This window comes from Camelus bactrianus, chromosome 29, assembly GCF_048773025.1.
Source record: "Camelus bactrianus isolate YW-2024 breed Bactrian camel chromosome 29, ASM4877302v1, whole genome shotgun sequence".
In the NCBI taxonomy this organism is placed as follows: Eukaryota; Metazoa; Chordata; class Mammalia; order Artiodactyla; family Camelidae; genus Camelus; species Camelus bactrianus.
In genome coordinates this window covers 15,948,220-16,020,308 of record NC_133567.1, presented here as the reverse complement: position 1 = coordinate 16,020,308, position 72,089 = coordinate 15,948,220, and the positions used below count along the sequence as shown (strand labels likewise).

At 35.8% G+C, this 72,089-nt stretch overlaps 1 protein-coding gene across 1 annotated transcript; it reads right to left on the bottom strand.

Moving 5' to 3' along the window:
• Positions 1 to 34,727: 34,727 nt before the first annotated feature.
• PI15 (peptidase inhibitor 15) lies at positions 34,728 to 65,764 on the bottom strand. The gene is made up of 6 exons (XM_010951522.3): positions 65,578 to 65,764; positions 64,729 to 65,042; positions 45,798 to 45,916; positions 44,688 to 44,820; positions 44,450 to 44,565; positions 34,728 to 40,592 (listed from the first exon to the last, which is right to left on the bottom strand). Exons 2-6 carry the CDS (start codon positions 64,999 to 65,001, stop codon positions 40,457 to 40,459), a joined length of 777 nt encoding a protein of 258 aa, XP_010949824.1. The 5' UTR covers positions 65,002 to 65,042; positions 65,578 to 65,764; the 3' UTR covers positions 34,728 to 40,456.
• Between the last annotated feature and the right edge of the window lie 6,325 nt (positions 65,765 to 72,089).

The following is a 72,089-nucleotide window of genomic DNA, read 5'->3' as shown; positions in this document are numbered from 1 at the left end:
CCTGGGCCAAAATCATTTAAAAGTTGCCTGAGTCTTCCTGGCTGACATTAGACAAGCTTTCTAGTTCTGTTTCTTTCACTGATTGACTTGGTTGAAACTCAAGAATAATGAGATACCAAACTGAAAGAACTTCGGGAGTGGGTGTGAGTCACATACCCTGTCATAAGCCACCTCTGAGATTATGTTAAAGGGCAATAAACATAGCGCTTTGACACCCTAGTTTCAGGAGTGAGTATATTTCTTCATTTAGCTTCCTTGGCAACCTTGGAGATGGGAGGTATTTCCATTCCTGGACCCCAGTTTCCTCCTTCGAGTTTCAAATTACTCTTTATTGAACCTGTAGGTAACTCAGCTTTCACCAAGTCTCTCTCATTCCCCGGGACCTCACACTTCTGCTACAAGGCCTGCTGTCTTCTTTGGCTTGTTTGAAACATGTCCTTTAGTCAGTGTTTACAAATAACAAATCTTGGTAAGGGTGTTGGGAAAAGGGTAGCCCTATGAACTCTTAGAGGGAATGTAAATTGGTGCAGCCACTATGGAAAACAGTAAGGAGGTTCCTGGATAATGTTTCTGAATGTAAGCAATCTGAACACCCATTCTGTAACTGTGTTCATTTGGTTTGAATTGTGAGGGTATGGGACAACTACATTATTTCAGCTTAGCTGTCCTTTGTAAGCCAAGGACAGTGTGGCAACTTAGAAACTTTTTGTATTTTCCTGTTTTTCCTACTCAGAGCAGATTGAGTTCAATTCAATATATGTGGAGTGCCAATTTAACAGGTCATCATTTTGACTTTCTCAAGCTTATAATCTCATTGGAGGCAGAAGGGTGAGTAAGTTAAGCAAAATATGCCAAAAGGCTATGGTAAATTGGAAGAGAGATGTTATGTAGTGTTGGTAGAGATGAAGAAAGACATTTGAATTGAAGTACCAGCTATGATTGTCTTGAAGGCTGGATAGGCTTTTAACAAATGAAAGAAAGGAATTAAGATATTCCAGATGTGGAAAAAATATAAAGGGGCTTAAATAAATATAAAAATACGGAAAAGAAGCCAAATGTATTTGGGTAGCAACTAGCTAGAGTAATCAAAATAAAAATAGTATGGTATTGGCATAAAAAATGGATCAAAGGAACAGAATAGAGAGCCCAGAAATAAACCTATGCATATACGGTCAGTTAACCTTCAACAAAGTGCCAAGGATATACAATGGGGAAAGGACAATTTATTCAATAAATGATGTTGGGAAGGCTGGATATTCATGTGCAAAAGAATGAAACTGGACCCCTATCTTACACCATAGACAAAAATCAACCTAGAATGGATTGAAGTCTTGAACATGAGAACTGAAACTGCAAAACTCCTAGAAGAAAACATGGGCATAGGTGGTGAGCTCCTTGGCATCAATTGCAGCAACAATTGTTTGGACTCAGTACCCAAAGCAAAGGCAACAGAAGAAAAAAAGTGGAAGTACATCAAATTAAATGGCTTCTGTATGGCAAAGGAACCATCAGTAAAATGAAAAGGCAACCTATGGAATGGGAAAGAATATTTGCAAACCAAATTTCTGATAACTGGTAAATACCTCAAATATACAAGGAACTCATATGACTCAACAGAAAGAACAAAACAAGAAAAACCTCAAAATCAAAAAAAAAAATCCAATTTAAAAAAAATCATCAGAGGACGTGAATAGGCATTTTTCCAAAGAAGACATACAGATGGCCAATAGGTGTGTGAAAAGGAGCTCAACATCATTAGTCGTCAGAGAAACGCAAATCAAAACCACAACGAAATATCAGCTCATGCCCATTAGGATGTATGTTACTGAAAAGGTAAGGCTGAACAAATGCTGGTCAAGATGCAGAGAGAAGGAAACCCTTTTACACCATTGGTGGGACTGCAAAGTGGTACAGTTCCCATGGAAGACATTAAAAATAGAACTACTATGGGATCCAGCAATCCCATTCTGGGTATGTATCCAAGGAAATGGAATCATTGCCTTGAAGAAATATCTATACTCTCTTGTTCACTGCACTATTGTTTGTAATAGTCAAAGTATAGAAAAATTTAATGTGATGGTCTACAAATGAATGGATAAAAAGTGTACTACATATATACATACATATTTTATATATAAAATAAAATATTATTCAGCTACAAAAAAGAAGGAAACCCTGCCATTTGTGACAACATGTGTGGATTCTGAACCTATAATGCTAAGTGAAATAAGCCAGACAGAGAAAGATAAATGCTGAATGGTATCACTTATATTTGGGATCTAAACAAGTAAAAAGTTAAACTCATAAATACAGAGGATAGAATGGTGATTGCCAGGAACCGGGAGGCAAAACAAATAGAGAGAAGTTAGTAAAAGTGTACAAACTTTCAGTTATAAGATGAATAAGGTCTGAGGATCTAGTGTGAACTTATACTGTAAAATTGAAATTTGTTAAGAGAGTAGAACTTAAATGTTCTCACCAAAAAAAACAAAAGAAAGAAAAAGAAAGAAGACAAAGTAAATATGTGAGGTGATGTGTTCTTTAGCTGGAAGGGAACCCTTTCACAATGTGTATGTGTATTAAATCACCAGGTTACACATTTTAAATGTACTACAGTTTTATTTGTCAATTATACTTCAATACAACTGAAAAAAAATCAAGGACTTGAAAATAAAAACCTAAATGCAGAAAAAAGAAATACACAGAAGCTCAAAAAAGTATTCCTTCTCTTGTTCTCTCATAAGAAGCTTTTGAATAAGGTTTTCAACAAAGTGTGCTAGTTAAACAGGAAGGCGCAATCCACGAAGCACAGATGCAGGGATGAGCTAGAGAACAGTGAAGGCAAATTATGGAATTGAACTGGGAACCAGTCTGTAGACAGAGCAGAAGTGTGGAGGTCTGAGTGAGGGAAAGACTCAAAAAAAAAAGGAGGAGAAGGAAGAGGAGGGTGAAGAAAAAGAAGAAGGAGAAGAAACAATACATTATCAAATGGATGTGACAATTTGAAAAATGTACAGCTAGGCATTTGGAAGTCTCTTGTAATTTTCAAAAATTTAATTTTAGGTACATCGAAAATTAAAATAATAAGAGAAATTGTATAAGAAATAAAACATAATAATATATTTTCTGGTGGTTACTTTTAATATTCACATTATAATAATAATGTATTAGAGTTTTATTCAACAAAAAAGGTCACAGTCATTTTACAATGATGCAGGAAAGGGGAGTGGTTCCATAAAAGAAAGTCACTATATAGTGTTATATTAAAATGAATGTAAATAGCAATAATAACAGAAAAGAAAGTTAAAAGTGGGCCCCTCAAGGACTGTGAGCATGCTGTTCATTTTTGTTTTAATATAAGCCTTTTAATAATGATTTCCTTTTCAATCAAATGCCTGTATTTGATAAAATAATTTTGATAAAAATAAAAATTTATTTCAAAAGGTCTATAAAACTTCTGCTAAACAACTGTAACTGTTGGGTAAATGGAACAGACACGGCAGACAATCAGCCATGTAGAGCTCAGAGGACATACAGCCCTGGTGTCATGAAAATAGATGTTTTAGACCATGAACGATGAGAAGTTCCTTGTGGCTGGATCAAAGCATGTTGAAGGGGGAGAGTCGCTATAGAACAGGTGGTGATGGGCTTTGAACATCATGGTGAGTTGCTGGAACGTTACACTGTGGTCAGTAAGAAGCTAGCCTGAGCTGTAAACAGAGGAGAAAGAAAATTAAATTCAATTTTTGGAAAGATACCTGGCACAAAACTGGAAAAAGAAAGAATTTTGGAATGTAGAATAATACATAGCTGTTGCAATAGTTTTGAGACATGATGAGGGTCACAGAGTCAGTGGAAACAGAAAAAGATCCAATTCAGGAAATACTTCTGAGATAAAATCAGTAACACTTCATGAAAAATTGGATGTGGAGAATGAGGGACATATTCTAGGATAAATCTCAGCTTTCTAACAAGGGGAACTGAGAGACTGGTGACCCATATAATTGAGATTAGGAAAGTGGAAGAGATAATTCTGCTGCTGCTGCTATCTGAGAAAATCAAAAGAACACGTGTTTCTGTAAAGTAGATGGTGTACTTAGAGGCTTGGTGTGGGCATACACTTTACACAGTTGGAAGTCAGATGTGCTAAAAGTAATTTTCGTTATTTCTTCATAATTTGAGTTACTTTTGTTCATAAGACTTCCATTTCAGTTGTAATAGAAAATGTAACCTTGCTGTTTCAACGTAACTCATTCAGACCCCTTTAGATCTCAGTCATCTTTGGGGAACCACTTACACTCTATAAGGACTTCTCCAGCCTCCTCTTTTCCTTCCCTGAGTACCAGCTGGAGTGATGTTGGTTCCTGGCTCAGGATACCTAGTGAGGAAGCAGAGAGGTAGGTGGGGTGGCTTATGAGTGGTCTGGCATCAAGGGAAGAGCGTCCATTTATGGTCCTCAGATGTCCTTGCTGGCCTCAGTGTGTACCCCTCTGTCCTGCACAGTGGCCTCAGTTCCTAGTACATCTGTGGCCAACATCCACAGTCTTGCCACTGCCCCCACTTCTTAGAGCCATATGTGATGCATTCTCCTCTCTCCCAGTGAAAGGTTACTTCTTCTCAGCTGGCCCTCAAAATTATTTCCACCTCTTGCTCAAAGGGTATAATTCCCCAGTGGTTTTCCCTACAAATTGCTGGCCTCGGCTGTAACTTGTAAGCCCACACTCTGGACACCTCCCACAGACAAAGCAGCTCTGGCAACAGGGGTCATGTTGAACTCTAGGTTTCTCCACAAAAATCAGCATACACATAGAATAACCCACTTTTCTCTCTTAAACTATTGAAATTGTTCTTTATTTTTCTCTGATTGAACACAACTTATTTCTTAAGGATTTATGAGCTTACATTTATTCTTGGTGTGGAGCTGTCTATGGATGTCTTAAGCGGTTACTAAAACAATGTTTTTTAGTACAAAGATATTAACTGTTAATTATTGTGTTTAGATCTCATGGATCCTTATTTTTCTTTACTAATCCATTGAACTCATGTGTTTCTATGCATATACATATATTTCTGTATATAGATATATATGTATGCATATATATACTATTTCAAGTAAACCAATCACTTTCAGTTACATCCTTTAGTGGGGATGAGGAGGGTCACAATATATATGAATCTGACAAGTGGAGGCCATAGCAAGAATATGGATATATCAATAAAAATGCACTCAGGACACTAGGGTTAACCACTAGACATGGTTAAGATTTAGAGGACAGCTCTTCACCATATTGAAGGCCAGCAAGAACTAATGATGGCTCATAACTCAGATACTCCACTCATAACTATATCAGGACACAGGATTATTTCATCAAAACCTCCTATGCACCCTGTGGTAAAGGGAAGGTGAAGGGGGCTTGGGGGAGAATTCAGAGTTGACTAAGTAGTTACACAAAACAGACTGTTAACAATTCGTCTTAAAGAAACTTTATTTTTTCAAAAAGTAGAAATAGTGTGCATATTCATCTAACCATAAGAAAATATAAATAGGACTTAATAGCAAGATAAGATAGACGATACACAACTTTCTACCTGGAAATCTAAGAAATGTATAGAATTTGGAAATAATAAAAACTCCAGATATCAAAACTTAACAGGCAAGAGCAAATCAGAGAAAATTAATAGCTTTAATCATTCAAATTAATACAAGAGGCATGAACATAAATAAAAATTCAACTAAAGGATTGAGAAAATAACAACAGAATCAATCAAAAGCACAGAAGAAAAAAGTGAAGATAAAATAGAATTAATAAATTTTGAACACAACAAAAAATGAGTTCCAGAGCAGTTTTTGAAAATGCCAAAAAACTTTAAAAATATAGATAATCTAAATCAATAGAGATATCACAAATACACAAATGCAAATGCTGAGTGAGTAACCATGGACACTTGGGAATTAAAAGAAGTAGAACATATTGTATTGCTCAAAGTTATGCAATTATATTTAAAAGTCTAATTAAAGTGAAATCTTTTTTACCAAAATGATCCAAGAAGAACTGGAGACTTGAAAGATATCAACAACTGCAGAAAAGTATTTAAAGGCCTACTCCCCTTACAAAATAACAGGCCCAGGCAAAATAAAAAATTCTTACCAAAGCTTTAAAAATAGGTAATTTTACTTTTATTAATACCATATCAGAGTATTACAAAAATGGGAAAACTAACTTTTTTTCATAAATTCAGTACATTAGCACGAATGCTATTAAAATATAGCAAAGTTAATTTTACTTCATAAAGATTTAGCAAATCCAGCAAGAAAAAAATTCCAAACCAACTGGAAAAAAAAAAATGACAAACTGTGAAAAGGTGTTTTTTAAGATATTCCAGACAGAGCTAACTTATTTAATAAAAAAAGAGGGAGGTTATTCAAATGTAGAAGAAAAAATATAACAAAATCAAAAAACAGGTAAACATTTAAAATCATTTTAAATTAATGTTAAAAGCCACCCAGAAAATGAGTGATAAAAGTTAATCTATGCTGAGATATCATTTTTCTCTAATCAAATATGCAAAAACTGAAGATTATTGCTAAAAATAATATTTTGACCAGGGTGTGGGTATGAGCTAGAGTTAAATTAAACATTAGCCATTAAAATTTTAAATGTACTTTCCCTTTGACTAAGTAATTTTACTTTTGACCTATAGATGAATTCACAGCATGCATGTCAACATTAATTTTAGTATTTTTACAGTAACAAAAATTGAAAACAAATAAAATTGTCCATCAATAGGTTATGCTATGTGTACCCATATAAACGTGTACATATTATATTCATTCAAAGCAATGAGTCAGACCTGTATTTATTGACATGGACTGATTTCCCAATATATTAAGTGAGAAAAGTAAGATACAGAACAGTGTGCAAATGTTATTATTTGTGCCCAAATTGGACAAGAGATACGTGTGTGTATATATCTATGTATATGCCTTTATTTGTGTTGAATGTCTATAGCAGGATATACAAGTAACCGTCAAGAACATTTGCCTCTGGGGAATTTGTATTGACTGTATTTTGTTTTTAACATGTGCATGAGGTACTTCAACAAAGAAAGTAGAAAAGAAAAGGAAGGAAGGAAGGAAAAGGTAGCCATTGGAGGAAGGTAAATGAGTTAAGTTTTAGACCAGTTAAGTATATGCTTTTTGCAGGACCTCCGGGGTAAATATTCAGTAAGGAGATGGGATTCTAGTCTAAGGGATGAGAAAGAGGGAGAAACTAGAGTTTAAAATTGTGTGATTCTTCAATGTGTAACAGAATTTGGAGATGGACAAGATCATCTTGAGAGAGAAGTACTAAGACAGGAAACATGGGAAACAATATTCAAAAGCAGTCAGGGGAAGAGGGACCAACAAATGTCACAGAGGTAGAGAAACAGCAGACTAAAAGGGGAGGACGCTTCAGAGAAAAACACGTACTCTCTCACGTGTTTCATGCCACTGGAAAAGCCCGTAGTATACTGCATGGACAGTGACTGTAGCCCAGAACAGAAATTCTTTTGTTCTTTTGTTAAAGAAGACCACTGTGTGCCTATGCTTATGCTATGCAGATGTAAAACAATATGTTTTGAACTGATAAAGTAGACTGTGTCCCCATTTTTGATAATTATTATTTTTGCTTTGTAGGGGATGAACAGAAACCTAGCATTTAACCTCAGGAAACAAAGGGTTAATGTTTGACATATTGTATAAAATCAATAATCAGCTGTTGGATAAATGTTGAATAAGCACAACATACAGGATGTTAATAGTTTAATAATTATAATATATTCTGCAACCATAAATTAAATCAAGCAGCTCAGAGCAAAAGAGCCCCAATCTAGAGACTTTCTTTTCTCTAGTTACAAGCAGCAGATTTAAGACTCATGTTAATTTCCCAGCTGTGGTGCAAGGAAGGAGGAAAGGAGGATGGGAGGCGGAGGGGGCTGTTCATGCATCACTACCATGTGGCACACACTATCACACACACACACACACACACACACACACACACACAAACATAATTGTGCCATTCACAAAGAGCGAATGAGATGTAAAAATGAGCATTTTCTAATTACTATATTAAAGGTGACTTAAGATGGCATTTAAATAATAAGTTAATTATTACAAAGTAAAGGAGGCAGAGTTTGGAAGAGGTTTTGCAGTTTCTTACAAAAGTAAACATACTCGTAGCATACAACCTGGTAATCACACTCGTAGGTATTTGAACACTTATCCACACAGAAACCTGCACATGAATGTTTATAGCAGCTTTATTCAAAGTTGCCAAAAGTTGAAGGCAACCAAGAGATCTTTCACTAGGTGACTAAGACAACCTTAATAAGGACATGAGCAGTAGCCCTTTGATTATTAAGAAAGACAGCAATCAAATCAAAACGCTTTGAATGCTTAGAACCCCACATCATTGTTGAGCCTCTAAGTGTCAAAAGAATACATTTATTTTCTACACATCTTTAGGCAATTTTAAGAAATATTTGTTTGTTTATTTATTTATCAGTTAGGTTTTTTTTTAAAGTTTGATTTTGAGCAGTTAAGATACCTTACAACTGACTACATTTCAGGTAGCTGTGTACACAAATGTTTTGTATGAAAATGCTGCTTTTTTTATTTCTTTTTTATCACTGTTTTTATTATTACATAACCAAAATGCACCATAGTTCTCAGGTTCAGAGCCACGATCCATGGTTAGTTTTCCGGAACAATGCCATGCTAAATTAACCCAGTAGTTGACTAGCTTTCTAGCATTAGAACCCGCTCTAGCTTTGTTGAGTGTTAAAAGAGACCTTAAACTTTCTGCCTTGGATGCAGTTAGACGTTAGTAAAAACATGACCTCCTCAGAGGGGAAAAGGGTTTTTGGCCATAAGATAGGTCTTACCAAAGTTTTGATGAGTTAAATGTAAATGAATCAGAAACATATTGTATTTCCCTTGAAATACACAGGGATTTAAAAATTAAGGAGAAAAAGGCTTGGCAAGATGTGTTCAGAAGCTTTGCCAAACCGAAAACATTTGAAAAAAAATTGTCCGGATAGTCTCAGAATTCTGATTGCCACCAGTTTTGCCTATCTTTAATTTTTATAGTTTGACATTTAACCATGAAATCTGGTGCAATGGTGGAATAGTATTAAAAATTTAGGGGTAAATTACTACCTAATTATCATTTATTCAGCAAAACTTTTTTTTTTTTTTAATAATTAACTGTCTAACTGAACTTAAATCTACATTCAAGCACAACAGATTTTCTATTCAGATCTTGGGTTCACATCCTGCTTCCCTGGGTTACCAGCTGTTTGACCTTGAACAAGTGACTTAAACTCTCTATGCCTCAGATTTCTTACCTTTAAAATGAACATAATTATATAATATTATCTATATATAATATATTTAAGCCCCTTGGGATATAGTATTCAATAAATATTAATAATTATTAGATAGCATAACTGCTTTGGTTACCAGAGACAAGCCACTTATAAATAACTCTGCTTCCCCAATCCCTATGGAAATCGTAAGAATTCAGCATGCAGACTACGGTTGTAGTATATGACTTCAAGCCCCCACCCGGTTTTGTTTCTGAATTCTCCAGTTGCTATCTTCACTATCCACTTTTCCTGTGATGCTGCTCTTATGTTCCATCTGCAGAGGAAGAGGTGTGGTCTACTTCTGTCTGGGCAGCTGGGATCAGGTGCCGTCCCTCTGCCCCTGCCCTCCCACGGTTTACCACACTGCAGCAGCTCCCTTCCTGCTTTCTTCTACTGTTCTTTCTGGGGAAGAGGGGTCTCATCACCTCACCTCCCCCAACTCCTGCATTTACACCCTGATTCCAGCCTTTGACATCACTAGTAGAACATCAGTATCAGAAAGAAAGGGAACATTTCATCTTGAGGTGGTGGCTTTTCCCTGAGATGGTGTTCTAAACGGATCTTCTATCATTCATGCATTTATTCACCAAATATGTATTAAGGATCTAACAAATTATTTGATCTATTATTGAAATCACATTTTACGAAAGACAGGTAAGTTCATCTATCATTGACATTCAGAAACGTGCAATCTAGCTGAGAAGATCATGGATACATAAATCATAACGCTATGGTGCAGACTACCTTTCAAGGATGACTTGAGTGGAACAGGCAGTGGTGCTGGAGGAGAGGATGGTGAAGGCTGAGAGCTCTCTGCAAGCTGACAGTGTCCAGAAAGACTCTGGAAACCGTGGCAACTGAAAGCTAGAACTTGGGAGGTCAGACAGTTATTAAATAGATCAAGGAAGGAGGCAAGGACATTCAGAGAATTTAAAAGACATATGCTGAGAATAAAGGCAGGAAATTTACATGGGACAGTAATAAAACATAGCTGGAAAGAATACAGTTAGAAAGTGCACAGTAATGTTTTCTGAGGATAGTCGCCGTATGGAGAATACACACATACACACAAATTCCTAGTGGGATTGCATACTCAAGAGTCTTAACTTGGTTGCTCTGAGTCTGAACATCGACCTCAACTCTCCTGGCATTTTTCACCCAAGATGCATGGGTGTTGTGTGCAATCAAACTCCAAGTGATCCCCTGACACACCGTAGTTCCCAAGTTCCACATCTACTCTGGATGCTGACTCTCTCCAGCTCCTTCCTCCTAATACTCAAATACAGAGAGAATTTGCAAAAATGATCCTTGGCCCTTTCACTCCTTCTGGTTTCCAACACAATTCTTAAAGCCTGTGAAAATGAACTGCTATTTAATTAATTCTTATAGTTTCAAAAAGTTTTCTTATTTGAGTTGTATTTTTATGGATCTCTTCTCATCAGGACAAAATCAAGTCAGGAATTTTACAAACGTGTGATTAAATGCAGGGAGGGAACAAGTGACAAAAGTGGCTAAGGTCAGTCGGATATTGTCAACATTTCTAGGAGAAAGAATCTACTTTTATTAGTGAAGAAGTGATATATGTCAATTGATTAACAAAAATGCCCCCCTTTTTTTTTCTAACTTTACTGAAGTAAATCTAACTTGGAGAAATTTTAACAAAGAACTTTACAAAGGCTTACAGAAGTCCAAGAAGCATTGTATCACTAATCAGAAGAAAATGTTCTGTCAACTTTGCAAATGCCTTCTTTGTACATGCTATTCCTTTGGCCTGGAATGCTCTTCCCTTTAAGTGGTGAAATTCTTATCATTTGCAATTCATTTTATGATCTACCTTTTCTTCTCTTAGCATGCCCATCAAGAATTTAGTGCAATTATATGTTCTCATAAAACTCTGAATTTCCCTGTTATTGGTTTTTTAAATCAGAAATGTAGCTACATAAATCTGACTTTCTCTTCACCTCCATTCTTCATGGTTGGCAGGTAGCTTGTCTTGAAATCTGTCAGTTTCTTAATTATATGAAATGGAGGCTCATTAGGGAGTCACCAATGTTTTCAGGCAGATACAGAAGCTGTAAGATTGGACATTATGATCACTATCTTTAGACTGAGATATAGGTTGAGATAAAACATGACCTTCTTTAGGTTAGGGTCACACATTGATTATAAAAGCAATGAATCCAAAGGGGGATGAATTAATTAATTCATGCATGCATGCAATCTATCCCTCAGGCTTCATTTGGTACCTATACATTGAGGCATGGCACTAAGCAGAATGAAAAGTTATTGTAATGATATAAAAATTATCTAAACACATGATATAGGAGGGTAGAATTGCCTACCATTAAAGAATTTGAGAATTTTGGTCAGAATTCCCATGGAAAATCTGAGATCACTGAACAGCGATGAGACATCTACAATGAAAACATAAAAATAATATTTCAGTAGTTTGTTCAAGATGAAAGAGACTATTGCTCTTCCAGGCTTCCAATAGTTTTTTCTCACTGGCAGGATTTTTACTAAGAATCTTGCAAATCAGGTTCAATACTTGCCCATAAAAAGAAAGAAATTGATGTGTCTTTTAATTTTCATGTATTCCCTTCTGAGATTTTTGGCTAAAGTGGACTTATATTATAAAATACCTAGCTGTTTTTATTGTTAATTTTTAAGTAAGGTGATTAGACTATGCAGCCTTACCGAGATTTAATTAATCAGATCTAAGACATTGGAGTATTCAACCTATTGATTTCACCGCTTGTATTTAAGATAGTAATTCTTTTTCCTCCCTAATGTTGCCGACCCTACCAAGTTGGTCCCCAACAAGGCACCTTCCACCTGGTATTGCTCACGCCAACAGAACGAGACATAGGTAGGTTCAGAAGAAAAGGAAAGCTTTATTCTTTGGTCAAAGAACGGAGAGGTACGGGCTCACGCTCTAAAACACTCGCTGTAGGCTTTAATAGGGTTCTTTAAGAGAGGAGTTCTCGCGAGACAGGCGCAGCTGTGCCGCTCAGGGCTCTGGCTCCAGATTGCAGTGCCCGCTGCGGCATCTCTGTGCGCGGCCTACCGCCACCTTGACTGAGCATCGCGCTCAGCACTTCGGCTCAGCCCCGCCGGCCCACCCAGCTGAGGTGTAAGTCGCCACCGTTTTGCACCAATAACTTCAGCGCAAAGCTCTCGGTGCAAGGCCTCTGCACTTGAAACTCAGTGAGCAAGTGACTCAGCACAAAGGAAGAAAAGGTCGGATTTTATTACCCAGATTGTATTTTTATTTCCTGGGAGTGATTCACGAGCTTTGTCGGTGACACTAACTTCGTAAATTTGTTAAAAAAATTGATTTTTTTCCCCCAAACTGACAGATTTTATAAAACTGATTATAAGGTCTTCTCTTAGTAGAAGATGGGCATAAATGTTGCCACAGAACGCTCTGGACTGAAAATATACCTCTTGTTTTCGGCTTTTTTTTTTTTTTTTGTCACTGAGCGTAATTATTTTGAGATTCATCTTTGTTGTGTGTATCACGTAGAGCATGTAATTCATGTACATAAAACAATACTGAGGTGAGCACCGAAAGCCAGTCACAGTTGCCTCTGAACAAGAAGGGGGAGGGGAAGCCGCGACAGAGGAGCAGAGGGAATTCAGGGAGCCATGGAGCTGGTCCTTGTCTTGATTGTGATGACAGTTTCATAGGCACATTCATATGCCGACACTTATCCAGTTGTAATTTTTAAATACAGGATGTTTACTGTATGCTAATTACTGAGCAAAAAAGCTGTTAGAACATTGCTTAAAACACATGAAAATAAGTTTTTCACACTTTTTTTTTTTTAGAAAAATCACTCCAGTACTTCTTACAATTCAGGTCCATTAAATTCATTAATTGCTATCTTATTTTCAGAAATTTTCCCTCTGGGAGTCTATAAAACAAGCAAACAAACGATTCAAGATTTTCATTACATGAGCAAACACACATCCAGATGACAAAACCTCAGTCCAAATCATGGCTCATTTTTAAAAACTAATAAAAGCTGCAAATAACAACTTACACCCACTGAAAGGCATAATAAGCCCCTAAATATGAAGTTTATCACTATGTGGTCAAGTTCTAGCCCTTGTAATATTTAGGGACACCCGCTTCTGTTCAAGCCTTTTCTAGGAAAGCACTGTTGAAATCAAAACCAAAACAGACCATGGCTAACTTCAGGCATCAGAATTTCTCCTCTGGGAATATCCAGCTTTTATTAAATACCAGTTCTCTCACTGACATCATCAAAATTAATTAATAAGTAGATTAGTTAATAACTAGCTTGCAATGCCTTAATTTCAAATTTAAAAAATCTTGGAGTCTTTTGCCATATATTGGTATTACCATTAAAATATATTTATTTATATATTAATATAAACTTTAAATAAATTTAAATATAAATTTTAATGAATTTTTAATAGTAACACCAATTTACTCTTGGTATATACAATGCAAACATATTTGATTTTTAAAACATTCTGTGCAGTCTTAACATGTGCATTTTTGGCTAGTGGATACTTCTGGCCAATAGAAATTTCTTGATTCTTTGTTATGAAATGGCCCTCATGCCCCGGATACAACCCACCTTAACAGTCCATCACCTGTCTGGCTCTCTCTCACGGAACCCTTGCTTCAGTCACATTATGCTACTTGCTGTTTCACAAGTGCAATGTACATTTCTTTGGTTCTATCTCTTTTCCTATGCTGTTTTCTTTCCCAAGTCACAAAGCATACTTGGAAAAGCATTTTTCAAAAAATAGATTTAAATACTGAATGAAATAATTTAACAACAACAAAAACCAGTGTCCAGTGGCTCTATACAGAGTGCACAATAAATGGTAGTTAGGTAATATTTTCACTGTTCCTTCTTGACTTTTACATAACAATAACAACAGAATTATCATAGTATATTTGGTATGAATTTTAGTTGTCCTTTTTAGTGTATTTAATCCTCTATTAGACTCTATCCTTGCAAAAGTGCAGGGGCAGACTGTACCTAATTCACCTGTACCCTTGACAGCTAACTGCATTATGCCTGCTACTGAACACTTAAGATGACGGATTTAATTGACTTGAAATATATAAAGGGTTTGGAGATACTCAGTGACTCGTAGGGCACATCACCTTGGTGGATTATAAGATATCAAGTCATACCCTCCTAGTTTTTCCCTTTTGTTACAAACAGTAACTGAACCAAGTACAAGAGTATTAAAAGACGAGATGCATTTACACACTTAGGGAAGTGTAATTCATGCGAAAGTCTCAGGGAAAGAGTTCCAAGGAGAATAGGTCCAGAACTGAGGATGGAAAATCCTGAAACAACGTTCTGGACTATTGTTAGCTCAGGGTATGCTATGAGATACGCAGATCAACCCAAGAAATTGCTATCTTTTCTTCAGGGGCAAAGATCATATGAAACAGCCAATACTTCTGGAGAGATTTCTGTGGGTGAGACATTGTTTGAAGTCCTTGATAGATAACTTTCTTAATAATCCCAGCAGCCCTATGTGGTTATTATTACCCCTGTTTTATGGACGAGGAAACTGAGACACAATGAGAATAAATGACTTCCCAAAGTCTCAAAGCTATATTCAAATAAGGATTCTGTCCTCAGAGTCCTAACCGTTCTATTTTGCATCTGCAATGTCTTGGAGCTTTCAGAAAGCTGGTATGATAGTAAGTGTGGCAGACCCCACTGGAAAAACTTCCCAGGCTCTCTTCTTTATCTTTAACACCCAAAGAGGCTATTTTTTGTGCTGCTATGTAAGCTGAGACCACAGAAGTGCCACAGAAATGTCCCTGAGATAGTTGTACATGCAAAAAGACAGACTATGAGGACAGGGTATTATCTGCAGTGTGTGGAAAAATCTCACGGAGGTATTCCTTAGAAACAGTGTGGCAAGAACACCGAATGGGCCAGGGAGACCGGGATCATGAAACCAGCATTCCGCTCAGGGCGTGAGCAAGGCCTCAGCACCGTGTTTAAACTTAGAAACAGAGCAAATCGCTCAGGCACTCAAACACTTTTCCAATCACCATTTCAATAAAGTAAGTGGTTCCTTAAAGAGCATGAGGCGCTAATGGAACTTTAGAGAGTACAGGCTGTCCAATTTTACATTCAATGCAGTGGAGAGAGTGGGGAAGGCAGGGAGCTAATATATTAAAATCAGGTGAGCCCACAGTCATCGCTGCCACAGGCTGAGAGAGAGTCTCTTGCTTTTTAAGTTCTCCAAGAGTTAATGAACTAATATCCTGAATGCAGACATGCATTATACACAGGTCAGAGAGAGTGTAAACTTTTTTCCCTCAAGTTCTCTCTAAGCCAGAAGCTGGTTTTCTACCTTTTGAAAAATTATTGAGTTGAAGCAGGCACTAAGACCTCTGCTCAGGAACCAGCCAAACTGCCGACGGTGGTAAGTGGAAATGCTTATTTGTTCTGGGAAGCAACGCTAGTGGGAGAAAAAAAGGGCAACTTTTGAACAAAATGCTAAAAAGAACCAGATCTGAGGAAACTGGTGAAACTGAAACTTTCAATCCAAAGAAGATAATAATGACTGAATGGAAAATAATCTTCATACTCTCCTATTTTGATTTCAAGCATTGGAAATTCTTTTATGGTCTAGAATTGCTGCCATCACAGTGGATAATTGTGCCCGATTGGCCGTTGTTTATTGAAGTTATTTCTTCTCTTAACCTCGCTTTAACTGATTGTAGCACACACGCACACAAAATTAATTGGGGAAATTACTCTAAAGATAACTATTTCAAGTGAAAGCCCCTCAGCTAACATTGGACTCCTCTGGCTTCAAGTGGGAGAACCATCTCGTTTTAGAACAAGGAAGTGAACTAGAGGTAGGCGTGGCTACTTTCTAAACTGAGCATCTGAACTCTGCTCAAGAGGATGTCTTCTGGGTACTGATATGACCTTGCTGATGAACAGGCTGGTTTACGTTTTAGAGGAATTATCATTGTAGATAGGTGCCCATTCATAATCCATGTCCAAAAGTGCCATGTTCCCCATTCACCAAATCCGGGTGGGGGAAAAAAAGATCCGACAAATTAGAACTAGAAAGATAGACTTTCTGAACTACTGCTGGTCCTGAGTAAGGTGTTTCCTACGTTTGTAGTTTAATAGATTCCTCTTCCCTCCAGCAGGCACAATCTCTTGGTTATATGTTTTAAAGTAGGAATTTTAATTTTTCTTTGAACTTCTCTCAATCCTCCATGGAAACCTCTTGGAACTCTTTGCTTTTTTGTCCAAGTGAAAACCATAAGTGAGAGTGCAGTGAAAATTGTATCCACTTTTTTAAGTGAATTAATGTTTTATAACATGAAGCAATAGCAATAAAGGTATCTTATGTTCTTTCCTTTCATTGTTTCTGAAACTCTTTGCTTTATCAAAGCATTTATTTGAACTATTCATCAATGTAAAGTGTAGTGCCTCCAAGGCAAGCCTCAAAATTCAACTTTTTCTTTTTTTTTTTTAAACAAAATTCAACTTTTTCTTTGGGTAATTGCGAACCTGAGATAGCCAGTAGAAAAATTCTGTTTCATGATGAAACAACAATGAAAGAGTAATTCCAGAGGAAATGTTAACCTATTTTTTGGAGCAAGAGTTCACAATTTTTTTTAATTACAAAAATATTACCTTGCTCATTCTTTGGCTTCTATTTAATGTTCCTCAACTCTCAGTCTACTAACCCTTTGTCCAACTCCAGACATCCAATTAGTCTTTTGGAATAACAATCTACCACTTAGCCAAAAATCTAAAGCTACCTATATTGTAAGCCATTGTACTTAAATTACATATTATTTCCATTTCTGTATTCATATTGGAATCTAGCTAGTTCCAGCATCTAGAATTGTGATTTTGGAAACTATTTCTACTCTCTCAAAATTTTAGAATGAAAAAAGATATTCGAAACAACTAAAACCAGGTTTTAGTTAAGTGCTAAAGGTTTTTAAACTGTAGATAAATGTGAATACACTTTAATTATCATATTAAAATACTATATATTGGGATTTTTTTTCTCAACTATCTATCTATGAATGCTCAAATTACCAGAACATATAGTAAACTTTTAAACTTGGGGAAAATCTCTGCTTGACAAGACTATTAGAAATTTGATAAGAACTCTAAATCGGAAAAGTTTAATTAGCAGAATTACCTACCAATATTTCAATGGAGAGTGGGGGCAAACTATGGTAGTTTCATAAATATTTTACAGAATTCAAATTGCAAAACTGAAAGATTTATTTTGATTTAGGAGGAGGAAAGTCAAAATGTAAAAAATATTTTATACTACAAATAATACGAGTACATCAGAAATTAAATTATATACAGCAAAATGCCTAACTTTAGGGAAGGATCAAAAACATTGCATAAGGGTTTGATGATATAGTGTCAGAGGGTGGATCCAAAAGCAAGATCATTTCTCTCTCTGTCTCTAATTTAATTTAATTAATTAATTTATATTTGGAGGGATAATTAGGTTTACTTAGTTAATATTTTTAGTGGAGGTACCGGGGATTGAACCCAGGAACTTGTGCATGCTAAGCACGCACTCTATCATTGAGCTATACCCTCCTCCCCAAGATCATTTCTCTTGGTGCAATCATGGGTGAACATTGCAATATATGGAGAATCCATCTAAGACATGGTTCTTGGGTTTCTGTGCTCCAGCTACTTTCACTTCTATAATCACTTGTGTTATTACTTATTTTAAAAATGTTTACTGTTGTTATTGCTTATAACCAGTTACTCAGTCTTTAACTAGGAGCAATGCCATTATTCAATATTTATCGAATTTCTGCTAATTCACTAGCAATCATGTCAAGAAATCTACATACAAAATTCAGCAGTGGTTAAGAACACAGTCTGGAGTTAATTTGCCTGGATTCCAGTCCTGTCTCTGCCACTTACCTTGTTTATGTTGCACAACGATTCCTCCAAATCCTCTTCAGATGTAACATTAGAGCAAAGACACAACCCTGATTCTAGCAGATCAGTAACATAAATACCTTGAAAACCCCTCATATTTAAAATTACTAAAATTCTATATAGAATATTTATTTGCTTTAATTTGTCACTGAGCTGACATAGAAGAAAGGAATCTGAGAAATATTATAATAAAAGAGGAAGCAGGTGGGCAGTCTCACAGGAGACTTCGCATAATGCTGGACCCCATCGGTGTGTGTAAGAGAGGGTGAGAAATAAACCCACCACACAGGAGGGGACAGCTGGAAAACTTGCCTGACTTGAGCTTGGCACTAAGTGGTCAGAACATAAAATCGTCCTTGAGAATTTGTAACCACAAGCTAGTTCTTGCATGACAGATGTTTCTAGTCCAAATCCACTTTGTCTTTGCGGTCTGAAAAATCTGAATCAAGGAACTTAATTTAAGATAGTTTCAGATTGATATCCTCCCTGTGGGACTAACTGGAGCAAAAGAAGCTCCTCTTAGAAGGACTGGGCTTCAACCCAGGCCTCAAATAATCTACAGATAACGTTTCTGGTTGTGTGAAGAGGGTCGGGAGAGGGGAGCTTTAAGTCAAAACCACAACAAAAACAAACCAGAAAGAAATTCATATATTTGAATTAGCAGATGTAGAGCATAAAATAACTATATTTAATTTCATCAAGCAATAAAAGAAGCCTATAAATATATAAAGGGAATAAGATGCTATAAATAATAACCAAGCAGTTATGAGTAAAAACCAATTATATCTTTGAAAATAAAAATTCAAGTGCTCGCTTCAGCAGCACATACACTAAAATTGGAATGAAAATAAAAATTCAAATGGATTGTCATTGTTTAGAATTTTAAGTCTATCTTTTTCTAATTGATTTATTCAATAATTCTGGATATAAAAACTTCCAGAAGTGCATCATAAACTGTTTTTTCCAGATCATGCTTTGCCTTTTTTTTTATGATTGAAGTTGATTTACTATATTATATTAGTTTCAGGTGTACAGTATTGTGATTCAGTATTTTTTAGCTTATACTCCATTTGAAGTTATTACACTGTAATGGCTATATTTCCCTGTGCTGTACAATATATCTTGTAGCTTATTCATTTTATATCTAGTAATTTGTACCCTTAATCCACTACTCCCATCTTGCTCCCTCTTACCTCTCCCTACTAGTAACCATTAGTTTGTTCTCTATGAGTCTGTTTCTGTTTGTTATATACATTTGTTATATTTTTTATATTACACATATAAATGATAACATACAGTATTTATCTTTCTCTGACTTATTTTACTAAGCATAATACCCTCCAAGTCCATCCATATTGTTGCAAATGGCAAAATTTTATTCTTTTTTATGGCTGAGTATTAGTCCATATATATATATCACAATTTTTTAATGCATTCATCTGTTGATGGACACTTGGATTGTTTCTATATCTTGGCTATTATAAATAATTCTGCTATAAACATTTGAGTGCATGTATCTTTTCGAATTTGTGTTCTCATTTTTTTTCAGATATTTATCCAGGACTGGAACTGCTGGATCATATAGTAGTTCTATTTTTAGCTTTTTGAGACCTCCACATTGTGTTCTTTGGTGGATGCACCAATTTATATTCCCACCAATAGTGTACAAGGGTTCCCTTCTCTCCACACCCTCACCAGTATTTGTTATTTGTAGGCTTATTGATGATGGCCATTCTGGCAGCCATGACGTGTGATACCTTGCAGTTTTGACTTGCATTTCTCTAATCATTGGCCATGTTGAGCATCTTTTCATGTGCCTGTTAGCCATCTGTATATCTTCTTTGGAAAAAAAAAATGTCTGTTCAGTTGTTCTGCCCATTTGTTTGGGTTTTGTTTTGTTTTGTTTTGATATTGACTTGTATGAGCTGTTTATATAGCTTGGACATTAACTCCTTATTGGCCATATCATTTGCAAACATTTTCTCCCATTCAGTAGGTTGTCTTCATTTTGCCGATATTTTCCATTGCTGTGCACAAGTTTTTAAGTTTAATTACGTACCATTTGTTTATTTTTACTTTTACTTCTTTTGCCTTAGGAGATTGATCCCAAGAAAATATTGCTGTGATTTATGTCAAAGAACTTTCTGCCTGTGTTCTCTTCTAGGAGCTTTATGGTTTCAGTTTTCACATTTGGGTGTTTAATCCATTTTGAGTTTATTTTTGTATATGGTATTAGGAAATGTTCTAATTTTATTATTTTACATGTAGCTGTCCAGTTCTACCAGCACCATTTAAAGAGACTGTCTTCATTATTTGCCTTTTCATTCTCTTGATGCCATCTTTTGATAAGCAGAAGGTCTTACTTTTAATGAAGTTCGATTTATTAATCCATTTGTTTAGGTTTAATATTTCTTGTGCCCTGTTTAAGAAATGTTTGTCTACCCCAAAGTTATGAAGATTCTCTTAGGTTTCTTTCTAGAAACTTGATTATTGTTCTTTTCACTTGTATATCTATGAATCTGTCTCAACTTAATTTCGGTGTATCATGAGAGGTAGGGCTTAAAAATTTTTTCAAATGGATATTAAATTGACAAGGAACCATTTATAGAAAAATATCAGCCTTTTCCTAATGAACTGCATTGGTGCCTGTGTCATAAATCAGGAAGCATATATGTTTCTGGACATTCCATTCATTTTGATTTTTCTATCCTTGTGCCAATACCACCCTGGAGTTGCAGTAGTTGTAAAATTAGTCCTGAGATCTGGTAGTGTATTTCTTCCATTTCATTGCTCCTTCAATTCAAGATTTTCATGGGCATTCTAGGTTTTTTGCCTTTTCATATACATTTTAGATTCACCTGATCAATTTTCACAAAAATACACACTGGAATTTTATATGGATTGCATTGAATTTGGAGATCAATATGGAGGGTACTAGTATCTTAAAAACGTTGTTTTCCAATGCATGAAAAAGATACGTACATTTCAATCAACTATTGAATGAAACTTCTCTCAGCATTTGTGTTTTGTATGTTTTTAGGTAAATTATAAGTGAATTTTAAAAATTTCATTTAGTTTTTGTTGCTAATAAGAAGAAAATCAAGCTGACATTTAAATATCTAGTAACCTTGTCTCATTTACTTATCAGTTCTAATTATTGGTAAATTCTTTAGGATTTTTATGTATGCAATCATGCCTTGCATTAATAATGGCAGTTTTAATTTGTCTCTTCTATATTTTATATATTTTTTCCTTTTGGTTTATTGCAGTGCCTAAGACTCAAGTACAAATATTGACTAGAAGTGATGATAATGTACATTGTTGTTTTATTCTTACCTCAGTAGAAAATTGTATTCAGTATTTAACCACATAAATATGATGATAGCAGTTAAGGCATTAGTCAAAAGCCTTTATCAACTTTAGGAATTTCTCTTCTTTTCCAAAACAATGAAAGATTACTTTTTTTTTTTTGATAGTGTGCTAATTTTTATCAAATGATCTTTCTGATTCTATTCAGATGGTATATGAATTTTCTTCTTTATACTAATAACTGATAATTATATTGATTGATTTCTGAATGGTAAAGTTTAAATTACTGAAGTGAATACCTACTGGTCATAATAACATACTATCATACACGCACACACACACACACACTCTCACACACACACACACACACATACATATATAAAACTGGATTCTATTTGAATACTTTAGTTAGGTTTTGTCTCTTGTGTTGAAATAACTTCCTAGACCCAAGATGGAGCAGCTACTGTTGGGACACCAAATCAGCAAACCTAAACTTAGGTAACACCCGTGTTTCGTGTTTCCCTGAAAGTGCTCCACTTAACCAGAAACAGAGTACATTCAGTCAGCCAGTCCCCAAACACCAAGCCAAGTCTGAGCCTTCTTACCCCAAACAAGATTGACATGTGGCCCCAGCCATCAGATATTTTCTATTTGTCTCTTCCTTGTTCTTAATTCTCTACCCCATAAAATCATCTTGGCTTCTGCCCAATTTTGTAGTTCTCTGAAAGGAGATTGTCCACTTTACAAAGTGTTAAATAAATTTTGCTTGTATCACCTAAACTTTTTTCTTTAATCTTTTTTTCTGATGTGTATTTTTTGAGAAGTACTGGCCTATAATTATTATTTCTGGTAATGTCCTTGACAGGTTGATGTATCAAGATTATGCTGGCCACATAAAACAAATTGGAAAGTATTCTTCATTTTACATTTTTTGGAAGAGTTTATGGAATTTTACTATTACTTCTTTCTCAAATGCTTGGATAATTCGCCTGAAGTGTTCTTTGAAGGAATGTTTTTAATTGCCAATTCAATTCAGTTAGTTGATGTGTTGTTATTAAGCTTTTCCATTTTTTCCTATGGAAGTTTTGTTATTTTTTTTTCAAGTATTTTACATATTCTATCAGAATTTTCAAATGCATTGCTATTTATTTTTCATTTTATTTTAATATTTGCAGGATCATAGGGTTTCCAGTTTTTCATTCTTAATATACCTTGTTAAAGGGGTATCACTTTAATTAATCTTTTCAAATAAGGGCTTTTTAATGTGTCTATGCTTTCCATCATTACCTGATATCTTTCATCAGTTTTTGCTCTTATATTTATTCTTTTTTCTTCTATAATCTTTGAGTTTACATTGTTGTTTCTCTATGAGATTCTTGTGATAGAAGCTTAAATCATTAATTTTTAACTTTTTTCTTTTCTACTATATGCATTTAAAGCTATACCTTTATTATTGAGCCATTACTATCACCCAAATGTTTTCATCATTTTTTCATTATTGTTCAGTTAAAAATATTTTATTTTTTTCTTTTTCCTTTCTTATTGAAGTATAGTTGATTAAGAATGTTGTGTTAGTTTCTGATGTACAGAAAAGTGTTTCAGATTTACATGTATATACATATTCTTTTTTATATTCTTTTCGCTTATGATTCATTACAGGATGTTGAACATAGTTCCCTGTGCTATACAGTAGGAACTTGTCATAATCTATTTTATACATAGTAGTTTGTATCTGCTAGTCCCAAACTCCTGCTTTGTCCCTCTCCCACCCACTTTTCCCTTTGGTAACCATAAGTTTGTTTTCTACATATGTGAGTCTGTTTCTGTTTTGTAAATAAGTTATTTGTATCATATTTTAGATCCCACATGTAAGTAATATCATATGGTATTTGTCTTTCTCTTTCTGATTTACTTCACTTAGTATGATAACCTCTAGGTCCATCCATGATGCTGCAAATGGCAGTATTTCATTTATTTTTTTGGCTGAGTGGTTTTCTATTGTGTGTGTATACTACATCTTCTTTATCTGTCCCTGGACACCCAGGTCAATTCTATGTCTTGGCTATTGTACATACAGTTGATATGAACATTGGGGTGCATGTATATTTTCAAATTATAGTTTCTCCAGATATATGCCCAGGAGTGAGATTCCTGGATCATATAGTTAACTCTTGTTTTTAGTTTTATAAGGAACTTTCATACTGTTTTCCATAGTGGCTGCACCAGTTTACATTCCTACCAACAGTGTAGGAGGTTTCCCTTTCTCCACATCCTCTCTAGCATTTGTTACTTTTAGACTTTTTAATGATGGCCATTCTGACAGGTGTGAAGTGATACCTCATTGTAGTTTTGATTTGCATTTCTCCAATAATTAGCGATGCTGAGCATCTTTTCATGTGCCTATTGGGCATCTGTATGTCTTCTTTGGAGAAATGTCTGTTTAGGTCTGTTGTTCATTTTTTGTTTGGGTTATTTGGGTTTTTTTTTTTAACATGGAGTCATATGAGCTGTTTGTATATTTTGGAAATTAATCCATTGTCAGTCATTTGCAAATATTTTCTCCCATTATATAGGTTGTTTTTTCATTTTGTTTATGGTTTCCTTTGTTGTTCAAAAGCTCATGTTTGTTGATTAGGTCCCATTTGTTTATTTTTGCTTTTATTTTGATTGCCTTGAGAGACTGACATAAGAAAGCATTGGTACAATTTATGTCAGAGAGTGTTCTGCCTATGTTCTCTTCCAGAAGTTTTATGGTGTTTTGTCTTATACTTATAAATCTTAAAGCCATTTTGAGTTTATTTTTGTCTATGGTGTGAGGGTGTGTTCTAACTTACTTGATTTACAGGCAGCTGTACAGCTTTCCTAACACCACTAGCTGAAGAGACTGTCTTTTCTTGATTGTATATTGTTGCCTCCTTTGTCAAAGACTAATTGACAGTCAAGTGTGTGAGTTTATTTCTGGGCTCTCTGTTCTCTTCTGTTGATCTGTATGTGTGTTTTTGTGCCAATACCACAATGTTTTGATTTGCTTTATAGTACTGTCTGAAGTCTGGGAGGGTTATGTCTCCTGCTTTGTTCTTCTCCCTCATGATTGCTTTGGCAATTCTGGTTCTTTTATGGTTCCATATTAATTTTAGGATTATTTGTTCTAGTTCTATGAAAAATGTCACGAATAATTTGATAGGGATCACATTAAATCTGTAGATTACTTTGGATAGTATGGCTGTTTTAGCATTATTAATTCTTCCAATCCAAGAGTATGGTATAACTTCCATTTCTTTGAATTATCTTCAATTTCCTTTATCAATGTTTTATAGTTTTCAGCATACAAACCTTTCACTTCCTTGGTCAGTTTTATTCCTAGGTATTTTTGATGCAATTTGAAAAAGAGGTTGCTTTTTATTTACTTTCTCTTTCTGATATTTCATTGTTATTATAAAGAAATGCAGCAGATTTCTGTATGTTAATCTTGTATCCTGCTACCTTGCTGAATTTGTTTATCAGTTCTAGAAGTTTTTGTGCAGAATCTTTAGGGTTTTCTATATATATAGTGCCATGTCATCTGCATATAATGAGAATTTTACCTCTTCTTTTCCAACTTAGATACCTTTTCTTTTTTTTTTTTCTATTTTTTCTTGTCTGACTGCTATGGCTTGGACTACCAATACTATGTTGAATAGACATGGTGGGAATGGGCTTCCTTGTCTTGTTCTAGATTTTAGCAGGAAAGTTTCACCTTTTTACCATTGAGTATTATGTTAGCTGTCGGTTTGTCATAAATAGCTTTTATTATGTTGAAATATGTCCCCTCTATACCCACTTTGGTAAGAGTTTTTGTCATGAATGGATATTGAATTTTATCAAATGCTTTTTCGGCATCTACTGAGATCTTGTGGATTTTTTCTTTTCTTTTGTTTATGTGGTGTATCATGTTGATTGATTTGCACATATTGAACTATCCTTATGACCCTAGGATGACTCCAACTTGATCATAATGTATGATCTTTTTTATGTGTTGTTGGATTCAGCTTGCTAACATTTTGTTGAGAACTTTTGCATCTACATTCACTGAAGATATTGGCCTCTAATTTTCTTTTTTGGTATTACCTTTGCCTGGTTTTGGTATCAGGGTGATGGTGGTTTTATAGAATGACTTTGGGAGTGTTCCCAAAGTTTTTTGGAAGAGTTTGAGAAGGATTGGTTTAAGTTCTTTGTGTGTTTGGTAGAATTCCCCAGTGAATCCATCTGGTCCTGGACTTTTGTTTGCAGGGAAGTTTTTTAAACTACAGATTCTATTTCACTTCTAGTGATTGGTCTGGTCAAATTGTCTAATTCTTCTTGGTTCAGTTTCTGTGGGCTGTATGTTTCTAGAAACTTGTCCATTTCTTCTTGGTTGTCCAATTTTTTGGCATCTAATTGTTCATAGTATTCTTTTACGGTTTTTTGTATTTTTGTGATATTGGTTGTTATTTCTCCTCTTTCATTTTTACTTGGTTTATTTGGGTCCTCTGTTTTCTTTTCTTGGTGAGCCTGACCAGAGATTTGCTGATTTTGTTTACCATTTCAAAGAACCAGCTCTTGGTTTTATTTATTTTTCTACTGTTTTAAAATCTCTGTTTTATTTCCTCTCTGGTCTCTATTATTTCCTTCCTTCTACCAACTTTGGTTTTCTTTTTCTTTTTCTAATTCTTTTAGGTTGTAGGAGTTGTTTATTTGAGACTTTTCTTATTTTTTGAGGAAGGCCTGTATCACTATGAACTTCCCTCTAAGAACTGCTTTTGCTTCATGCCTTAGAGTTTGTATGGTTGTGTTTTCATTGTCATTTGTCTCAAGGCATTTTTATATTTCTCCTTTGATTTCATTGTTGACCCATTTTTTCTTTCTTTCTTTTTTTTTAGTAGCATGTTGTTTAGTGTCCATGTAATCATTTACTTCTTGTTTCTCTTTCTCTGGTTGATTTCTAGTTTCATGCTGTTGCAGTCAAAAAAGGTGCTTGAAATAATTTCTATCCTCTTAAATTTGTTGAGGCTTGTTTTGCTTCCTAGTATATGGTCAGTCCTAGAGAATGTTCCATGTGCACTTGAAAAGAATGTGTATTCTAGGGTTTATGGATATAATGTCCTGAAAATATCAATTGTCTAACTGTTCTGTTGTACCATTTAGAATCTCTGTTACCTTATTGATTTTCTGTCTAGAAGATTTGTCCATCGATGTGAGTGGGGTGTTAAAGTCTCCTTTTATTATTGTATTCCATCAGTTTCTCCCTTTATGTCTGTTAATATTTTTTAATGTATTTAGGTGCTCCTGTGTTGGGTGCATATATGTTAATGAGTGTAAAATCCTTTTCTTATGTTGATCTTTTTATCATTATATAGTATCCTTTGTATTTCTTTATGACATTTGTTTTAAAGTCTATTTTGTCTGATACGAGTATTGCTACAGCTGCTTTCTCATCATTTCCATCTGCAAGAAATTTTTTTTTTCCATCTCCTCACTTTCAGTCCATATGTGTCCTTCGCCCTAAAGGGGTATCTTTTAGGCAGCATATTGTAGGTTCTTGTTTTTTATCCAATCTGCCACTCTGTGCCTTTTGACTGGAGCATTTAGTCCATTGACATTTAAGGTAATTATTGATAGATATGTATTTATTGCCATTTTAAACCTTGTTTTCCAGTTGATTTTGTATTTCTTCTCTGTTTCTTTCTTTTTCTTTTTAACCTTTGTGGTTTGATGGTTTTCTTCTGTATTATGCATGTATTCTCTTCTTTTTAGTTTTTTTGAATCTACTATATGTTTTTGATTTGTAGTTACCCTGTTTTTCAAATATTTTAACCTATTACTGTATCTACTTGCTTTAGACTGGTAGTTATATAAGCTCAAACACTTTCTAAAAAAAAAAATCTACATTTTCTTATTCTCTTTCCCCACATTTTATGATTTTGATGTCCTCTTTTACATCTTTATGTTTTTTCTTTTGCTGTTCATTGCAGTTATCATTGCTTTCACAGATTTTTTTTTATTTTAATCTATGTACCAGCTTATTTAAGTGATTTACTTTCCAATTGTGATTTTCTCTTTCCTATAGATTTTTTTCTTGTCTTCTATTTAGAGAAAACCTTTCAATATTTCTTTTAGGATAGGTTTAGTATGGCTGTATTCTTTTAGTTTTTGCTTGTCTGAGAAATTCTTTCTCTCTCCTATTCTAAATGATAATCTTGCTGGATAGAGTTTCCAAGGGTTGTTAAAATATTTTGTAATTTTCATGAGATTTCATCTTTGACCAATGGATAAATTACTTAATTTCCAAACATTTAGGATTGGTCTATTCTTTTTTTTTTTTCTAGTTTAATTTCATTATGATCAAAGAACATACTCTGTGTGATTTCAGTCTTTTGAAATTTGCTAAGTCTTACTTTCTGGCCCAGTATATGGTCCAAATTGATAAACACACATATAGAACATTATTATGATGTTGGATAAACTTTTCTATATGTTTCTATATGTATCAAATAATTTATATTGGTTGATCAGATCTTCTGTGTCTTTTCTGAATTTTTTGCCTGATAATTCTATAACTTACTATGACATGTGTTAAAACCCCCCTCTAAATTGATGTATGGTCTCTTTTTTCTTTTAGTTGCTATTTCTTGATTTTGAAGCAATGTTATTTGGTGCGCAGAATTGATAACTTATATCTTCCTGTGGAATAAAGATAAAAATGAATCTTTGTACAGTTTATTTAGTTAGATTTAAAACTAACATCCAACCATTTATTTTCTATTTGTCCATCTCTTCTTTGTTCCTTAATTCCTGCTTTCTTGACTTCTTTCAGTTAATCAGTTTATTTCCATTTTCCTGTTCTTTTTGGCTTCCATTTTTACATTCTTTATCTGCCCTAGAGATTATAATATGATTTCTTAAATCACTACATAAATTAATACTGCTAACATTTCCTGATCAATGCAAGAACTTTATAACAGTTTAATTCTGTTTGTCCCCCTTTGCCTTATTGTTGTCACTTAACATTATTGTATATACATTATAAACTTCCCAAAGAATCATTATTATTGTCATTTTAAACAGATAATTTTTCATGCTTCCTCCCATATTCACCTTTCTGGTGTTCTTCATTCCTTCCTGCAATTTCATTGTTTCAGCTAGGATCCCCTTTCTTATAGCTAAAGAACTCCTGATAGGACTTCTCACAATACGGGTATTTGTGAAACGGTTCTCTCAACCCTGTTTTCTTTTAATCTGCAAGCATTTTTATTTCTTCCTCATTTTTGAAGGCTGGTTTCTATAGGTATTGAATTCAAGTTTTGAGGATTTCTCCTTTTAATACCTTGAGGACATTATTCCCTTGCAGTCCATCTCCCAGAATTTCTATTGAAAAGTCATCCATCAGCTTTATTTTTGTTCCCTTAATGACGATGAGCCTTTATTTTCAGTTACTTTTAAGACTTTTCCTTATCGTTGACCTTCAGCATTTTGACTACGATGTGCTTTGGTGTGATTTTCTTTTTATGTTATGATAGGGGTTGTAGAACTTTTAAAATCTGTTGGCAAATGTCTTACATAACTTTGGGGAAAAAAAATCTCAGTAAATCAGATGTTTGTATAAGTTGGGTTATGACTATGGATTAAGGGGAAGGGATTTAATTTGGTTGCCATCTCCTTCAGAAAACCTCTGAAGAGCCCAAACCCACTCACAATCCTCAGGTATCCCCTACGTGCTCTCTCTCAGAAGATTGCATTACCACAAATTTCATACTACATTGTCACTTCTTTTCAGTAGTGAAATGAGCAGAATGAAAAATAACCTGAACACTGTTCTTTAAATATTTACAAATGTGTATGTATGTGAAACATACACAAATTATTTTGTTATGGTAATAAATTAATAAAATAATTTTATTGTAGCATTATATTTTTATCAGATCAGTTTTTGTTTGTGTATTTTGCTTGTTTAAATTAAAAACCCAGAGAATTGAATTGGTGCTTTAAATTGACCTGAGCATTACTTAAATACTAGAGTTGATTAAGAATGAATTATTTATATTATAAAGTTATATTTTATCAAAAATCATTAAATTTACTTAAGGGGATCAACTCTTACATTGTAATTGGTTTCTGAATTTTTATTAAGTAGAAGTTATTTATAGTCAATTCAGCTTTTAAAATACTTTTAATTAAACATAAATTATAGCACTGAGCACTTTTTTAATATTTATGACTCAGTGTTAATTACTCAAAGTCTTACTTGGTGTTTCTCCTCAACTTTATTCTGAAATATCTTCAAGTAAATCACCACCCACTTGCTTGTCCACCTGAAGGATGAATTGCATTACTTTGTCCAAGATTGGGAAGCATAAAATCCTTCACATAGTCTCTGCGTAGATTTTGTTAACATGCATTGACTATTACTTCTGTATTTAATATCAATAATGCAAAAGAAGCATTAGATGTTCCTATGATATAATTCTTCTAAGTTCCAGTAAGTTTTCAACAGAAGTATGCTTCTACAGATAGTTACGAGAGTGGCATCTGTTGGTCACTCGTGTACCTGCGGGTACGTGACTGTAGCAGAAATAATGTGGCAGCTTGACCACAGTCTTGCATAAAAGCATTGACTATTTCATTAGTGAATATAAAGGTGACGCTAGCACAGACCTTGCAGTAAAATAAAAAACATTTCAGAAAGTTTATAAATATGCAATAATGGAGGGTAGGAAGTAAGTAGAGATATAATTCAGTATTACTGGTTTTCAAAGGAGAGAGAACAAGGTTTTAGTGAGGGAAAAACAAAAATCTCCAAAGCATAAAATTAAAGCCATGTGAGAAGGGTTTGTGTTATGGAGGACTCACACATACACACACACATACACATCCAGATGACGTAAATCACTTAAGACCAGACAGATGTTGGGAAGTGTAGGTTAGGGTACCAGTGATATCACAAAGTTTTGATCATCTGTAGAAGAGGTGTGTGAAGCTTAGCAGGGTAAAACTATGAATATAAGCCTTCTTAGCATAGGGGAAGTTAAATGTGAGGAAAGGCTGTTTGCATTTCTATACGAGGCCAGAAGCAAAGGAAAGTTTTATGAACAGGTGAGTTACATGTCAGGGTTAGCGTCAGAAAGAGTAATTTAGTAATAAATCCAATTTTATAACCATAGTTAAGAACCTCATTATTTCTCAGTTGAACCACTCAAAATCCCAGAAATAATATGGACCAAGGAGAGTACAGAGCCCGAGGAGAAGAGTGTTAAAAAAGGGAATGAATTACTGTCTTGGATGCAACAGAAAGACTGAAGAAAGTAAATGAGAGCCATTTTCAGTATCTGGATCACAGAAATCTTCCCAAAGCAGATCCATCTGATGAAGAACAAACATCATGAAGATATTTGCCCACATTTCACCCCCCAGTGAGACACTTCACCATCATCTGAAGCCATCTTCCTCCTCTTCTCCTTTCCCTGTTCCTTTTTCTTCATAACAGTTACCTCCACTGGGCTTTTCATTATGTATTTATTGGTTTCTTTACTTTCTTCTTTGTCACTGCAATGTAAGCTTCTGGTGGGCAGGTGCTTGGTCTGATTTTTATCTTGCTTAGTACCTGACATGTGGAAAGTGCTTGATAAATTCTTGTGGAACACATGAATTGAAAGGCACCGAGGAATAAGTGGGTAGCCAGGATCTGAAATCAGTCAACAGAGATGGCATGTCATGAATCTGAGTAGTGAGGGGCTAGAAAGAGGTAAGATGGTGACTATTTGTTGTGTTATGCTGGGCTTGGAAGAAGAGTGAAGATACAAGAAGGATGATTGATGGGACAGGAGCTCAATGAAGGTGGCCCCCCTGATGCTCTATAGCCTATTTGAACATAGTGGCCAGAGAGACCCTTCTGAATGTGTCAGATCATGGCACTTTTCTGCTCAGAATCTCAGTGGCTTCCCATTTCATTCAGAGTAAAAGCCAAAGCCCTGACAGTGGTCTGCCCCATACAACCTGGGCTTCTGTGACCTCCCTGGCCTCATTCCAACAGTTTTGTTTCCTCACTCTGCTGCAAGTCTGTGGATGCAGCAGGCCTTTACCCTCCCTTTTTTCCTGCCTGGAAACTTCTTCCCCAGGGGTCCACAGGATATATGCCTAGGTATAGATTCCACATGGTTATCTCCCTCAAATCTTTCCTATCTTTGCTAAAATGTTACTGTACTTAGGACTCAATCAGAGGGAAGAACAAGTGAAAAAGTCCAGGGTGGGGGTGACCTTGGCAAAAGGAAAGCAAAGGTGGTTGGTGCAGAGTGAGCTGCAGGGAGAGTAGGAGAGAAGGATGTCAGAGAATCAGGCAGAAGTCAGTCCAGTAGAGTGTTATAAGTAGTGCTAAAGCACTGGATTTTATTAAACACACAAGAATGTCATTGGAAGGTTTTGTGCAGAAAAGTCATAAAATGTGCTTTACTTTCAAAAAGACAATCCAGATGTAGTTTAGTGTAGCCATTATGGAAAACAGTATGGAGGTTCCTTAAAAAAAAACAACAAAAAACTGAAAATAGACTTACCCTATGATTCAGCAATCCCACTCCTGGGCATATATCCAGAGGAAACTCTAGTTTGAAGAGATACATGCACCCCAGTGTTCATAGCAGCACTATTTACAATAGCCAAGACATGGAAGCAACTTAAATGTCCAATAACAGATGAATGGATAAAGAAGTTGTGGGAGATATAGATATAGATATAATGGAATACTACTTGGCCATGAAAAAGAATAAAGTAATGCCATTTGCAGCAACATGTATGGACCTAGAGATCATCATACTAAGTGAAATAAGCCAGAAAGAGAAAGAAAAATATCATATCACTTATATGTGGAATCTTAAAATAAAAAAAAAGACACAAATGAACTTATTTACAAAACAGAGATAGACTCACAGACATAGAAAACAAACTTACAGTTATCAGTGGGGAAAGGTGGGGTGGAGAGGGATAAACTGGGAGTTGGGGATTTCCAGACACTAACTACTATACATAAAATAGATAAACAGCAGTGTCCTGTGTAGCACAGGGAACTATATTCAATACCTTGTAATGGGCTATAGTGAAAAAAAATATGAAAAGGAATATATATATACACACACACGTATAACTGAATCACAATGCTGTTCACCAGAAACTTAACACAACACTGTAAATCAACTATACTTCAATTTAAAAAACAAACAAAAATAAAACAAAACAAAAAATAAGATCAATCCAGATGCTGTGTGGTGGTGGACTATCAGAGAGCAGAAGTGAAAAAAGAGACACATGCTTGGAAGCTGCCAGCCTCCAAACTTTTTGGTTGTGAATCCTTATTTGTAGAAAGTTCTGAATCTTGTACCCTCACTATATACAATATAAATATACCACATGCTAATATGTACTAGACATTATGCCAGGCAGTAATATATTGTGTGCATTATGAAATAGAAATAAATAAATTATTTAAATAAGCAAATGCATATTTAAATTAAAATCTTTAAAAAATATTTTATTATGTTTAAGTGTTATGGAAACATTTTGCCTTTTGGAGAATACGGCAGATTCTAAGGCTTGTAGAATTTTTCACATACCATTTAATTTTTTGCAATTGACTTTTTAATGTTAGAAAAATGATAATTAAGGACATCATTCAATTTATTATGTAGAAACTCAGAGGACAAATCCCTGTCTGCATTCAGGTTTAGTAAAACTCATGTGCCCCTTGATCAATGGGCACATTGACTTCAATCAATAGGCTATCAATAAAAGTAACATGCCAAGACCTCACTCATTTTTCATCAAGAGAGACAGTTGGGGCCAGAGAGATTCAGCTAGGCTGGTGCCACCTCTCCAGTTTGCTAAGACAGAGCCAGTCACTCCTGCAGTGTTGGCTCAACAGTGCAAGCACAGCTCAGGAAGAAGTCTGTGCCCCTGGCACCACAATGCCAAGGTTACTGTCTCAGAAGGAACTGGATGAGAGTCACTGACAGTGGGAATAGGCTTCACTTCCAAGAGCATAGTCAGCTGGATCTGGGAAAGCTGATGTTTGCCTTGTCAGGGTGTGCTTGTTCTCATGAGGTGGTCAGCCACAGCTCTTAGTGTTGAGGAAGACTGGATGGGATCAGACACCCACCATAGCCGCATTTCTTCACCATCAGCACTGTGCAAGACTTAGGGCACAAGACTTATTTTGCTTCCATCAGGCCTAGTCTGAGGGGCTAGAATATGCAAAACACACACACAACGCACACACACACACACATATCAATGAATGGATTCCCATCTCTTGAGAGATGAATGCAACTTTCCAGACATATGGATGAGAAACTGGAGGCATAAAAGAGGAGGAAGCAAAATGAAAAGGGAAGAGGAGCAAGAGAGGGAGGAACTGAGAGAGCGCTACAGAGTTCTAGGGGGAGAGGCTTTCTTGTCTTGCATGAAATACCCTAAGGAGAAATTTTAATAAGTCCTAGGTCTGAGTGCTTCTCGGTGAACTGGCCTGGGAGACCTACCATCTCGCCAGAGAGCAAGGAGTTACCGTCTGCAAGGCAGAGCCGCCCTGTTAACTCCTAGCCTTAGGTCATCCAGTAACTGGAGATGCTGCCTCTCCCCCAGGAATGCCTATGGTTCCTCTTCATGCCCTCAGTATGAGGAAGCATAAACATAATTATGTTCAATGGCTGCAATTTCCCAGCCAGAACATCTTGATATACTGTTCTTTTCCTCTTTTTCCATGGAAATGTCTTTCATACTGGTACTTGAAAATAGTTTTTGGAATTAAATAGAAAAAGAATGGAAGAAGGAAGGAAGGAGGCAGATAAGTGAAGAAAGAAAGGGAAAAAAGGAAAATGAAGATTTGATGTATTTCAGTGATGTATTAAAAATATAATCATTGCTGCCTTAGAACAGTTCATTTCTTACCAAACTATCATGCCATCTAGTTCTGATTCTATTGTAAAACTTGAAAACAAGAAAACAATTAGATTACTTGTTTTAATTAAACCTTAAAAGCAGAACAATTATTTATAATGTTTTATTGAAATAAAAAACAATATAGCAGAGCTCAAAAAGCTACACTTGTTATGCTTTATAAAGACAGAGGTTTACACAGGTTTTATGTATGTACACATTCATGACAATATATCACAACAAAGGCACCTTTTACTGCCACAGTATTAGGTAATGAATAAAAAATCAAATTAACCTTTTTTTTAAAAAAAATCTAAAATGATACAATACATTTTAGGATTATGTACATATTTGAAACATTTAGATATTTTTAAACACATTATTTTCATGGGTACATGACAATTATCTAATTCTCAAAATAGTTTGGTACTAAAATTGTCAAATAACAAAACACAACATACTGTAATATATAACCAAGCACCAGTTAAAGTCAGTACGTATTTAATGCTCCATCAAACTAAGAGGCTTCTAACACATGCCAAGTGAAGTGGGTATATAAGATAACCATTGAAATATGTTTAGAGTCTCAATTTTTTTGTCTTTAATAAGCTGATTATTTTATAGAAAATGGGGAGAACTAGATGATTTAGAGCAGTTTTTCTAATGGTTTGATGGAATCCTAGGGCTCTCAGAAGAAATTTCAAGGCACTGAGGAAGATTTGGGGAATAAGCAGGTCCATTTTATGTGTATTATATGTTAGAGTTTTGTATATGATTGAGATCATACAAAGCGTTCTATTGCTTTAAAGTAAGTTTGAAAATAATAATTTGGAAAACTGCTTCAAAGCATATTTCATTTGGCTGTGTTAACATAGCTTAAGAAATATCTTTGTCAAAGCAGATTATCACACTTAGTCAACTGCACAACTCAAGTGAAAGTTTACCTAAAAACATTGCCTTCATTAGTTACAGGGGTATAATTCCAAGTTTTTATGTATGTTTTTTAGTCTAGAAAGACTTTGAATGGAATAATAAAATGTTATTAGCTCAACTGTATGACCAAAGAGCATTATCAAATTATAGATCAACAAGTAAAAGTGGAGAGATAGTCCTCCAATATATGGAATTAATTACTTTAAAACAAAAATAAAATACCACTTCTGAAAGTGAGACACACTTAGAAAATTGTTTGCTAATTTTAATTCTTATTGTATTTATGATGTAAACAAAATTAAAAATATGTTTCATTAATACCTGGTTCAAAAAAAGAACACTTTAATAAGCACCTTAGAACTGGAATATCATAAAAAAATTATTATTTAGGAAAGTGGATGTCAAGATATATTATCTTTCTTACACTCTTAGAAAATTATGTCAATAGAGTCATGAATTTTTTTAATGTTGTCAGATTTAAAGAGTATCCAAGAATTCTAATATTGTGCAAATTAAATTTTTATTGAACGGCAGAAATAGCTTTGTTGCAGGCCAAGTAGCCATCAAGAATTTGTTAATTTGTTTTTATAACCACCAGAGGGCACCAGTGCCTGCAGCATGGTTGATGTGGGTGTTCTCTAACCTTTAGGTGACACTTGAATTTGACATTGCCAAGCTAAAAATGCCTTTAAAAAATTGATAACTTCTAAGAAATAAGTTTACATTCTGTAATACCCAAATAAATTTGGATTATTAGATAAAAAATAGAGTTTACTGGCCTATTTTTGGTTAAGATTAACAGGACTTCATATTTTTAAATCAAGAATTGAATGCATAACATTTTTTAACAATGACTAAAGGAGAGTTCCTAAGCTACGAACACTAACAGTTCATTTAGCACCACATATTTAGCACCAGAATAGATATTGATAGTTCACACTTAATAAAAACTTTAATTGCAAAGAAACTTCAAAATTGTAGCACGTATAAGGTGTTTGTTATGCATTTTCAGCACCATTAACTGGTGAATTGTTAAACTGTCTAAGTTTCTCACTGACATCTCGTAAGTCAAAATTAGACCATGACATAATTTTTAAAAATCATTTTGCATGTGTTTAAATGTCTTCCCTCACACATATAATGACAATACAAAAATATATATAAAAACAAAGATAATATTAGACGTTAATAGAAATATAACTTTACTCTCCCTAAACACTTTCATAGGTAAAGGCTCCTATCTGTGTCAAGATCTGTGTCCCATGACACTGCAGAACAGAGGGAATGCTGTTACACAAGAGGGAGAACCCGGACCACAATTTAAGCATGACTTTTCTGGACACCTTCAAATTACCTGATTAGCTGATGCATTCATTTAATAAGCAGGATATGAATACAAAACACTTAAACTGGCCTAAACATGTTTTAGATTTGTTTATGTAGATGTTATACGTTGATCTAACACAAGCATGTATTAATGAGAAAAATATGCATTGTTTCAATTAAGAAATTCTGAGTGAATTGTATTGGTTGAACTTTCCCTAGTGTTTGGTCAACTCCGTACTAAAGTTGCATGGAGCTTTCAAATGAATGCCTCCATGAAGGTTCAAATACATATTACAGCGCTGCCAGCTGAATCTCGTAGGGGTGCTCTGATGGACCACAGAAGTGACACAGCTTAGACTACTGAACAGAAAATTAAAATAATAATAATAATAAAAACTGTTTCTGACACATTTTAAAAGCAAGCTTATCTGTCATAACCAGGAACATTAAGACTCTGCCTACACAACTCAAATACAATTCTGTAAAGAAATCCATCCGCTTAACAGCTAAAATTATCACTTTCCCAGTCTTTTGATGACATGGAAGCCCTCCTCAAAGTCTATATTGTGACAGAATTTAAGAAAAAACTCTTCTACTGAATAAAGGATGATATGAAAAATCTTACCATAAAGAGAATCAATGCCACTGAATATATATGCCAGTTACTGTTTCTCTTGAGTGAAACCTTTTGAAATGAAAACCTCAGTACTGACTATTTAAGCTGCTCTTAGGAAATAGCTTATACCTGGACCCTTTCTGACTGTGGGGGTTACAGTGAGAAATAGCTCTCCTAGCACCACGGTTTCATGCTGTGAAAAGATGTGACATGCTGTGTTGATCCTAGCAAACTTCTGTTTGCCTTAGCCTGGAAAATGAAACATTTCACATGGCCACTTTGTATTACTAACTTTAAAAAGTACAGACAGAATAACAAATATACCCGTTATATTTTCAGCTGAGTTGCTACGTTATAAATAAACTTACAGTTCTCATTGTGATTTGGAAAGGACTATTGAGTGCAAGTTATGAGTGTGTAGACCCTAGTCTTAACGTGATATGTTTGATGATTTATCTTAATTGTTGATGCATTCAAAGCTTTGTATTTAAGACATGTTTGTCTTAAAAAACATGGAAAGGTGGGATTCTTCTAAATTCTTGCAATTCTAGACTTTTTAGTTAATTCTAAAAATCCATACAGATGAACATTTATTACATTACCACCACTGTATTAGAAGCTGGGATAAATACAAAGATAAGACAGAATTTCTGCCAAAGAGGAGCTCATGAAAGACTTAATTTTATCTCAAATAAAAGTTTCACAACATTAGTGATAATTTTAATATTCATAAATTTCTGTTAACCTGGTAATTTTAAGTTCACATGAACCTCTGTGAAATATGTGGCAAATAGCATTATTCTTTTTGAGAACTAAGAAACCAAGCCACACAAGTAAACCAGCAACAGAACTGGAACTGATCGTAGCCTGTTTTGGTTTAAAAGTGCTTTTTCTACTTCTCTAGAACTGGTTTAGCAAAATCAAGGATGGAAACACTTTCTAGAAAAATCAAATGAATTATCTCGCTGATGAGCTTTCTCTCCAGTTGCCGATATATGTTAGCTAACAATTGGATTGGGGCCTGACTCTTAGAATCATTTCTGTTCTCCATTTTAGTCTCCAGAAATATTTATTTTTAATAAAGCCCATGTAAGTTCCCACAAAAGCAAAGCAGTATGATTTGAAAACATTTGGTCAGATTCAGTTTGTGAAAGGAATCAGGCCAATTGTTTGTCATCATGTAAACCTAAACTCCAGATGGTGCATGTCTCCCCCGCTGGATTCAATTAACTGTCATCTTTCAATGCAGCTACCCCAAGAAATCGCAGATGTGTAGAGAATTTTAAACAAGTAGCTTCCTTCTGTTATTTGTACTCTGGAACTAACCATGTTTACTTATTTCTGTAATTCTATTGAAGCATTACATAACCTGCATCACACACACACACACACACACACACACACACACAAATGAAATGTAATGTGTTAAGTGTCTTGACCCAGATGTTGAGCTCTCCTCTCTAGAAAGTGATTCCCTGATTTGGAAATAAGCTTTTCCAAAATTGCATGAGAGAAATTTTCATAGTGATTTTCATTTGATTTCCACCAAACTTAATGGAGAACTGAAAATTATTCTTCTCCTTACACAGGGGAATAAAGGTTGGCAATTAGTCCTTAGAAAATCATCTGAGGAGGACCCCTTTAACAAAACCTTAGCTGTCTGTGGTGTGCACATGAGATATTTAACTTGATGCTCAAGGCCAGGATGATTACATTGATTCTCACCAAAAAAGGACAGGGAAACAATGGACAGCTGGAGGTGTCCTTGGCACCTCCAAGGTTTCTTTCCAGCATCCCTCACCTCCTGCTAACTGGCCTCAAGGTGTATTAGACCTTCAGGATATGCCCTTCTGAAGCACTCCATTTGTGTGTGTGTGTGTGCGCGCGCGCTCATTAACCCTATTTCTGTGCCTTTTCATATGTGTCTCTTAAATCTCACTTTTCTTGGGCCTCATCAGTTTTAGGTCTTGCTCTCTGCCTTCCAAAATCGTAACTATTTACTCTTACTCAGTAATCCCTGGGCAGTGATGAATCCTTCCCTGCCTCTTCTAATTCTAAGCACTGTCGCTACACATTCATGCTAATCAGAAGCCTCATGTATTACACAGTGTGGCTTATCACCTACACCACCTACATGTGAACACTGTTGCACCCACTTCCTCCAAGCTGCATGAAAAATAACTTTGTTAAAAAATAATAATTTTACAGCAAAATAATTAGGCTGTTATTATTTCCTGAATATTTTCATGAGCTTCTTGAAGGCAGGAATCCTATTTTCTTACCTTCGCATTATCAGAAGATAACAAGCAGTGTGCCTTGCCCATGATTACTGACTCAGTAAAAGAGATTAAGCAAAAGGCATGATTTGAACCTTACGTAAGTCAAGCATATCCTTTGGTGAACCTAAATAAGATAAAATATCCCAAGAATGAAATCTGCATTTGCTTAATTAAATTATCATACCCAGTTATCACTGTTATTTTGCAAATGATCACTTTTTGATTATTATAGAAATGGGTGCTGAAGATGTCCCACCACCTCACATATATTTTAGAACAGGATTTTTTAAAAAATTCCCCTTGAGTTTGCTACAGAATCGTATTATCTATGTATTACGTCATCTATGTGTGTGTATACACACACATGTGCATTACAGGCCAAATATATATTCTATTCCTTAGAAACATAATTTCTTTGGAAAACGAGTTTTGGAATTGGATGCATCAACTATGTCAATAATACATACACAATATTTTAATTTAGGTTTAAAAGTCAGAAAATAGAAATGGGTGTTTTGATTACCACAAAGGGGTAAACACACTAGACAAACACTTATTTATACAATGAATAATAAAAGGAAAACAAGATTATCGTAAAATATGTATAATATGTGCAAAACTCAATATATATATATGCCTATGATTTCCAGAAACCATTATATTTCCTGGAGGAAAAGATAAGCTTATTTAAACCAGTATAGGTAGTTTGACGTGACTCCTGGGAAACAAAGATTGTCAGTACAAGAGCCCCCATAACTTGGAGGGCAGGCAGAACATGGTACCCCTACTTTATATGGTGCTTCTCCAATCCAGTTGCCCCTGGTAAAAAAAGAAGAAGACAGCATTAGTGCTACTTGCCCATGAAGAAAATCTGGTTGCCCTTTAGCACATGACCACGTGTTGACATGTGATGATATTTTTGAGAAGTTTGTCTTTTTAGACAAACGCTGAAAGTTATATCCATTTCTTATTTCTACAGTAACTTACACTATGTGTCTTACTTTTAAAATATTGCCTTTCTTTTCATATTATTTTTATTGAGTTATAGTCAGTTTACAGTGTTGTGTCAATTTCCAATGTAGAGCACAATTTTTCAGTTACACATGAACATCCATGTATTCACTGTCACATTCTTTTTCGCTGTGAGCTACCACCAGATCTTGTATATATTTTCCTGTGCTATATATAGTATAATCTTACTTATCTATTCTACATCTGCCTGTCAGTATCTACAAATTTCGAACTCCCAACCTGTTCCTTCCCATCCCCCTCCCCCTACAACCACAAGTTTGTATTCTGTGTCTGAGTCTGTTTCTGTTTTGTATTTATGTTCTTTTTTTTTTTAGATTCTACATATGAGCAATCTCATATGGTATTTTTATTTCTCTTTCTGGCTTACTTCACTTAGAATGACATTCTCCAGAGACATCCATGTTGCTGCAAATGCTGTTATGTTGTCATTTCTTATGGCTGAATAGTATTCCATTATATAAATATACCACATCTTCTTTATCCAGTCATCTGTCAATGGACATTTAGGCTGTTTCCATATCTTGGCTATTGTAAATAGTGCTGCTATGAACATTGGGGTGCAGGTGTCTTTTTGAAGTAGGGTTCCTTCTGGATATATGCCCAGGAGTGGGATTCCTGGGTCATATGGTTAAGTCTATTCCTAGTCTTCTGAGTAAGTTAATATTATGTTAACTTACGGATAAGAAGTGAGGCACCACAATGCATGGTGACATTAATGAGTCATCTGACACCGGGTTTGACACTCCATCCACTTACCATAGCTGCCTCTTTCCTACAGCAGCCTCCTAGAGCATGTGGGCCATGTGCACTTCACCTCTCTTTTCCTTAACTCATGCTCATTTTATAAAGACAGTAAAATAGATACAGATATATATCTGTCTATATAAATATATACATATGTAATACACATTATATGTATATATAAAATTTTAGGAGGCTAAAAATGGATTTCTAATGGAGCAAGAAGTTGTCCTAAGCCCCCCAAAAATAGATTTTTAAATGTTCAAAATACGTAAGCACAAAAAATAGATTTTAAGTGTTCAAAATATCTCCAAAGTTGAAAAATATTTTAGACTCTCCATCTTCATAAAATGAGATATGGAAAATCCAGTAAGAGAATAAGGGCTCAAAGAAGCAGCAATTAAAGGTGATTCCAAAACATTGTCCCATATGTAAATCATAGTTTTCTTTTTAGTAATGCTATTAGTTTTTTTTTATAGCACTGAACCCATTTAACTGAATTATTTTGTGTTGTCAGTGGTTTTCTTCATCTGTAATGATGGCTATGATTATAAGGATAGCCCAGATTCACCACATAGGAGCCTTAAAAACAGCCATAATGCCTTACTGTTATTAAGCTTTTTTAACTATGAAGGGGGAGGTAATAAGTGTATTTTCAGTAGCATGGTGAGTGGTAACTACAGGACAAAGAAATAGCAATATAGCCAGCAATGTGAAGGAAATTGAATGGTGAGAAGAAAACTTGGCTGTCAATAGTAAAAAGTCAGGGTTGAAGATAAGATAATGGTAGGTGAAGGCTAAAATATGAAACAGGTGGGTCTTGTCTTCTTTAAGACCTAAATAAGGCCAAGCAGGTGACTCATAAAATGTATCTACATAAAAATATCCTCTTATTCAGTCAGTTGAAAATTCACAGTTTTATCTATAATAACCTATAAAGGAGAATTTATCTATAAAATGAAAAGCATGCTAATTATTCATATTATAAAATGAGATGAGAGTCCAAGACTGTCCACTTCTATATAGTTTATTCTACACTCTGCCTTCCAGAGAAGCTGCCTCAAGCATCAGTTTGATAATGTCATGTTTGCTTATAAACATTCAAGGAGGCCCATTCTCCAAGGGTACAGCTCTCTCCCCATCCTAATCTCTCTCATTCTGTAATCTTACTTCCCTCTATATCTTTACCCAAAGCTGTAAAAGTGTATGAATCCAGCCTCTGCTATTTTAGCTTCACATGTTTCAATTTATTCTACATAACTTTTGGAAATTACACACAGCACATATTTTTGGTAGTATTAACTTAGAAATACAATGCTACTATAAGCAAAAATTACTATATGTTATATTATAAACTTTTCCATGAATGGAGGATAATTATATTCAATAGCAAACCAGTCAATTGATGAACATATTTACCCTTTTAATTTTTATCCTATTTCATCTAATTCAATTCCTTCTCGTTCTCTCTCTCTCTTTCTCTGCTTTTTCCCCTGAAAAACAGGCTTAAGATAACTTCATTCTGGGATAGGAAGAAATGTATTCAGCTATCAGTCAGGATTTTAAAATCTGCTTCATTGCCTAGGTTTCAAAAGAATGGTTCTTTTTTCCAGCTGATATAGCATACTAACACAGTATATCTTAATCTCGTAGACTTATAAAACAATCAAGCATCTCATAAATAATATTAGAAAATTCTAATCATTGGCCCAAACCAGAATAGTTAAATGAATGTAATAAAAACCTCTTTCACCATTTGGGTATCACTTGGCCTATTTATGTCAGAAAGAAGGGTAAAGGTTTAGTAGGAAAATATTAGGTATAAAACTGAAAATATTGAACAAATGCAGTTTTAATGCATTTCCTAATGCAGCCACAATCTACTTTCCAAATCTTACTATTCTAATAACTGTGAAGAGGGGACCATCGGGAAAATCACTATTTTTCTAACTTTGCAAAAACACTGCCACTGGCATACTACCATATAAATGAGTAATGTAGTTATTTGTGAAACATTTTCTCATTCCCTCCCCATAATGGCAAAGCTGGAGAAAATCTTTGTTTGGGACTTACTTTGGAAGACACCAAGAGTGTCATAAATCCTTTGCACATGGTGGTATTTACTCCAAATGGGAACCGACTCATGTATAAATACTGGAACATTTTATCTGAAGAGTTATTGTTATCAAAAAGGCATTTTATCAAATGTTAACGAGTGCTTATTTACCCATATCTTTTAAAGAATGTTCATACATATAACCATATTTTATCATCTTTGATCAATTTTCACATTACCTTTTTTATGTATGCCATAGGATGAAATTACTGAATATTTTTTATACTGAAATTTAAGTCATGGCAAACTTTTCATCAAAAAGAAGTCATAGCATTTAAAATTTCCCTATGGATTTTGAATGCCTCTTTGGCCATCTGTAGAAAAAGTAAACTATGATTTTTCATTTTACCCTTAAAAGAAGAAAGAAGAACTTGTTTTGCTTTCCTAGTGAAAAAGCTAAGCCAGCATTCTAGTACTGACTAATGAGGATATTGTGTTGATATATTCCCTAGAAGATCCTTTCCTGATGCCTTTTATACAGCTATCAAAAGCCTGAGAGTGCACTGTTTATTTTACAATTACAATGTCTAAAGAAAGATGGTGAGGAGAATTTAGTGAACATCCAAATCTCATGTTGGTTTGCCTGCAATTTTAATTTTTAGATCCTTGTGAAAAGAAACCTTTCAGCTCATAATTTTTCAGGCACATGAGAATGATGGAAGATTTGAGGATTAGAGGTAATTAGTTAAGTCTTAACTCTATTACTTACCTGTTAAAAATATCTATCAGATTAAAGATATTTAACATCATCAAAGATTCCAGCTGTAGAATCCCAGCTGATACTCACTTAGGGGCATAGTTGCACACCAAATAAACTGCACGTCGCCATACAGCTCCCCAAACATTCATGTTTTGACAAGTATGAATTGCACATCCTATTCGATTGGAGGTGGCCCAAACCATCTGTGAAAGTAAACCGATGCAACGTTACTGAAGTCAGAGCTAAAAAAAGATTGCATGTTCACCAAAATTTTACTAAGAGCATTTTTTAAAAGTATGAATCAAAAATGAACAACTAAAATAACCTGTGTATAATGTGTGCACATGGGGCCAAAACATCTCATGGGACATCTGGGGTTGCAATCCTGGGGATACGGAAAAGCATAATCCTTCACTTCATCATACCATGGCTTGACCAGCTGGAGAATAGAGCGATATCTAGAGGTCAAGAGAAACGATGAGAACTTAGAATACAGCGGTGGCAGTATGTAGTGGACTCAGGTTAAACTGCAAGTTAGTTATTCTTTTTGCAGATTATTCATGGTAAAACAAGAGCATACCCATGCCCTACAATTACCATCACCACCTAGTAGAATCCTCTATTCTTCTAAGCGTAAAAATGCCTGGGATTGGAGCAAGTGATCCTGTATTTGTCTAAGTATGTGTCTGGTTGTTTCAAAAAGAGAAATGCAAATCTTTCAGGAATTAGCATCTTTATCTTGTTTTACCAACATCAAGAATTTCTTCCATCAAAGTCTTATACACAATTAAGAATTAGATACATAAAAGAAGCAATACTACTAGACCCAGGGTAGTTTTTTCTTCCTTAAACTTGAATCATTTTAATTTTACTAATAGCACACCTGACTTTCCTCTGCTATGTGGAAGAGAACAGGCCTTTGGAATGTTGGATGATGACATTCACAGTGGTAGAAAAATTATCCTATCACTGGGAACAACTTTTTCTGTAGTTGCATATACATGCGTGTGTATGTGTATATACACATATATGTAAATATATACAATTTGTACACACACACGTATGTGCAAACATGGGAAAGCAGCAGACACACAATACTGACTTCTGCCACCATCAAGGGATTTTTCTGAGGCAGAAGAGACGGGATATAGGATGTAGCCCGATCCTTTCAAAGATTCTGTGAGACAAGTGCAGAAGACAGGCTCAGGGGGGGTATTCCAAGGAAAAGGAAAGCTGGGCTTTTTAGGCCCTTTTAACAAATTAATTAATCTTTGAAGAGATCTAAAACAGTCATAGACCAAGCATCCGTGCCTGGCACATAGTGAGGCCTCAATAAATACTTGCAGGGATTATTTGAAATTGGTGTCACTCACCCTGGGAGTTCATAAGCAATAAAATTGTATGGATGAACAGTACTGGTGAAACTGCTTCCTACCTTCCAGTTCGTACAGATAGATTCTGGCCCAAAAATCTCAGTAAGTAAGAAGGTCCATGGTCCCAAATGCACGTAGCTGCCCAAGCCTCTGCAGATTTTGCAAGATTTTCATCCCAAACCTGTGGAAAGGGGTTAAAAAAAACCTTCAGCTTTACTGGGTTTGCTGCTAGCAAATGAAAAGCAAGAAGGAAGAAATGGTACCATTTCCTAAAGTACTTCCAATTCTGGTTCCTGACCAAAAGAAAGCATTTAGGCCATTGTTATTCAAAGTTCTACAATGCAGTATGTTTAATCCTCAAAAATCTTTATTGTTTTCACAGTGCCATTTAGATCCAAAGTCCAATATCAGTTTTAGTAAAGGATAGGTTAACAAAAATACAGTATCTAGGTATAACTTGGAGACACTTCATACTGACCATTGAAGTTTGAATCCACTAAAGTCAACTGAATTCCCTGGAGTTTATTTAGAGCAACAAGGAGCCATGCTATTACTATATCTTAAAAATTAACATGATCAAAGTTATTCAGATCAATGCACCAAAATTAACAATGTCTAAGATTATAGTCTAACTTTTTAATTGAGATATAATTGGAATAGAATATTATATTAGTTTCAGGTGTACAACTTAATGATTTGATATATGTATATATTGTGAAATGATCACAAGTCTAGTTAACATCCATCACCACATTCAGTTCCAGACTTTTTTCTTGTGAAGAGGACTTTTAAGATTTATTCTCCTAGCAACATTCAAATATACACATACAGTATTATTAATTATAGTCACCATGCTGTATATTATATTCCCAGGATTATAAACTGAAAGTTTGTTCCTTTTGACCACCTTCACATATTTCACCCACCCCCGCCTCTGGCAACCACCAATCTGCTCTCTATGAGCTCAGTATTGTCTTCGTTGTTGTTTTTAGATTCCACATATACATGAGATCACACAGTATTTGTTTTTTCTCTGACTTATATCACTTAGCAGAATGCACTTAAGTTCCATCCATGTTTTTAAAAATGGCAACATTTCATTTTTTATGGCTGAGTAATAGTCTGTTGTGTAGATTTATGCCACACCTTCTTTATCCATTCATCTGTTGATGGACATTTAGGTTGCTTCTATGTCTTGGCTATTATAAATAATGCTGCAATGAACATGGGGGTGCAGACATCTTTTTTACTAAGTGTTTTTGTTTCCTTCAGATTAATATTCAGGAGTGGAATGACTGGACCATATGGTACCTCTAATATTAATCTTTTGAAGAATCTCATACTGTTTTCTATAGTGGCCACACCAATTTACATTCCCATCAACAGTGCACAAGGATTCCCTTTCTCTACACCCTCTCCAACACTTGTTAGTTCTTATTTTTTTGACAGTAGCCAATCTAGCAGGTGTGAGGTGATGTCCCATTGTGGTTTTGATTTGCATTTACTCCACCTTCTAAATTAAACTATGTTAAAGTATAATAAATCCCATGAAGCCTTCATATTTTATATTATTCACATATTTGATAGTAATAATAATATGAAAAATTGCATTTTAATTTTTATAAACTGAAAACAAACCAACAGAAAAATCAGTTGACCATGCTATAAAAATATAGTACATTATGGGTCAAATAAATTAAGAAAAATGACTATTCTTGAAAAAGTTTTTAAAGTTGATAAGGATGTTATTGATAAATAATAATTCACTTAATTGAAACAATTATCGAATAAAATTTAAATGAGCCTCAGATTTAATATACATTCGTATTAATTATCATATGGATTTGCATTATCATCTCCAAAGCTGCATAGGGAAGTTAAATGGCCAATAATAAATCAACTCTGTAGTGATCATCTCTTTTCTAGCAAGTTATAAGGTACAAAACCACAAAAGAGAGAATATTTATAGTTCTTGTATACAGATATAGAAAAATGCCTTTCAACATTTCTCCCTAGTGAGACAATAATTTAGTGATGTATTTATCTGTTGAAAAAAATGATTTTAATTGTTTTATAGTTCAATGTCATGACATTATTCCCTAAATTATTTATATTTATCTGTTATTCTGTCTGAATAAAATTTTTCAAATTGTGACTAGACAGTGGTTAGTAGTATGCTTTAGAAAGTGAGACCTTATATGAAGAAGTGACAGTTTTATAATTACTCAAATTCACATGGAGCTCCGTATGAGAAGGCATATAGATGTTCTTCTACTGATCTGAGTTTGCCTAATTTTCACAGTCCCTCTCATTTTATTCTTCTTTTGGTGACTTTCTCCTCCACCAGGCTGTGTAGATTTAAACAAGACTTACCTACATTGGGGTTAATAACCATGAGTTCACTATGAGTTAAAAGTTTTCAAAGAAAGCATGAGATAAAGCTTGACCATAACACAGAAAAGACAGTTTTTCCCAAAGATGTTGGGATACTTATATTTAGAAAAGGAAATTAATTTAGTGACTCTGAAATAAAATAGGAAAAAAACAAATTAATTGATGAACCCTTCAAGAGACAGTTTCACCCAGGAGACCATGCACCCACCTTCAAATGAGATTGGTTAGTTACCCAGAAATCATTTTAAATTAGAAAAACACATTCATCTTACAAAAGATGACATCTTACCAAACACTTTGTTTGGCTGATAATGGATTCATCTAGTATTTATTCTTCTGGTGTTTTTAAATGAAATATGGATTTATAAAATCTGGATTATAATTCACCAAAGTGCAAAATAGCACAGATTAACTTATAAATGCATTTCAGCTAGAATAGCATGAACAAATTATGTCCCCTGAACTAACTGTGGTCACTTGGGGAAAAAATAGCTAAGTTTTATTTACATCTTGAAGTACAGTGTGCCCTCAGATCAATAACCACTAAAAACCAGTTTTTCTGTGTTTTTACAGTCTTTCTAAAGACAGTCTTACAGTCTTGTTCTAAAATATCACCACAGGTGGCACAAATAATAATGAAAAAGGAAATGAAAAATCTTGTCTTCTAACCCTACGTCTACTGCTAAGATCATCTGTGACTGAGGACATGTCAATTATTCTGTCTCCTAGTTAACTCATCTGTAAAAAAAGGAGATTGGATGAAGTCATCTCCAGGGCCCCTTTCCTCTTCAGTGTCCCATGATTTAGTACACCTGAGCAGCCCAAGCATCAGAGCCAGCAAGATCTGTGTTGTATTGGCCTATGACTTACTCAGTTATAGCCTTTTCCATACCACAGAGAATATAACCCTAGATTCTTTTCAAAATAATTTAAAACATTTTAGGCTGTTAACAATTTAAAAAGTAATTTAGCATATGTAAGTCTATCTTTATGCTCACTCATATAGTTAATAAGTACTGTGTATGTCAAAGAGATAAACCAAAGATTTCATGCCTTAAAAACAGCTTATGTGAGCATGATTTTTTAATTATTATGAAGGATTTTGATAGGAAGACCATGTATTTAGCATTACTGAAGCCTAACGTTTTTAGATGTCTCTATGTACAGATATCATCATTAAAATTTTGGAGATGATAGTTGTGAGAGATAAGGGATAACCACTCCTTTTTTTTTTTTTTTATCTCTCCATGTTTATTTTTAGGGAACTGATGGGAAGGATTTCTGTCTGCCCCTAAAGGAAGGTGCTGGAGGGACCATTTGCTTTCCGGTGGGAGACTTCCACTGTCTCTGATGCCTACTGCACAGGAAGTCAGACGGTCCTGTTCTCTTTCTTGCCTGTTTGTTCCCAGGCAGGACTCATACCCATTCAGCAGAGAAGAGAAGCTCCAGCTCTGAAATTTAAGAATTACATATCTGCTGGTAAAGCTGAGCTCTTCATTTGCTGTCTTTGTCTTTCTCCATCGGTTACAACTGCCAGGAGAATACGGGTGAGTGATATTTAAATTCATCAGTACAAATGAGAGGTCTTTGAGGTTTGAAAATAGCAAGCAATGATAGCTTCTTTCCTATTCATAAATTGCAATGAATGTTGCCAGTTTAACCATGTGAAAGAATTCTAACAACTTACACAGTTTAAGGAATGAATGAAGTTGCAAATGATGCATGGATACACAAAACATTTACAGAAGCCAGTAGAAGTTAGGTATTATGGTTAAATTAGATAATTCACAAAACAAAGATGGCTTAAAACAGTGTCAGAGGTTGGAGGTGTACCCTATTGCCCCACATGGTTTTCTTCCATGCTTAGTTTTTATGAGCCCTTTAGTTGGTCAGCTCATCAGTTGATTGATTTAGCATTGGACTAAAATGTTTGCCATGAGTTACTCTGCTTATAAATACAGTTAGCACTTTGTCTGTGAAACCACATAGTCAGATTAAGCCATGAGAGATATCCAGAACGCAAACTGATATCACTTAACTAGCTAGAAGAGTGTGGCCCCAAGAGATAGGAGGGATATGAAAAGAATGTAGATCCTTAACAAGTTCAGAGGTCTTTAGAGCTTGGCCCAAAGAAACACAACATTGTGTCAAAGAATGTCTCAGCGTGGGAGAAAGTCGCTGACTTATGTAGTCAACGGAAGAATCAGAGAATGATATAATCCAGACCAAAGATGAGGTTGTTTTATCAGCCATTTCCTTAAATTTTGCTGTCCACAACATGGTGGCCGCCAGGATCATGAGGCACACTGACATCTAAAGCTCCCAACTTAAACCCCAGTCATAATCTCTTGACAATATGAAATGTGTTCAAACTGAAAAGCAACCCTGCAAATTGCTTGAGATTATATCCCCAACATTGTTTGACATGGAATAGTTTTTTTTTTTAAGTAGGTAACATCTTTTAATTTCAAACATAAGAATAAAATTTAGAAGTGTTTGAAAAAATCAAATTTAAGGTGTTAAAAAGGATAAATATTCCTGGATAAGGAACCTGTGCATATTTGATATCATAAATATTTATAGTGGTTATAAGAATGTAATAGCAGGTTATTAAAGCAACAGTTTAGCCTTGTAATTTCAACAAAAAAATATATCAATGAGTAATTATTTATAATTTTCAGTTAAAATATATAAGAAAATCTTGATATAATTTTTAAACAGTATTGCAAAATTTAGAACTTAAGAGTCACTGTATTTCTTAGACTTTTAAGACATTTGAATATATGGAAATTATTTTCAATAAACCAATTAAAATACTAAAAAAATCAAATATATTAAATCTACAAATGAAGCTTAAAATTTAAATGAATTAAATCTGTAAGTAGTAACAAACATTAAACAAATGTTATTGTCAAAATTTGGTAGATTTAGGAATAGAAGAAAAATATGTTCTAAATTGAAGCTAAATTAGAGGAGAATCAGAAATACTAATTTTGAAAATGAAAATGACCTCAAAAAATCTATTCTGCACATAGAAACCATCTTCAAAGACACAAAATACAAAAAATAAAAATGTCACACACACTTTGAGTTTTGAAGACACACTTCTAAACTATTGCCATGGATGCTGTGGAAACAGTACAGCATGTCCTATACACATTTATCTTCTTGGACTTTTATGTGGTCATTTCTCATGTATTTAGATAAAAAGTAAGGACAGTCTAGAAGTTCTTGGTTTTTAACAATAATGCAGCTAGGGCTATTTGTTCTTTTTCTAGGTTAGATTGGAAAGGACTGCTGACTTACAGAAGTGAGAAAGAACCATTAAAAAGATATTAAGTGATGACAAAACTATTTCCCCTGAGGGCAGCCAAAAGCTTTTAAAAAATACTCCCAGGCATGATTGCGGTTCTGTTTTGAAATTCGTAGATTTATTCCCATTAGGTGGAAATGCTTCTGAAATGGCCAATAAAGGATACTGAGAGCTGAATATATAAGACCCAGTGTTAAACGAGAAAGGAAAGCAGGCTAGAGGCGGTGAGGGTGAGGGTGGGGTTGGGACCGAGGAAGACAAAGGGCTTTCACACGGGAAATTTTTGGCAATGATTAGATTAATTAAATGATATTAAACTCATTCTGCTTTATAAGAAAAGTAGTTAAAGTCACTTTATTTTTAAAAAATTCCCTCAAATCTCAAAAATAACTGCAAAACACGGGACCATATTATATCACAAAATATTAAAGTGGGGTAGTAAGCATTTCTTAAATGAAGATAATGAAGACTTCCCTCAGGTGAGATGAGTACTGCCTCATGTGGGTGGGAGAGGTAAATGTTTATAAAGAGATGATGTAAAGTACACATTTTTAGAGGAATTCTGAACTGGATCATTGCCAGCAGCATACATTTCTTAAAAATTCACAAAAAAGGCCCTCTCTTGACCCCTTTCATCTTCATATTCCAATGCACTGTTCCTCTCCTTTCTTTCACAATGAAATTTCCTCAGTGCTGTCTTAATGGAGAATTTTCCATTTTCCTTCTCCTACTCTCTCTTGAGCTCACCCCAGGCAGATTTCCCCCCCTTTACCTCGACTCTACCCAGAGGGCCTTCGTCAGTGTCATCAATGGTCATTTCCTGGCCACTGTCTTACTTGGTCTATCAGCAGCTTTTATAATGCCTGACCACGTGCTCCTCCTGGACCCTACTTCCATCCCTTGGTTTCATGACCTCACACTTGCCTTATTTATCTCTGGCTGCTGCCCCTCCATATGTTTGCTAATTCTACCTCATCTCCCACACCTTTACATGCTGGAAGGTTCCCAGGATTCAGGCCCTCTCTCTTTCTTTCTCTCTCTTTCTCTCCTCTGTTTCATAGATATTCACTGCCTAGGTAATCACACCTGGTCTCATGGGTTGAAATACCATTTATAAGCTGGAAGTATTACACTAAATTTTATCTTTAGACCTCTCCACTCAATTCCAGACTACTTTATCCACCTACCCACTGCAAGCCTCTACTTAACACGTCCAAAATTGAGGTCCAATATTCACAACTCTACCCCTATTCTGCCCCGCCCCACCACCAACCAGCTACTCCTGTGATCTTCCCATCAGGAATGGCACTGTCCTTTTTCTTTCAGTTCAAGGGTCACCAAATCTGTCCCATTGCCTGCTCATGTGTTATCTATGGCTGTTTCTGCATTATAGTAGCAGCATGGATCAGAAGGCCTGCAAAGTTGAACATATTTACTACCTGGTCCTTTACAGAAAAAGTTTACCAATGGCTGTTGTAGCCACTTAGGCCAAAAATCTGGTAGTCATCTTCATTCTTTCTTTGCTTGGTAGTCTTTACATGCTCTATCAGCAAATCTTGTTGATCCTACCATCAAAATCCTGTCTATCCAGGATATAACCACGGATCATCACCATTATTGACACCACCTTGATCGAGGCCACCATCATGTTATCTGGATTATTGAAAGAGATGCCTGGCTGAGGGAGTGTTCCATATATATAAAGCCTTAATACATAAAATAAGGCATGGATAGAAGAAAAATATTCAGAACTTGAGGGAAGAGTATGTAAACAGGATTGGTGACTAGGAAACAAAGGAGAGAATTTTCCAGTGCTTTAATCTATGCCTGGCTCAACCTGAGCTTCAGTCAAGTGCTTTGAAAAATGCCGAAGTGCCATGTAAATATAACCAAACTCAAATGATTGGGTTGGGGGATAGTCTAGTAATGAAAATGAGTAAAACAGTATTGGGCATAAGATGACAAAGTGCAGCTATTGCTTGAAATCTGGACAATTATATGGGGAGAGAGAGAGAGAGACATGAGTGACGGAAGTTGGCACAACATCTATAAACCTGACCACTTCTCAGGATAATCTGGAAGTGCTGATGTATGTGTGAAATGTATCCACTTTTACACGTTGCCAAATAGCTTTTTTTTAAATGTAAAATTCTCTACAGTTCAGTACTTGCAGAGCAAATTAAACATGACTACTACTAATTGAAATGGTCGATGCACATACAGTTCATGAACTCTGACGTGAGGTGTCATTGTCACAATTACACTTATGTAGATGTGCGGTCTTCCCTCTTAATATCCACGGCTGGTGGCAAGAAAGGGTGACCCTGGAACTACCGTGGCCCTAAACTTCCTTTCAACAAACTTGCCAGATGGGGACTGGGACTTTGTCTTCAACAATGGAAAATGCAAGAAATGTAAATTTCCAGATCAACCAGTAGGATACTAGGTACTTCGTTACTCTAGACAGTAACTGACTATTTATTGGGATGTCCTGGGTACCGTGAATTCAACAGTCAGCAAGACTGACACGGAGTCTGCCTTAAAGTTTAGGGACGAGACAGGCAATAAAAACACTACTAAGCAAATAAGTGATTACTTGTAAATTATAATGTATTATATAAATTCATTACTATGTAATACATTATGCATGCATAATATATGTAAAACAATTACATAAAGATGCTCAAAAAAATCCTATACTACTTAAAAGAAGTGTCGTTAGTCAAATATATTCCCAAGTAAGGTCCTTGTTGCAGACATGGGTAGCCCACCCACAGTGACCACAGGATGTTTTCTGAAAACAAGTGCTGAATGAGTATTCAAGTGAAATTTTGTGATGATATGGACATTATCACTGGAATAATTCTTCATTTGGTTTAACATATTAATTCTTTCCAGATAGAAGCTCTTGGTAAATAAATGAATTACTTGAGCCACAGAATATTTTCCTCAGCTCAGTTTTGTGTCCTGAGCCATGACCTAAGATATCCTTAAAGCACATTTGGGAGTTCTCACCTGGGAAATCACTCCTGGATCTCCAGAGGAACTTTTAGTGAAGGCAGGTGCCCAGCCCAATCCTGGGACTATCAAATCAAAATTTCAGAGTTGGAGACCTTGAATGTATGCTTACAGCATGGTTCTGTGCCCTTCTGGTTAGAAATAATTGTCTAAAGCTTATTTGGTGGAGTGTCATTCTGAGTGCAGAGCATTTGGGCTCTCCCCTCTCCTTTCCTACCCCTATTCACTCCCTCTCCCCCATAGACTCACACTGCATGAGAGGCTTGGGGGAAAAAGGGAGCATTTCTGGAAGTTACTTTTCACTTACAAGCACTTACATCAGAATCTTTCTTCTCAGCTCTGGTATACTGATCCAAGGTTTGATAAAATTAAACCTAGCATTTCATCAGGACACCGTCTTGCTGTCACAGACACTGGCTGCTAAGCTCTGTGAGGATATTTGTTCTGTGTGTTCATGGAAGACAGAATATGGGTGAGAGAGGTGAAGAAACCATCTTGTATGTTGCTGTGCAAATAAGACAACATCATTCATCCTGAGAGTGACAGTTCCAGGGTGAGGGAACCTGTAGTCTGTGACTATGTGGATATGAACACAGAGAGAACAGATCAGGTTCATGGTGCTTATGTATAAATCAAGGGAACTCTAAATGGCTTTATTAACTGAGCTATCAGAAGTAACATGTACACAGTTTTCTGAGAATCCAAAATCTTGGGGGAGGGGGAATGTAAACAATTTTTAAACTAAGGCAATCCCTTTCCATTGTAATAGCACTGAACCTGTATTTAAGATAGACACTTGATCTACAAGTAACTTACTTCATGAGAATGTAATATGACTCAACAGGAGCATATGCTACCTTATCTGCCAACTTAACATAAGGATACATCCACAGAAGCAGAACAAATAGGGAATAATTTCTCATTGCTACTCTGCACTGGTTGGGTCACATCAATTCCAGGCACCACACTGTCAGAAAAGCACACAAATGTTGGAACCCAGCCAAGGGCAAGAGCCTGGTGAAAGGCGTTCCTTGCTCAGAGCCACACTGCTCGCAAATCCCAAGATGATCTTACTGGCACCATTCCTGTGTGCACGTCTAACATAAGGGGTGGGTGTACTCAAGGGGTGTAACTTGATTTTCCACTTCCTTAATGGCACAACTTCTTACCTTTTCCAGGGTTTTCAGAAAGCAAATATCATTGTGCCACCTTCCCTGATAGGCTAAGTTGGCCACAGTCTGGGAGAGATGGTGTGTAGACATATGTGACACAAAAGGGCTGTAGGCTAAGGAAGAGCTGGGTGACTGGGGGATAAGGGTCTAAGGATGCTCACAGCCTTCAAAGACTTGAAACACTATCATAACACAGTTTTCCTTTGTGGTTGCCAAGGTTAGAAAGAGTGCAGGAAGCAAGATTTGATTCCAAATGGAGAAATCCTATCTAATATTCAATGATGTCCTCAGATAAAATGCATATGGAGAAATTCCCTTGCCAGTGAGCTCAAGAGCAGGAGATACACACATTGAAGGAGAATGTGTATCGTACGATTTTTCAAGGCACAGAGAGAACTGTGTTCTCATCCTTTTGACTTAATTGATCTGTGAGCTTGGTGAAGCTACTTATGCTCTCCAAACTTTAAATTTCCTGTCTCTAAATGAGGAAAATCGTCCCCATCTCACAAGACTGTGCTGACGGCTAGGCAAGATAGTAATTGAATAGAATCTGACGCAGCTCTAGGGCAGGGCATACACTCGAGGGCAGGTGGTAGATGTTACTATTGTTGAAGGATCAGGCACTGGAAGGGTGGTGGTCCATGAACTAGAAAGCTGCCTAAAGTGGAAAGCAATGTGAGGTGCACTTTTGATCACCTTCTCTGGCAGCCTGAAGTTTAAGAGCCCTCAAGATTTAATCTCAACTTAGCAGGCAATCAGATAAAGTGAAAACAGATAAACCCCAAAGCAACTAACTAATCAGGAACAGAGTTGTGTATAGATAATGAAGACCTTGCTTCCAGGAAAAATAACATCAGACAGCAGAAGATAAAAATTAGAGAGCACTTCAGAAGTTTTAAAACTTACTAATTCCCCTCCCTAAATCCTCTCTAACATTTTATCTTTAAATGTTAAGACCATTTATTGATAGATTATAGCAATAGTCCTTCCTGGGGAAATTAATACCCATCAGCTATCATTTAATACTGTAATTATAAGCCAGGAAGACATGTTCGTGTATGGTTAATTTTTTTTTCACCAACTCACTGGTATAATAACCTAAAAACTGATTTCTTAATTATTAAGCTGTCCTGTGATACACATGCAAACCCCCAATCTTACCATTGCCCACTTAGTCAGAAGAATTCAAATGCCTTTCCGCCTACCTACTGCTTGCTGAAAACATGATCTCGCTGGAATGCAGAGACAGATTTGGTAGAATGTTCATATTTAATGAAATTATGAAATGTGAATTCGATGCACTTTGCAGGAGAAAAAAAATATTGTGTCCTTAAGCAACATTGCTGGACTGTTTCAGTTTGGAGTATGTGATGTGAAATTTTAAGAGTCATGAAAAGTTGAATCTAAACACAACTTTTGGGGGCATTCTTCCATATTTGTGTCAAAAAAAATGCTTGGTACCTGACTTTAGATGCTTTGGATAATGTAGACTGGAAACATTGAAATCCCATCCCTCCAAACCTCAGTCCATGATGTATTTTATGCCAAACATTTCTCTTGACCACTTTATGCTATTAGCCTTTATCGTCCCTGCCTTCCTCCCACACTATTCTTCGGAAATTCTCATAGACAATTAAACATCTCAAGTTCATAACTATTTAATGGCCATTGACTGACTATTAAATGGTTTTCAGATACACTCCGTTCAGGACACCAGACCAGCCAGACTACTCAGCTTCTATTTTTCTGAAGTCCTTTGATTAGCGTCTAAGAAAATCTTATCCTGAGTGTGCCCAAAGACTAGATGGGTCCAAAGGGATTACCTAGACCCCTGCAACAGATGTGGATTCATGTTGATTTGAGTCTCAGCACTTACTCTAAAAAAAAAGATACATGAAACTTTCTTGCAAAAATTCTTGAGTAGATTCCCAGACATAAAATCATCCATCCATGCTGTCTCCATGACACTACCCTTCCCCTATTATGAAAAGTGGTCCGTTCTGACTGCTGAAGCATATTCCCATCCAAAATTCTTTGTGTTAGAAGAATGTTCCCTCCCACACACTAGCTACATTTTTCAGCCTCTGTAGGTGTGTACCCCGGATGAGAAGCCTTTAGCTACTTACTGACCACTAGAAACCTGCACTGTGTTTCGTGTTATCCAACTTGGAGAAACCTAATCACTCTGGTCAAAACTGGAGGCATCATCCTTGGCTGCTCCCTCTTATAAATCCTCACTCTACTTCCTCATGTAAATCTCTCACTTCTACTGATTTGATCCCCAAATTCATTTTATCACATCCCTATGGCCTTAAATTTTAATGAGGCTTCAGTTATCTCACACCCAGACCATTATAATGGTCTCTTGACTGTTCCTTTACTTCTGCCTCTCTCCAATCTCTTTCTCAATCTGTAGCCAGAATGACCTGTCTGAAATGCAAATTAATAACATAACTTCCCTGCTTAAAACCTTCAACCACTTCCCTTGATCTTAGAATAAAACTCAAACAAGTGTCTGCTTGACTTCCCAGCTGCGTTAAATATCACTCTTCCTTTTACACACTAGAGCCAAGCCACAGTGAATTTTACCCATGCCTTCAATGTACTATGCACCTCCTTAGAACACCCTTCCACACCTATATGACACGTTCCCTCCTTCGAACTCCTGCCTGCATAACTTTGTATTTATTTTTCGTATTTAATATTTGAAATCATTTCCTTCTGGAAGCCTTCCCTGCCTCTCTACCCCCAGTCCAAGTCTGGGCTAGGTGTGCCCCCTGTGATCCCAAAGTACCCTTTAGCACTCAGCTCCCTGCTTTGCCCAATTCACAGTAATTCCTCAAAAAGTGTCTTTTTGCTCCTCACTGAGTCCCTCAGCACGGTGCCAGGTATATGAATAAATACTGTGGAACGAGTGGTTGAACATTGAATGACTCTTGCCCACCAGAGTGCCACAGCCAAGCGCTCTTTACAGGGAATGCCTGGCTAAAGTTGAAAGACTTCATTCAGTTGTTCCGCAGGTTTTTACTGAGTGTCCTCTGTGGGACAGATACCATGCTCGGCTCCACAAACAGTGGGCAGGATTATAATAAAATTATTTTCTATACTGTTGTATGTGGTCCAGTATCATCTGCCACCAAAAAAAAAAATCAGTGTTGGATACTAAGGAATACGGTCACCATGTAGGTAGCCTGTGTGTGATTCACAGCTCTTCCCTATACCAGCTCATGGTGATGTTCTGAATCACCCCATGTTAAAAGCTTTAACACTGGCACTTCTTAGAGCCTGGATCCAAGACGACCACAGACAAAATGTTCTTACCTTCAGCTGGCTCCACAAGTGAGCGGAGAGCTGAACCCTCGTATGTAAGCAGCTCTAAGTAAGTAATACTATGCAACGTGCACCTTGGGAGAAAATTCCTGCAAAATGTGCCCAGTCTCCATTTGAAGCCAAAACACTTAAAAGGTTCTACATGTAGGAGCACAGGAATGTGGAGTTCCAAATGTGCTGGAGAAATGCCGTCCTGTCAGCAATCTTTCTCATTGCCTGCTGGCTGGCAGCGGTTCTCAGGAGGCTTTCTAGTGGTCAGAAAAGCATTCATTGAAAAAATTTAGGTTAGACACATCAAATTTCTCATGTTTATAACAAGAAAATTGAGTTATCCTTCCCAAATGAGAGGAAATGTGCCATCTGGGACAATCCATGGTTTTATTTTTTTTAAAAATGATAAGGATAGACATTGCAAGTGTTTAGTCAACTACTGAGTAAAGAGAAAAAGTAGTTCGCATTATCTACCTTCTCTTCCACGTGAAGCTCAAATAAACAAAATCTGAGTTTTTCATTACTCTTAAGTCATAAATGATTGTAGGCAAGTAGTTTATTGGCTGTTTCCAAGAACGGATTAATCTATTCTCCATTCATTCATCTGAGTCATGCTTTCTGTAATTTTACTGCCTTGTGTGCCTTGGTAACTAGTGTTTTTCCCTTTTCCAGGAAAGTATAGGAAGCCTTACTCCCTTAGCTCTGCAAATAATCATTACAGGCACCAAACAAATAAAAATAGGCCATATTATCAATATAGTTATTTTGGCTTCTTGAAATTACATTACACTTTTATTTTTTTGTCAGTTTTAAGCTGTTCAGTTCATATCCATCATTGTCTTCACGCTGTCTCCCACCCGCCTCTCTTCCATTCTAAACCACCTATGAAGGCTGCTATCACATATCTCACGAACAATTTCCATTAGCTATTCATACCTGTCCCTGTGTGTAGGTATCGTTATCTGGCTCCTTACCTTTGCCTAAAGGAATGACCCTGCTGATTCAGTGGTTGCCAACCTGTGAGGTCACCTTCACTGTCAGTCTAAACTCCATCAATTGCCAGCACCATCTTTCTAAAATGTACCTGTGATCATGCTCTAAAACTTCCTCGGCCTCCCTAATTGCTTTTGTATTAAGCAATCCTCAATCTTTTCTCAGAATCCTCAAAAATATGGCTGATGTGTTATGCTTTTTCTCTCCTGGTGATTTTGTTCATGCATTGCTTTAGCTACTATAACAGCCAATCCTGCCCCTTCCTGAGCGTCTGTCTCAAATATCCCTCCTCCAGAGAGCCTTTCATGATTTTGCCAACTAGAGATTATCATTTCTTTCTTTGACTTCTCCACGGTATTTCTCTGTACTCTTTTCTTACATCAGTCTTATGCAGCAGTGTATTACACTAAATTATGTGCTTAGTTTTTTTGTTCCCCCTTGCTTGTCTTTTCCTGTTTGTTTACACTTTAAATATGAAGATTTCTATTATGTTTGGATCTCATCCTCTCACAGAAGGACTTCCATCTTTTTCTAAATTTATTTATTCAATTGACTTGAATTCAGGGAATAGCCTACAAATTTTACTCCATGCGTGAGTCTTGCTATTTCATTCTTTTAGGGATGATTTTTATTCTAAGAAACTAGTGTGGTTTGTGGTTTAGAGTCATGGTTTAAGTTGCCTTTAGGAAGAATGAAAAACAGCTGGTGTCCAAGGAGCTCTGGAAATCTGTCAATAAACTAATTGTAGAACAGAAGCCAAGAGTAAAGAAGTTTGACTTGAATTAAGTTCTATCTATACTATTATTTTTTGAAAGGATACAATGTTTGGAAAATTAAATATTTCAAAGTACTTTTTTTTTTACTAAAATCACAGACAATATATCCAAGGAAAATATTATACAACTACAATATGAATGTCAACACCCTGGTGTTCAGTTGTGCCCAGTTAATTTAATCAAACACATGATGATATGACCAAGTCCTTAAAGAAGGTAACATCACTTAATTTTAAGGGGCTTTTTTTTAGAATTTTGAAAACCTTATTTTGTATTTTAGGTGCACAAGATAAAATATTATTATAAATGATGAAAAACTTAAATATAAATAATAATATCAAAATTGATTCAGCTTATAAATGTACAATTCATAGAGATTTCAACTAAATTAATCAAATGATGGTTGACTATTTTCTATACACAAGAAATTTCCCAAGAAAATAGAGATACACAGACAAATAAACATAGACTTAGCACCCTGAAAGCTTAACATTAGGAGCTTTGCAAGAAATACACAAATAACGGTATCAGGTCTGATTTTGATGAGAGCAGTATGAGAGACATGTGGGATGCAGCTGTTCCAAAGAAGGAGAGATCAAAAAAGGTTGTAGTGCAGAAGATACTAGTAAAGGACACAACATTCTGATATAAAACTTGAAGGGTAGGATTATAATACTGGAATAAGTTAAGGAGGAGACATTAGAAGATGAGGAAATGGCACAGGAAAAGGCTCGGAGAGAAAAGTTGTGGATGAAGGGGATTGCAAGTCAGGCTGGTGCAACTAGGAAGAACCTGAGCTGAAGAGCATCTTCTGTGAGACTCCTATGGTGATGTCATCCGCTGATGCAGACAGTTCGAACACAGGGCTGGTAGCCACAGTGAGATAAGTGTCCTAGGTTTTCAAGGTCCATAGTAGAGATTAGGAACTGAACTCACTTTCAAACTGCTCACAATCCAAAGCAATGTTGAACAAATTAAAATAAGGTTAACAGTGTCCAACTGAGAGCTGTATTTTTCTCTTGGCCTGAAGGTTAAAGTCACTTACATTCCTGCTCTGACCTCTTATATTGTACTTTCTTCAAAGTTTCTCTGAGTCTGCATCAGGGATCCAGTGAATGATTTCAGTCAGTCAGTTTACTCAGAGAGCCGTAGGAGTTCGCTAGATGGAGCGCATTGTTCTCACAGCACTCGTCAGTTTTCACCCACCCGGGGACTTTGCCTGTGCTCTTCCCTCCATCTGGAACGGTTTTCTGTCAACTGTGAATGTGGCTCACTCCCTCACTTCCCTCCAGGACACCTCCGTGAACCTGTCCCTGACCACACTATTAAATGTCCCAACCTCAGCCTACTTTAGTTTCCTTCATAATCTTATCACTTTCTAACATACTATGTAATTTATTTATTTATCTTATCACTTTCTAACATAGTATGTATTAATTTATTTATTTATTGTCTGATTCCCCACCCAGGGGGCCACAGGTTGTCTATTGTTTCACAAATTTATCCTTGGTGCTTAGAAGAGTGCTTAACATACAGAAAATGCTGAATAGATATTAAGTGAATAAATACATGTGGGAATGAACTATATGCAGTATTTATATGATAATTTGAAACAGTATTATTTTACTTTATAGAGCTTACTATTCTGACTACTATTCTCTTTAACTTTACTAAGTGAAGGAGGCTTTATAAAGCATTTGTAACCAGCGCTGTATCTTATTCTTACAAAATAAATCATATGTGGTAGCTCCCATATTTGAAAAGTGAATAATAAGAGAGGAATTACAAATAGAATATGAATACTATATGATTTCAGCTTCCATTGTAAAGGAGGAAAGAGAGATAGCCTGACATTTCTAGCAGTTTCCCCCAATGTAGCATTTGCTAAATCTAGGAAATGAAAAGATACTCCTCAACAAGCATGGGCTTTGAAATGACACAGACCTAAATTCTGCTTCCAATGATACCATTCATTATCAAGACCACCTTGGCCTACTCACTAAGTGATTTCATTTGTAAAATGAAATTCACAGCCCTAACCTCATAGGGAAACTGTGAGCTATCAAATGAGATCATCTGTGGAAACAATTAGCCAAGTCCTTGGCACACAGAAACAATTAAATAAATGCATGTGGAATGAATCAATTCTTGATCAGTGGGGGAAAATATAACTAGAAAAATATGGCTTTTTAAAATCTATTTCTACTATGCTGACCCCCACTGTTACTCTTGACGGTCCCCCTTCCCTCAATATTATTAAAATAGTGAATTACATCATATATTGACTGGTTATTATATAAATTGTTCTTCCCATTTCACAGAGACGGAAATGGAGTCTTATGCACATTAGGTAACTTGTACAAGGCCACAGAGTAAGCCGCCGAGTTCAGATTTCAACCCAGATGAGCTCCTCTCCAAAGTTCATGTGTCTTGATCCTCACCTTAGTCTAATAGTGATGTGATTGCCTCCAGGATGTATTCCCTAAAGCCGCAGTCTGGATAGCATATCCTCTTGAGCTCACATAGCATTTTATGCATATTTCCCTCATAATTTATGACATTTGAAAGCATGTCTGTTCCTCTCCTTTCTATATCTGTACATCACCTTCTAGAAACACCTGTTCAGTGTAACTGTTCGTATTTTTAGATCTTGATTGGGTTTTCATTGGGCACCTGTCACAATAATTTCACAGAAACTTATAAAAGCTAATGTTTACTGAACATTATCTTGCTGTAGGCTCTGGTCTAACTGTCCTTCCCCTCAACTCGTAACAACCCTATGTGTCAGATACCACCTTTATCCTCATATTAGAGATGATGAACATAAAACACAATTAGGTAATGAATTCACTCATCTTATATTCCAGGACTGGGATTTGAACCCAAGCATTTAGATTTCAGAGTCCATATCCTTAATCATGAGACTATACTGCCCCTGGTATGCCAGGATTGATGACATCTTCTTTTCCTCTTTAATTAAAAAAGTCATAGAAAAATGCATTTTCATAGAGTCTAAATTGTACTTCTATGAACCATGATTCTCTTACATTTGAAAAGTCTTTATTTTTTTTTGACGCTGATATCTATAATTAATCAAACTTTAAAAGCTTTTTTAAATAAGATAGGTGAATTTAGAATCTAGTAGAAATCCCAGAATTTTATATTAGCACTTATACAAAGTTGTTAGTGGTACCACCACCCCCACCCCAGCTTAGAAATACCATATCAGTGGTCTTCATTGCCTTAAACAGGCTCCAAGCTGTGCTCTTGGAAGGTGCTGGAAGTTAAATCGTAACCTTGCATAAATTCAAAACCAAAAATAAACTTTAAAAAGACGTCTGTCCTTTTAATACTGACTTTTGAAAAATTTTCTAAGCAAACACAGAGAGCCTATTTTTTATTTTTAAAAGAGAGCAAAGAATGTGTTCATGGCAAGTTGGAACAGTGCACAAGTGTGCTGGCTTCACTGTTATCTGAATGACAAAGCATTAAATCATAAGGAGGAAAAAGTCAGCATGTTCTCTGAGAATACAAATAGATTATTGTCAGGAAGAACTCTGTCCAAGAAAGGGAAGAGACACCTACCCAGAGAATAAATCAGCCATGCAAAACCTATAATTTAAAAAAAAATATTTTCAAGAAATGCTTTAGCTGATAATTATGACTATTAGATAAACAAAGCACAGGAATAGTTTCATGAGAATTTTTTTAAGCAGAACTTCTAAATGTGATCAGCCAACATACCCCACTCTTTATCTGCTTATTATATAAGATCTGATTCATCAATGGTTATGGAACTCACACAAAAAAATCAGATTTCCCCCCTCCCTTTTAGATCTGTGATGGAATAGTCCTTGTTTACCAGGCACTTAAGAACCTTCCCTAAGTGAAAAGGTGTAAAAAGCCCCATATCCCTTAACATATAAACGCTCTTTAGATTCGTCTAACATACAATTTAAATAAAGTGTCCTCACCCAGAACTCAAAGAAAACAGAATTTCTCTTACCATATATTCCATGTTTGCTGCTGGTGGGAACACCTTGCCCCGAACTTGGTTATGATAATCAAGAATGGCGATCATGTCATTCTGCGAAATGTAGCGCTTCCGCCTGGCTTTGGGGATATCCGCAGAATCTAGCTGTGCTTTTAGAGCTGCTTCAATATCAGTGAAATTATTGGTTGGCGGGGATGAGTCAGTGGAATTGAGTAAGACGACAGCGCTTGCTTCACAGAGAAGGGAGAGCAGGAGTGCACTGCTGACGGCAGAGACTGCAATCATTTTGAGGGGTGGAGAGGGAGAGGCCACCAAGTTTACTTTGCCTTAAAGCAGAAAGATAGAGTTAGGGTCTATGAAAGGAAAAAAAACAAGGCAGAGGTTATTACAAAATCATTGCTTGATTTGATTTTCTTCAAAAAAATCCAAGCAAATGATGAACTCAAGCCTAGGAGACAACCTGGAGTGGTCCTCTATGCATTTTACATGGTGTTATGAGGCAGGTCCCTAAAAGGAACTTCCTATAGCTAGAGAAAAATAAACAGGATGACCACTGACCCTAAAGTGAATGTGAGCCATCTACCCCAAAATACCTGAACCTCAGAATGCATTACTGCATATTTTCAGAGGGAAATCTGAGGAAGTGAAATTCATCTTGAGAGTGAAAAGGAAAAATGCATCACAGGTAATAATAGAGAATGTACTGATAATGTCTCCCAGATATATATGGACCCCAAGTGATAGAGTACATACAAAAAAGTTAGAATCATCCAATCTCATTTCTAAAAAAAAAATAATAAAAATGTGAGCTACTTTAAAAGCAATGCATGCAAAATAAACTTGTTGAGCTAAATGGCTTACCTCTGCACAATGCCAAAATGAATATAGTATTCTTCCAAAAATTTAAAGTTCTTTGCTAGGTTGTAGCATGAACTCTTGTAAGAGGAGTGTGTCTTATTACAAACTCTCAGAGAGCAAAACTCTGCAAGGTTTGAGTGCTGCTGGCTGCAGGAGCAGCTAACAGCTTTTATATGTCACAGTCTGCAACGTCCAGAAAGGGCAGTCTTTCTTAGGGTCTCTTCTAGCCAAAATCAAAGGGGAGGGGTTTTGGATAGAAAAAACAGTGATTGGGTGGCAACCTTTTTATGTGGGTGGTGAGGAAATTGAGTCACACCCACAGCTTACAAAGTACAAACCATAAAAGACAAACCCTTTTTTCTCTGGGCTTCCACCTTTCTGTGAGTGGTTAATTTTCCTCATTTAATGCTTTCTAGTTCCTGGTTCCCATACAAGAAGGAGAAAAAAAAAAAAAAACTGTGAGTTCTTGAAAACACAGAAGGCTGAGTAACAAGCAGTACATTTTTTAAGACAGTAAATGACATGGGAGCTGAAAAGAGCAAGCTGATATTAAATCAAAAGATCAGCTCACACAGTTAATCTGGGTGGCCACAAATATGACTCAAGAGGAATGCCAGGCAAATGAGTAGTAGCCAGACGATAGCATATGATATTAGGATAATAGATGCTCTAGTGGTTGCACTTTCTGTCTCCATGTGGCTTTATTTCTCTGATTTGTATATTTAGTCTCTTTCTTTCTCTTGTTTCACTCTCTCCTTTTTCCCCCCTTCTCTACAGAGTGAGGCAGCAATTTACCTGCCTTTTACCTGCCTTGTATATAACGCAAATAGAGACGCTTAGGACAAATGACAGCAGCCAAGATAACATCTGTTTCAGGTTTAGAAGCATATAGTTGAAATCTTAAGCAGAGAGCAAGTAGTTCAGCGTCTCAGGAAGCATATTGGAGGGCACAGCTCAGAGGCTCTGAAGTATTTAACAGCAGCTGCAGCTGCTGCCAACATTCTGAAGTGCCTTCTTAGAAAGATGCCATTGGAGCAAAATCTGTCCGGCAAGACAAGAGCCAAGAATGTGACTATTAGGGCAATTTGTAATAAAAGGACCCTCAGAAATACCGTGTATCATGATAACATTAACAAAATGTGGACCATTCACAGTCCATGGCAACAGGAACCTTGGAAACTACATATTACTCAGTTTAGAAACTTGCTTAACATACACCGACTAGTCTAGTTTGATGTGTGTTTGTCTCCTGCATGTTTCAGCAGGAGGAGTACTATGTGAATTTATAGTTGTCAGAAATGATGGTCATGTGGTAAGAAGCACACCAGACTGGGAGCCAAGATTCCTGGGCTCTATTCCCAGCTGGGTCTCCAGTAGTATGTGTGGCCTGATGCATATTGTTCAATTTTCATTGATGCATCTGAAACTGGGAGGGAAAAGATGTGTATTCCATGGTGAGATGGACTTCATCAAACTCCTTGAGAGAGCAGTATGGTGTTTGAAACTGAAAGTGGTACTGAAGTTCGAAGTACAGTGGTGAGATGTGTTCTTTGGTATTGATAACATTTGTCAAAGTTCAGGTTTTGCTCTATTTGGATGAGTATTAAGTTCCTAATTAAATTCAGGTAGTTTTAGAAATTCTCATTGTGCAATACTGAAATCTATAAATAGGAATTAATGAACACTGTAAAAGTGAAATGGCAAGAACATCACATATGAGCATAGGAGGTGAGCAGGAATAGTAGGAAACATCAGAGCAGCTTGAGGGAATGCATGTGGCTACTCACAGCTGCAGAAAGTTAACAACTGGAGCTGTCCAGCTAGGGTCGCACCCCTTCAGAAAATACTTATGGCACCTTGAATAAATCTCAAGGAGGCTGCGTCAAGGATTCCCGAATTGAATAGGAAGTTAGACAACATACTATCTGTGGGCCGTCCAACTAAAAGATCCCAAGACCTTTTGAGAAATTAATGCCAGCCTCCATTAGCCTATATTTTTCAGCTCATCTCATATAGCTCTCTGGCATATAGGAGACTAAAAGATTTTTAATGCCTAAGCAGCAGACATAAGCCTTTCTTTGTGGCTGAGTTCTTGCTTAGAATCTCATAAAAATCGACCCTTGCTTTCAAGGTTACCTCTTTGTCATGTGTACAGATATTGTTCATCTGTTGAAGTTTGACTTGAGATAGATACTTCCAAAAATATGTCCCTTGAGAATCTTGTCTGAACCATAAATGAGTTTCCTCTAAGAGAAAGTGGAGGGGAAGAGGAAGAGAAAGAAAGAAGGGATTTCTGAGATGGACCTAAACATACCCAATTACATGAGGACAGACTGATAGTTGCTTAATTCTGAGACCCTGAGGCGTGTCAATGATTTCAGATGTGTTTCAACACACATGAATTATATTGTGGAATTTCAGACTATTAAGAAAACCCACAAGGCTATGAAATCATAAAAGCAAAGACCTGTGGGAGGAGAGTTAAGAATTTTGCTTCCAAGCAGACGTTATTGCCTGAAGAAGTATTTGAAATGCTTTGGAAGTAATTTTAATTTTAAAATACTTGCAAACTTAAGAGGCATACATCCAAGTTGTCAATAAAAGAACTACTAATGAACAACTAACAATGAGGTGGTTCTTTATGAGATCTCTTCTTGAAAAAGACCATTGATATGTTTAGAAACCTTTAGGGGAATGCTTGCCAATACAGACAGAAATGGAATGCAGTTATATTACTGAGAAGAAATACATATACAATTGGCAGTAACTACTGTCTACCTTGAAACCTGTGAGAAAATGGCTGCAATTTTAATATGGAAATCAGATACATTTTAAGTGTCCCAGAATGGCACAATTGCATAAGCAAAGGTACTTTGGGTGTGTGTATGCATGAGAGTGTGTGTGGATACAAATATGCACATGGCTTTCATCTACATCCTTTCTAATCAAAATGTGTTCCATGGACTAGTAGCGTTGACATCATAGGGAGCTTGTTAGAAATGCAGAATTTCAGGCTCTGTCCAAGACCTTCTGAATTAGAATCTGCATTTTATCAGGATCCTCAGATGATTCATATCCTCAAAGTTTCAGAAGTACTACCTACTGATTTTTTTTTCAGAGACATAGAGGTACAACTCACTTTACACATGCCCATTGAATAAGCTATTGCAAAAGTCCACTTATGTAGTAACATGGGGAGAGTCAAAGACAGTATAGGATCTTTGAAAGGGTGAACCCAAGTCAACCTCTGCTTTATAAGGAGAAAAAGGAAAGGCTAAGTAGAGCATCTCATGAAGAAATGATTTAGCAGTGCTCAGAGTCTTTTTAAGATTGTTATAAAAACTCTATTTGTTATTTAATAATACTGATTTATCACAAGGTTGTTGAAATAATTGAATACAGTATACATAACAGTGTTTTGTAAATTGTGAGTTGCCGTATAAATAGAACTATAACCTTACTCTGTGATTCCCAGGGCAGTAACCCATATCATCCTTTGTTCCTTGTTCTCTCTTGCTTTGCTTTATACATCTATTAGCAAGACATGTGGATTTTTATCCCTGAAATGTCTTGCCTACCTACCCTTCCCTTTTTAATTATTATTATAACTGCTTCAAGTTAATTCCATGATCTTTTTCTAGTGTTACTCCAGTCTCTCCTGTCATTCATTATCAGTGCTGCCTTTTGTTACCGTCTGAAAAAGTGAACTGAATCATTTCACTCATTGACATATAGCATTCTGTTTGTCCTCCAGTGCCCATGGAATCATGGCAAGTGCCTTAACCTGCCTTACAAGGGCCTTGAGAATACAAATCTACTTACCTTTTAAGCTTTATTTGCTGTAACCAATTGTTTCTATTTCTGTACCTGGCCACACTTGATACCCCAACTACACTTAACCACTCTCTTATTTTCTGTTAGCTTCAGTTAACTTAACAAGTCCATGTATGTTTATTCATTGGATAGGGTGGCAGCCTTTTTGCCTCTGATAGTGTAATTGTTACAGATAATTATATATGTTATTCTAAAAAGAGCTTAGCAAACAGCAAAATAGCACTGCATTAGTTGTGAACTGACCTCTCTTTAGTAAGTTATTTTCTTCTTAATTAAAAGTCTCATATAGCATTCTAGAGTCATCACCAGTTACAGATATCTAAATAAGCTTTGCAAACATTTGTCCCCATATTTAGCCATTAGTAACTACTAATCAATCTAGAGTGTACACAGGAGGTAATTTGATGAAAGGTAATGATTCTGTGAGAATGGAAAAATGTTTTGATGTTTAATGTGTATTTCCATTTGTAATGTGGTAGAGGATGGTGAATTTATAGAATTCAGAAAATATACAGAATAAACATACAAAATATTTTGAAATATTTAGCTGATACCATATATAAATATACAGTATACATATAGGTTGTATATGATATATAAGTTTTATATATTATGTAGTAAATATATATATTTATGATACGTAATATCAAAATACATTATTTTCAATGCATTTGAGAAATTCTGTAAAATACATATGGACTACCACCTTCACATAATTATAATTTTTTATTATATTATCTAGTATTATGAAACCAGATTCAGCTATCTGTATTTTAACTCACCAATATGTCTTCTTTTTCTCTTTCTTACCACAAGGGCTTAGGAACTAAATATCACATGATGATATTTGTGTGATTACTCCAACTTCTGTGTGTTTATTTTTCCTCAAATAAAAACTGGGATTTCAAAATGTAGAATAGATAAACAAGACTGTACTGTGTAGCACAGAGAAATATATACAGGATCTTGTGTTGGCTCACAGTGAAAGAGAATGTGACAATGAATGTATGTATGTGCATGTATAACTGAAAAATTGTACTCTACACTGGAATTTGACACAACATTGTAAAATGACTATAACTCAATTAAAAAAAGTTTTAAAAAAAATAAATAATAAATAAATAAAATAAAAATAAATTATTTAAAAAAAAATCAAAAGCACTTTTAGGTTTTCTTCAATAAAAAGTTTAAACATTCATAATTGTAAGTGTGACCAAACTTGAGCTTTCTCATTGCTCTGAAAAGCATGGTTCCAAAGCAGCCTTTTGAGTCCCTGTGTAGACAAATAACTGGAACTTAAATGGGGCTGGAGGGTCAACTTCCAAGATGGCACATTCACTTGGTTGACAGGTTGGTGCTGTTGGCAGGAGGCCAAACATATGGATCTCACCACATGGACCTCTCTTAAGTGTCCTCACAACATTGAAGCTGGTTTCCCCCGGAGTGAGTGATCCAAGATTGAGCAAGGTAGAAGATCCACTGTGTTTTGTGACCTATCTATGGAACTCACACACCAGCATTTCCACAATATCTTGTTGGTTACATGAGCCACTCAGACCTATTCAGTGAGGGAGAAGACTCCAGAAGACCATGAACCAGTAGATGAGAATTACTGAGGGGCATAATGAACGCTGGCTACCACAGGAAATTTTTGGAAAATAGCTACTTTTTTAAAAAAATCAAGAAGTATGCATATTAATTGACAATACGGAGTTAACTACCAAGAAGAAGCTATTAAAAGTGGTGAAAGCGGTTGCCTCTGGGGAGCAGAAAAGTAGGTGGAAGTAAGGTACATGATGCCAAGGTATTTTTAAAATTTTGAATTTATAGAACTATTTGACTTTTTAAAGTATATGCAATTACAACCTAGTTAAAGTAAAACATACTTAGTAAAAATCAATTTGGCAAATAGTGCAGATAAAAGTGTATCTACTGAGCAAATAAATGGATAACAAAACTGGAGAAGAAGGTCAAAGTGAAACCACGTTTGAGTTTGCCTGGACTCTCTTAGTGATTATGTTACAGGAGCTTCTAACTGACTGGACCCTTTTATCTTAATAATTCAATAGCCTCGCCCCTAGAATAACCTTCCTATCAGTCCTTGTCTACCTTCTTCGTCCTACTGAGTTTGAGGCTATGTTTTCATCTTCCTGTGTTTCAACAAAGAAAATGAGGCCCTGAATAAACATATATGTAGTAGTTGCTACTGTGGATATTTCATAGCCATGGATAAAGAGGAAGTAGATGTAACTCTCATCTCAGGTATAGCTTTAAAACAAAGTGTATGAATACCATAGTCCATGATTTCTTTAGAATCAGTAAAAATAGAAGGCATCCCTTAAGTTATCTAATCAATCCATAAAATCTCTACCTCCACTAGACATCCTTTGGAAATCTTGGGTAATCATCCCAAGGTTCTTAAGAACAAAAGATCTGGTGGATAAAGAAGAATCTCATAGCTTAACTACACTTCATCACTGTATGGACTTCGCCAGCCCTGAAGGAGGACAAGCACAAAGAGACTCATCAAACAGCTAATGGGCTTGTGTTGGTGTCAGCAAAACTACCAGCTGGGGAGAGCTCCAGTAGAAGACTTCAAGGCATCTAACAGATTGTATAACTGAATTTATAACCATCCAGCTTCAGAAGGTATAAAAATCACATTCATGGTTGGTAGATAA

Bases quoted from the DNA above. Each gene is read 5' to 3' on its own strand.
- PI15 (XM_010951522.3), bottom strand. From the start codon at position 65,001: ATGATTGCAGTCTCTGCCGTCAGCAGTGCACTCCTGCTCTCCCTTCTC. The intron at 44,821-45,797 runs GTAGGAAGCAGT...CTTGACCTCTAG, and splicing joins CTATCTGTACGAACTGGAAG to ATATCGCTCTATTCTCCAGC. The intron at 40,593-44,449 runs GTGAGTATCAGC...TTTTTTTACCAG, and splicing joins GTGTGCAACTATGCCCCTAA to GGGCAACTGGATTGGAGAAG.